General features: G+C 35.6%; 1 protein-coding gene across 1 annotated transcript; it reads left to right on the plus strand.

Annotated features, from left to right (window-relative positions):
* Positions 1 to 13594: 13594 nt before the first annotated feature.
* Positions 13595 to 30918, plus strand: LOC131041669 (cysteine-rich receptor-like protein kinase 43). The gene is made up of 8 exons (XM_059219138.1): positions 13595 to 13676; positions 28256 to 28993; positions 29130 to 29273; positions 29375 to 29496; positions 29597 to 29807; positions 29913 to 30147; positions 30322 to 30454; positions 30541 to 30918. The coding sequence occupies exons 1-8, from the start codon at positions 13595 to 13597 to the stop codon at positions 30916 to 30918; spliced, it is 2043 nt and encodes a 680-aa protein (XP_059075121.1).
* Positions 30919 to 72089: the final 41171 nt, after the last annotated feature.

Consider the following 72089-nt stretch of genomic DNA (forward strand, 5'->3'; position numbering starts at 1 on the left):
AATGGTACTCGCATATCATGAGATATTTGAGTGATGGTACCTTTCCTGACTCTACGAATAAGAATACTAGGGCTAGGATTCGCAAATTGGCTGCTACATACATTATCCTTTCTAATGCTATTTATATGAGGGGTTATAATGGTTTTCTCCTTTGATGCCTAAACAAGGATGAAATCCCTATTATTATAATGGTCTTCTCCTTTGATGGTTATAAGGGTTATAATGCTATGAATGGGATATTATTAGCAAACCATGCAAAAGGATTCCTTTGTGTTTGTTAAAAAATGTCATCAGTGTCAGCAACATAACAATTTGATCCATGCCCCTACCCAAGAACTTCGATCTCAAGTGGCATCTTGGCCCTTTTCTACATGGGGTTTGGATCTCATTGGTAAAATATCTCCTCCTTCATCTCAAGGACATACCTTCATCATAACTTTAACTGATTACTTTACAAAGTGGGTGGAAGTCATTCCTCTTCGATCCACTACTGCTGAATTAATTTGTCAATTCATTTTGGAAAACATTATTTCCTGATTCAGGATACCTTCTACCTTAGTTTCGGATAATGGAACATCATTTAAAAATAAGGATGTGAAGAAGTTTCTCGAGAAATGTCATATTCAACATAAATTTTATACACCTTATTATCCTCAATCAAATGGTCAAGTTGAGGCTTCTAATAGGATAATTGAACAAATTCTTCGAAAGACTATAAACAAGCATGGTGAGGATTGGCATTATCAATTAACCTATGCTCTTTGGGCCTATCACATGAGTGTACGTATTGCTATAGGTTGTACTCCTTATAATCTTGTTCATGGTGTTGATGCCATTATGCCTTTGGATTTAGAAATTCATTCTTTGAGAGTTTCTCTTAGGGGTATAGTGAATGATGATTCCTATAGAGAAAAGAATTCAACAACTTGAGATGCCTAATGAACGACATAGAAATCCCCTCAAGAATATTCAAGCATATCATAAAACTTTGCAATGAAGCTACAATGATAAGGTTATTCAACATTCCTTCTCAATAGGTGATTTAATCCTTTATGAGAATCAGTGCAACGTGAATGCCTTACTTGAGGAGAAAGGAAAATTCATACCTAATTGGCTTGGACCATACATTGTTATCAAAGTCTATGGATCAGGTTCTTACAAGATAGCAGATGTAGAAGGCTCAAGGAACCCATAAATTCTATGCACCTTCATAGATACTATGCCTAGCTCTCTCTCTCTCTCTCTCTCTCTCTCTCTCTCTCTCTCTCTCTCTCTCTCTCTCTCTCTCTTTCTAGTCTATTTTCTATTCTCTCTCTATATCTTTTCTTTCTTCAAATTTGGGTAATATGTTAGCATGTCTTCATTAAAGTATGTAGGATTAAATGATGTTATATTGTTTGGTCTACATTACTTCATTCTGAACAAGCATATTTCATTACTTTATTATTTTTCTTGGATTCCTTTATGTAAATTGTAATATATTTACATTTCATATGTGCTAGCAAGTTATACAATTTCTTATGTGAAGTATAATTTTATCATGTTGCATTTAATTAGAGTTAATTAAATCACATTAGTCATATAGTTCCTAGGATTAATACATTCTTCTTTTACATATTCAAAGTGGCATTTAATTAAATACTAATCTATTTAATTAAATCATACATGTATCAATTTAATCATGAAGCATTAAGAAATCAATCACATGCAAATTAAATTAGACATACATGTTCATTAGTAAATATGTTACTTGTAATCTAAGAAATGCATATATTGTTTAAGCATTAAAATAACATGTTTTACATAACATGAGCATAAATAGATACATATCCATGAGTATCATAATATATACATCAATACAACAAGATCATCTCCTATCCCTAGGAGTAGTAGCTAGAGGATGGTGGCTAGATGCCCCCTCCTTATCTGGTCGTGGGGGTGGCCCCATGGGGGTGTATCACGATATGGACGACGAGTGGCTTTGTAAGGAGCTCTTGCAATCCCTCTCCATCATAATCCTATGATATGTGGTTGCCTTTGTCTGTGATACTACTAGGTAACGCTCTATCTATCATAATATCTCTTGTATGACCTCCATCTCCATTCAAATAGGGGAGAAACGGTCCTCATGTCATTCTGCACTCCTCTGGGATCTGTGCGCTATATGTGAGGAACTAGGATTGTGTGCAATCACGATGAGGTCTATCACTGTATTCTAAATAAGAGATTGCCACTCCTAGATGGTAGCTCCAAGAAAGAGAAATTTTTATCCGTAATATTTTAGATCATCAAATCTAAACATGTAAGATACATAAATTAATAAATAACAAGGCACCTTACCTTGATCTCCCTCTCACTAGTAGGGATCATGGAAAGAGACCACCTAAGACTAGGACCCGCTAGGCTCTCCGCGCTCTTACTATCTCTGTATAGTGGGTATGGGCCGATGGGGACTAGGATCAGGACCCCTTATAGGGTTCTTCTCTGCTTGTAATGGGAGGCTTGGTGGGTCTAGGGCTATGTTGTCCTCACTAGAATGATGAGGAAATGCATCTTACTCATCCTCCTCCTCAATCTCCTCCTTCTCCTCATCCTCCTCTTCCTCCTCGTCTTCCTCCTCCTCATCCTCGTCCTCCTCATCCTCCTCTCCGTTCTCCTCATCATCTCTATCCTAATCTTCCTCTTTGGTGTCAGGATCATATTCATCTCTTCCTGCCTCCTTTTCTCAAGTGTCATCAGCCTAATCATCTAAACCCTCCTTGGAGGTATCAGATCCCTCTTCATCGCCTGTCTATTTCCATGGTATGGGGTTCCCTCCAAGGAAGTCTATTGGAAAGATGGCTCCAGGGTATGTCCTCCCCCACCATGTGATGTAGCATTGGTGCATGCCTGCATCATCTTTGTAGTCTATCACAATGTCTTGATGTGACCCATCTGAATTTGTGATGTTGATCTTATCACTGGTAGGCCTAGGAATGGATCCTAGCCTTGGCATCATGCATAAGTGTCGAATGTACATAGGAAAATCAGTAGGAATACACTACTTGAACCTGAACTATCGCAAGACTCGGTCAAAGTAGAAGGGGATGACTATGTGGTTGTAGCACCCCTCTAGTAGATGGTTTCTCTACATGCTTAAAAATTGCCTGTGTATCCCTTCCCACATGTGCATCCTAAGGTAGGTCCTCCATATGACTCTGTCCGCTATCAATCTATCTAAGCTCCACCTCCAATGTAGGAGATCGCTGAATCACCAATTATGGGTAAGTGGATAAGAAAATACCCTAGGATACTCTGGGACTAAGTGTATAGGGGCTCCAGTAGGCCTAGAGTAGGTAATATGCTCAAACATCCACACATGTACTAGCATGCATGTCATCAGGCTACATCCCTGCCCAAATAATACTCCCTAAGGTCGGGATAAAGATGAGTAAGCATGCTCTGACTCCAAGAGTATACCCTCCTATGTCTCTTCATCACTCAAATAGTGTAGATAAGTCCTCCATACATGTGTGTGTTGCACCCATTAGGGCACATGGCTAATGCAAGGGTCGCAATCATGAGTCCCCTCACTAATGGAACCTCACCTCTAGGGTGTAGGAGCCAGCTAACCATAATACGGCTCCTCGTCTCATTGAGTATCACTCTCCCCACAACATACACTTGCTCTCTCCTATAATCCTCCTCAGTACGGTCAGATAGATATCTCACAGTCTCCCCCTGATGGGAAGGCGCAAGATGTGGTATACATCCTCGAGGGTGACTATCATCTCCCCCACAAGTAACAAGAATGTCAAGGTGTCTGCATCCCATCTCTCATCAATGCCATCAGCATCATAGAATGGAATCTGATGGCCAAAATGGTCATCACATACCACAAGCCCACCATATGTAGCAACTCCCTCTGCCCCACTGTCAGCCTTGGGATATGCTCCCAAAGGATCCAAAAATTGGGCCTGATAGTATTCTCATGAATGTATGGCAATGTCTACAAAAAGTGAAGCATCCTATCATGAGTAATCGATCATCATCATTATCATCTGCTCAAAGTAGTCATTCTATCTGTTCTAATATTCAATTATCTGATCTCATGCCACCACCGGTTACCCCAGACAGGGACCAGGGCACCTTGAGTGGACCAAGGTGCCCTATTAAGACTAGGGCGCCTAGGTGGGACCAAGGTGCCCTAGGAGGAAGATGGTGCCCTAAGGGGACTAGGATGCCCTAGGACCCCAAGGTTCTTGAAGAAGGGGTACGGATCTAGTCTCGGTGATGACACTGCAATCCCTAAATTAGTGAAAGCATGAAAAAGTCAAAAAAGGGTCAATGAAAGGTCAACTCACCTTGTCGAGTGGTCGGTTGATGAGTACAGATTGGTGCAGGATCTCCATCCTCGTAGGTTGTTCAGGTCCGTGTCGAGGCATGATGCTAATATGTGGGCTCCTCTGTAGTGAATAGTGCCAAAAATTTAAAAAGTGACAAATGAAGGTGTCACTTTCATATTTATGCATTATGAACTTTTTCACTTTATGTTTTTAAGTTAAAACCCTAATTTCTATAATTTTTCTTCAATCTATCATATCTTGAGCTAGGAAGCTCCAACTATCGCATCGTCGATGGTGTTGGAATCGTGAGTTCTCCCTCTTGCTCCGCATTAGTTCCATAACATTTTTGATGAGTAATCAAGCCATGTTGCGAACTTGCTTCGTCAAAATCTATCACAATTCATTGTAGTAAACATGATACCATGTTTCACCTCACTAATAAGCAAGCCGAAATAGGGGCATATAGCTACCTTCAAATTTCATCATCTTCCTTAGTAAGCATTAGGTGATTTTATGATCTAACATGTGGTTTTCTAGGGTGTGGTTCCTAATTGTGTACTGCACATACTGTTGGGGGCTTCGTCCGAAACTTATGGCTTATCCTTTTTCAAAAGATGTTTACTTTTCTGTACTTTAGCTTACATATGTGTGTAGTGTCATATGATCTCTAAAGTGGGGGTAAATGTAGTGTTGTAAATTGTATGCATTTGCTAGGGTGGTACAATTTCACACTTAGGTTAGCACTCGCCTTAGTGTGTCTTGCATCTTGCATTTCTAATTTCTCTTTAAGAATTTAATTAATTAATCTAATTATATCTAAGGTCATGTCTCATCACTTTACATGTTATAAAGTTGGGCCCTTTACCCTAAGAATGCCCCTTTCCATTTTATTCCTCCAATGAATCATTTAATCATAAACCCTAATTATGTCCTATTTTGACCATTTAGGCATAATTTTGCATATCAAAACATCTTGAAATCAGCTGTCACTTTGGGATGCGCTCTAATATCATCATATATAACAACCCAAAAAAATTGGTAAAAGGTTGGTCAGACCGTGGCAAGAATGCACATGGTCCTCAACTGTTTCCCCAAAATTTTGGGAGCACAATCCTATGATATAATAAGGATAACCCCAAAATATCAGCAGGAAATTCAAATCCTAGGTTGTCCTAAACATGAGATTAAGATCTAGGGTTTCATACTTAAGAGCTCTCTTTCTTCATTTGAAGGGGTCTTCTTCTAAATATATAAGAGCAGGTTTTTGGGAGAATAAGAGCCTTCTTTGCAGGGAAAGATTAGATCTTTGAAGTCTTCAACATAATTTAACATTCATCTACAAAACATTCATTAAGAATCATTTTATCAATTGGAGGTTTTTGAAGATGTAGAAGAACAATAGGAGATCACCGACCGATGATTGGCTTGTACCTCTCCCTTGGGGTTGGGTATGGTTTCATGTTATTTTCATGTCTTTGCATAATCTTCATTTTGATTCATATTCATGCTTTAGATTACTTTGCATTGTGGATTTAGAGCATTTACTTTGTCAATTATAAGTAATTAGGGTTTACTCTTTATGGTTGCTCTAGATTGTTTGCTTTCATTTTAGGATCTTGCATGTACACAAGGTTCTTGCACACACATTTTTAGTACTTTATTGGCTATTTGTGGAGGTGGAAATCACCAACACAGGGTTTGTTTTAAGGCAAAATCCTATATAGCCACCCGAAACCCTATTTTTCAACTTCAGGTACAAGTTCAGATTCGAGCGTCATTGGAAGTTTCAGGACCAGAAGAGTATGCAGAGATAGTTTTTGGTTGGTGATCTCAAAAAAAACCCTAAGGATAAGGGCATGGTACCCTAGTCCTGCCTAGTATAGTGGTGTGGCACCATGGTCCTGCCCATTGTTAGTAGGATTTGGCAAAATAGTGTCTAGTAGGCTTAAGAACCCATCTTGTCAGTTGCATGTCTCAACTTGGAGAATCAGGACAATGGCATGGTACTCTGGTCCCAAACATTTCTTCTTAGATTTTAGATGCAGGTGTACCTCTGATTTTGCCTTCTAATGTATACTTTTTAGTAGTGTATCAGTTGTTCTTTGATCTGCATTTCCAGATTAGGGTTTGCTTGCTTACTTGCATTCTAGGTTAGATTGCTTTTTTGAATCATTCCTCTCTCATTTACAATAAAGGAATAGAAAAACTAAGAGGTGATCCTCAGCTCTCTCTTTCATACAAGAAGTATTCCAAAGTGTGTCACCTTCCTAGGCTCTTTCGTATTCTATGAGTGTGTATGAGAGTGAGATTAGGGTTTTCATGCTTAGTCTCTCTTTTTCCCCTACATAGATCCAATATTAAAAAATCATCTCTAAGTTTTAATATGATCTATATATATATATATATCCAAACCTAGTTCAAATTTGAAATTAAGCTTGAGTTCAAACTCTAGTTCAAATATAAAAGTATGAGCTACAAAAACAAGTTAGGTAGCCTAAGTTAGCTCTTGATACATATAGTCTGGATCCTCTCTATCTTTTATTATCTCCAAAAAAATTTCATGTTCTTCAATAGGTAACCTCCACTTTTGGTTTCCACATCCTTTTTTTGGCAGTCTCTCAAATTGCAGCTTTGTCGCTATAACCAAGTGACTCTAATGTAGAACTATTTTTCCAAGCATGTATTCAATAAATTGAACACCATTTTTGTCTATCTTATTTTTCTGATAATAGGTTCCTTATATAACAACTAAACCAGTTGGATATGAGTGTCCATCACCATCTACAGTTACTTCTGGCAATTTGAATTTTTCTTTTGTACATCTTAGTAGATAATAATCTACACCTTCCACATTGTTAGGATCCACAACCACAACAAAAATATCACCTATGTATGTACACCTAGATGACACCATATAAATTTTTTTTTAAAGTAAGATGTAGATAAAATTTGAACATTACTGTGATCTAAATTAAAACTAAATAAAGAAAATGTATGGACACACGCACCTGTAATGACTAAATTAGAAACACGTTCATAATCAGCTAAATATATAGGATCATGAATGTCTATTATGTCATTTTCATCATCTTCATTAGGAGGCATTCTGATTAAATCTTTCATATCCCATTGTGAGATATCCATTTGTAATGTTCTCACATTGACTCATTGGATTGTCCCTAACACAGTTAGCACAAAAGCTTGATTTTTCTCTTACTTGAATCAATGGAGGCTTGTGGTGTCCTATAGTCATCACTTGATGTAAACTTCTAATACCAACAATTATTTGACAATTGTAAGGATTAGATCGATCAATACCTATTACAAATATGAAATGAAATTTGCATATTTTTAGATCAACAACTTTAGGATAAAAGTGAAATGCAATTGATGAAATTTTTTAAAAATTCTCGTGAACAAAATATTTTACCTTTCACTTCCCAAAAATAATGTTTGTTGTATGGCATGCTGGTGAAGTGCACACTTCACACATGCTCCTACTCCATCGTGCTCTCCTTTTCCATGTCCACTTTCAAAGACGTTCCACAGAAACTTAACATTGTGTCTAGCATATTGCATGGATAGCCAATTAAAGTCTTTTGTAGATTTAAATTGTCCTTCTCCATAAAGTTTTTGAATATGGGAAAATAGGTTTTGATGGGCCCCTGAAACCCATTATAGCCAGAAGATCAAAAGATTTACATTACAGTGCAACAAAAAAAAAAGACAACAAACTAAGCCAAGACAACTAACAAATAAAATACCAGCAAACAACAGACAAAAGATAGCAGATCAAAGACCAAAAACGACTGCCAGAAACTCATGATTAGGTTAATTTCTGAAGCATTTCCGTTGCTTCCAGCTCCAGCTATTCCATATTGTCAGCTGCCCGCTTTATGTCCTCAATATCCTTGCTATGGCTTTACATATTTTTAGTGCTCACTCTCGTTCTTCTCCCAACTCTTGTATCCTTATCATCTAGGGTGTCATCCTTAACATCAATAATGCCCACCACAACCTTATCCCCTTGGTAGTTCTCCAGCTTACTGATGAGGGCCTTCATACTGGCCGAGGTAGCCTTAATAATCTTATGGATTTTCTCACCTATTTTTTTGAGTGTGTTCTCAACTCCATCAAGGCTCTTTTTCAAAGACACCTGCTATGTTTTCCAGGATAAGAAAGCTATTGGGATTAGCATTGATAATCTCTTTATCACTACCAGTAGCTTTGGTGAGCTTGCTGAGACAATCAGGGAGGGAATTGAGCTTTCCCGAGCCTAAAGCTTGTAAGGTCTCGATTTTCCCTACTTCTTGGGCTTGCTTGGTTTTAATACCTATAATTTCCTTATGCATCTAGAGGACCACCTGTTTGAAGCTATCCATGCCATTATTGATGCAGAGATCAATATCCAAGTGATTATCTTCCTAGTTCTTATCACCAGTGGTATCAAGATTAACTTCCAAACCAACCTCCCTGACATTAGAGCTCTGAGCTTCTTTTGCGATCGCATCCTCCCCCATCAAGCCCTTATCCTTTGACTCAGTCATGAGAGGTGACCGGTTCTTAGTGCCCACCTTCTTATTTTTGGTTTCTTCTTTTTCTTCTTTTGGCTCACAAGGGTTTGGACCTCCTCACTTCCAGTATCCATGTCATTGTCAGTCCCATAATCCTCCTCATACTAGCTATCCTCATCCTCCCCTCTCTGTTTCTTTTTGTTCAACCCTTTGTTCTATTTCCCCTGCTCTATTTTTCTATTTTTTTTGCCTAACCCAACAATTTGGGGGTCATCCTCTATCTCATCTTCTGTTTCATAGCCTTCGCCTTCCTCATCATCAGAGTCTTCAAAATCCTCATCTGGTTCAAAGTTCTCAGATATATTCAACTAGACAATCATGTTCTTGATGTGATTATACAGAATTACCATCAAACCTTAATGCACTGCAGGGTTGATACTGGGGTTGGATATGGCATCCTTGATCCCCTCATTAAGGGCATAGAAAAGATAATATGGAAAAGAGATTTTATCCTTATACCTAAAATGATTAAGTAAGTCAAAGTGGTAGTTGTAAACCCTAGTGTATCTTCCATCAAGCATGATAAATTTCATTATAGCAAGTAAAACCCTTTGCCAAATTAATTTAATTACCTTTGGTGAGAAGTAGGTATGGCTTCCCTTCACCAGTCTAGTCTTCTCCTCCTCATTCTTCAAAAATTTCTTCACGACAGCGTCTAAAATATTTCTGTCCCTATAAAACTTGATGCACTCAATTGAAAGACCCGTTGCCTCCGCAATCATAGTTTCAATCACCTTGACCTTCCTATTTCCAATGGTTAATGTTCCTTCATTCCAGCCCTTCTTGAAGATTCTCATAATTTTGGGTCGTTTCTCCTGCATATTTTCCATGAAATTTGTCATCTTGGCAGCTTGAAGGATTGCCCAGACCCATGGATGACTCTTCCATTTCTCAATGGTGGTAGCCTCCATTCTCTTTCATTTTCCACCCATGATGCTATTGACGTCAATAGTCTATAATTCCCACTTGATTCCTTTCTTCACAACAAACTTTTATGTGATAACCCGCTTGAATTCTGTAGGAATTTATAATGCTATTGTTGAAGAGGGATAAAAATGCCCATATAGCATTGGAATTTAACCTACACTAATTACTGTACCTCCTTCTTGGCTACCTCCAAAACTAGCTCCTACTGCCATGACATCTCCTTACACCTCGGGAAATAATTTTAAATCTGATGTTGCTTACCATGCAATCTTTCATAAGTTAAGATATAACTTGTTGCATATGGTAGCTCCCCTTCACCATTCCAGGTAATAATTATCTCACTCCGTACTACCTCATTGGATGCATAGTCATCGCTCTGATTAGCCTCTCTATAAACATGAGAAATGTGGTAGTTTTTAAACCCTTGAAGCAACTCCCTAGCGAACTCAATGACGTTCTTGATAGTCCATGAAGGTTGATGATTACTAAGTAGGTAGTTAATAATATTTTTAGAGTCGCCTTCCAACCATAGCATTTTGACCCCTAAATTAGAGGCTAATTTAATAGATTGAAGGGCTCCCATAGCTTTCACCATATGATTGGTTTGAATTCCTAAGGGATAGGCCACCGCCCCAGTGCAAATTCTAGCCCCATTTTGGATGACACCACCACAATCAGCCGGTCCTATATTTCCTTTTGTCACCCCATCAAAGTTGGCCTTAAACCAATCATTGGGGGAAAGGACCAACAACACAAACATCTATTTATTTGGTTGATGTTAGAGCCCAAAAAGGATGGGATATTCCATCTTTTGAGAACATCAAAGTCCACCTTATTGCTACAACGGTGCACCCCCTGGCCAACACATTCTCAATATAATTATTTTTTATCTTGACCCACACAACTTCAGAGGTGTTAATATCATTCTAAAATATTCTATTATTTCTCTCTTTCCATATCTCCTAGAGGATATGGGAAAAAGGTAACTTCCATAGATTTCTTATGGTGATGTTATTGGTTGAATAATGCCAGCTTCTAAAACAATCCTGCATCTCCTCTAGGAAAAGCCAATTCAACCCCCAAAATTTTAAAAAATCCCCCAAACAGGTGTGGAATAAGGACAATGTAAAAAAATATGGTTCACAGATTCCTCATTATTAAGACAAAGATAGCATATGTTAGGGAAACAAAAAGCCCCTCTTTCTCAAATTATCAGTAGTTAGAATCTTATTTTGCAAGAGGATCCACAAAAAATATTGATTTTAGGAATCAAACCTAGATACCAAGCCTTGGCCCAACAATGAGTAGGATCTTGGGATTGCGCCAGTAAAAGGACAACAAAAGATACCAAATAAGTCCCTGACAAAGTCCACCCACACCATGTGCTCTTCCCTTCTAGTATTTAAGACAACATGGTTGACCATTAAATATACCTTCTTGAGTTTGGGATTAATAGATCTGAGGTCCACCCACTTTTGATCTTTCTAATAATTAGCCACTTTGGTCCCTATCTTCTCCTTACAATTTTGGATGAGCATATGAGAAGATTTCTTATTAAGAGGGGCTCCACCAATCCAAGCATCACCCCAAAAGTCTACCTTCCTGCCATCACCTATGGCCCAGACATTACCGAGACTAGCAATACCTTTAGCTTGGATAACACTATTCAAAATGAAAGAGCCGCTTGGTATTTGATCTAAGACCAAGAAATCCTCAAAGGTGGGAACTTTCCTTAATTACTTAGCCTTCCAGATATCATTCCATTCTCCTTTTCCTTGATAAGTTCTGTAAATTTGTTTGGCCAAAAGAGTTTTGTTCAAATTTTTGATATTCCTTAAACTGAGGCCTGCCTTCTTTTTGGGTTTGCACACATTTTCTTCTTCTCCTCCATCCCTGAACACAGGAAGGCTTTCTAGATTTTCTCAATAGCATCAACAAATTTGCCAAGGATTTTAAGAAGGCTTAAAGCATACACTTGAAGACTCTGGAGTGAAGATTTTACTACTGGACTTTTCCAACTTGATTGAGAAGGGTCCCTTTCCAACTAGCCAGCTTTCTGCTGAATCTATGAACAAGAATATTTCAGAACAGTTCCAGGGGTTTCAATCCCAAGGGGAGGCCAAGGTAGATAGCAGGAGGCTTATCAATTTGGCATCCAAGGATCTAGGCCATTTTGATTTGTCTGTCCTTCGGGGTATTGAAGAAGAAAATAGAGTTTTTCTCCCAATTGATGGTTTGACCTGTTGCCATACTATAAGTATTGAGAAGGTTCTTTAGATTGGATGCTTCTTTGATAGTGGATGATCCCATTAAAATGGTATCATCAACAAATTGTTGATGAGTACAAGCTCTAAAACTAGAAGAGGGCAAAATACAATAGAGGAGCCCCAAAGAAACAAAGTTGCTAATAAATCTACCAAAAAATTCAGCCAAAATGATGAAGAGTATAGGGGATATAGGATTCCCCTTCTTGATACCCCTAGACATTTTTAAGAATGTGGAAGGCATCCCATTGACAATGACAGAAAAAGAAGGGATCGAGATGAGTTGGTCAATTAGCTTAATAAAGCTCACTCGAAAACCAAATGCGCCAAGCACCTTACCTAAGAAACTCTAGTCCACATGGTCATAGGCTTTAGACAAATCTAGCTTCATAAGAAATCCTTGCTTTTTTTGAATCCACCAGCGAATGAATGTTTTCATGGATAGCAATGATAGAGTAAAGAATTTGTCTGATAGGAACAAATCCACTCTATTGAGGTGAAATGATCAGAGGAAGAATCCTTAGTATCCTGCTAGTAACCACCTTAGAGATAATTTTATAGAAAGAGTTGCATAAGCTTATCGGTCGAAACTTATCCATAGAGTCTGTCCCCGGGCATTTGGGTATCAAAACCAAGAAGGTAGCATTAAGTTCCTTTAAGATAATTCTAGCTCCAAAGAACTCCTACACACCTTTAACAACATCAGCTTTGAGTATGTCCCAGAAGCTTTGAAAGAAGAATAACGAAAATCTATCTGGGCCCGAGGCTTTGTTCCCGTCAAAAGAAAAGATGACCTTTTTAACTTCCTCCTCAGAAGGGATGGCCACCAAGGCCTTGTTCTGATCCTCACTAATAGTAGAAGAGATATTTTCAAGGATGGCGCTCTGAGAGTGCCCATCCAGACTAGAGTCCGCCGAAAGAAGTGAAGTAAAGAAGTTTCTGGCTTCCTTCCCTATCTCATAATCCTTCCTCATTTCAGTTCCCCCAATTTTCAGCTTCGAGATTCTATTAGTAGCCTTGTGTTTCATCGTGGTCCTATGGAAGAATCTAGTATTTCTATCCCCAGCTTTAAGCCATAGGGATCTAGACCTTTAATTCCAAAATTCTTCCTCTCTTCTGATAATCTTGTGGTACTTCACCAACACTTCATTTTCCTCACTGATTGAGACTTCATTGTATCTACTCATTTGGATTTTATCCTGCATTTCCTTGAGTTCCAACTGGGTTTTGGTATTGAAGCAAATAGATCTCCAAAAACCTCCTTCTTCCATTTTTTAATATCACCCTTCACATTTCTTAATTTTTTGTCAATTCTATACATAGTAGTACCTTTGACATCAATAGACCACCACTTCTTAATGATGTGCTCAAGGTTAGGGTGATCTAGATACATCCTTTCAAATCTGAATGGGAAATCTCTTGTAACAATGGTGTTATCAACAACAAAAATCACAGCGAAATGATCAAAACCTATTCAAGAGATAGCTGAGAGGGAGCATTAAAAATGGTTAAACCACTCGTTAGAAATGATGGCTCTATCAAGTCTGACTTGAATGAGATCATCTCCCGTCCTTTTGTTCATCCAGGTAAACTTGGCTCCATCAAACTCAATATCATGTAGACCCTGGTTGTTGATAAAGTTCAAAAGATCCATTCTTCTTTCTAGTTGTGAGGGGACACCTCCAAATTTCTCATTGTCTCGGAGGGGGGTGTTGAAATCCCCCATAACAATCCACATATCATCCTTGTAATGGACCCTAATAGCTTCCATCTTTTTCCAAAATTTTCTTCTACCAAATCTATTATTAGGGGCATAAATATTGGTTAGTAGTAAAGAGGTATCATCCCCAATGTGATGAAACTTGATAAAAGCCAGATTGTTATCCTACTTGAATGGCTCCCCAGAAACCTGCCTTAGGTTCCACAAAATAGCTATGCCCCCAAAAGAACCATCAGAGCTTGCACCAAAAACTTCCCCATCCTTAAAAAGCTTAATCTTTTCAACTTTCTCTTTAGTCATTTTAGTTTCTTGGATAATAACAATGTCTGGTTTATGTTCTCTAACTAAATTTTTTAAAACGTCTTGTTAATGTGGGTTATTCAATCCACGTATATTCCATGAAATTATTTTCATTTTATAACTAGGGAACATACCTCATGGATGGTCATTTGAGTAACATATGCTATATTCTTGCTTGTCTCTTGATCTTTGATCTGGCTTGCCTTTTTCCTTCCAGGAGGAGATGGGTTGAAACCCATGTCAGCTTTGGTCTAGTTTCTTGCATTGACTGAATTAGCCTAAGGGGTAGATTTAGGCCCCTTTTTACCCCCTCTCTTTCGCTTTGCAACTTCATTTGTATTGCATTCTTCCTCTTGAATGTTTATCTTCTAGTCAGCATCATCAACCTCAACCCACTTAGCATTAAGTAGTGAGGTTGTTGGTGATTGATGGATGGTGGATTGTACCATCTCTACAAATTGTTGTGATCCCGACAATGAGATTCCTCCAAGGATCAAACACTTTTGGGCTTCTTCAAAATTGCTACTGAGGTCGTCTTTGCTGGTGTTTTATGTAATGTGATTTGAATATGCTTCCTCATTGTCTAGTAACACCACTTGTATTTCTCCTTCTTCCAGGTTATCACTTCTTTGATCCTCCTGATTAGTATCTTGTTGTTCTCTATTGTCTTTACCTATTTGATCCACTTTACCTTTATTAATCAAAGGTATTTCTGGGTTTTCCACATTAACAACTATTTTCTACTCTATCGTGTCAGGGGTGATGACACTTTGGGCCCCTTAGATTCTTTTCTCTTTTTCAAATCCCTCGGGTTGCTTAACAGGGTTTTTTACTTTCCATTGCAATGCCTTTTCTTTATTTTCTTTTTCTTTGACAACTTAAAGAGGGTATTTCCTTGCTGTATGTCCCACTTTTTTGCAATGAAAGCAAGTGAAAGGGACACTTTCATATTCCAAAGGTTGGTTCCATTTTCCCAATCTAGAATTGATTTCAATGGATAAGGGCATATATGTGCCTTGTGTAATTGCGACACAAATCTTGGCAAAGGTAAGTATTCTTCTAGCTGTTGTCATGGGGTCCATAGAGAGGAGTTCACCGAAAGAGATAGCAATTCCTTTAAACACATCTTCCACCCAAAATTCTAAGGGAAGGCCCGACAGTCTAACCCAAATAGGAACCTAAATAGAGAAGGATTCATTTAAGTCCATCTTAGGCACCCATTTTTGCAGAGCTAGCATTGCTTTACCGATCAGCCAAGGGCCATCATAGAACACTCTTGACATATCTTTCTTGCAAGAAGGCCAAAGACAACACCCCTTTGGACATAGCGGTTATTTCAACTTGACCTTTAAGTACCCATTTGCATTTAGCAAAAGCCCTAACAATATCAATATTTGGCCTAGGGCCCAAAAATTTTCCAACTAGTGAAATTGCCATAAGGTTAATGTTATGATCAATAATAGGGTCTGGGATTTCAATAGTGAATCTTCCCTTTTCTGGGTTTAATATATTATGAACTGGGGAGAGCGAGGACTTTCCACTCGGTTTGACATCGAATAGTGAAGTCCAAGACCGACCTTTGTCCCTTCGAACAAATTCCTGCATAAGAGTATCTTCAACACGTGAATCACAATTTTTTTCATGAAGATCGATGGGCTTGTCGCCTACTTGTGGGTCCCCATCCGTTGGTTCCTTTCCACTTGGCTAAGAGGAATCCAGGCAGTCGTGAGAATCATCCTTTCCATTGTAGGGTTTCCCACCCTACTCCAAATTCAAATGCCACACTTCTCTCTTCTTCCACTTCTCGTGCTCCATTCTTTTTTATGAACTTGCCCTACTCCATAAAGTTGTATGTCATGTACATGTACAATTAAACATTTAAAATAAAATTTATCAAATTGAAATCAAATACAAATTTACATATAAATTAAGATGAATTGAAACTTATGTGCTCACCTGCACAACCATCTGACCAAATCTAGTATTGTGAAACATTTATCCCGCGATTTACAAGATCTTCAAAAAACATTGCAAAACAATGAGCTACATACCTCCTATCATGAACCTTATCATTGCTGATATAGAAATGAACCTCCTTGATGATAATGTATTCATTTGGATTAGTACAGTTTTCTACCCCCTCGACATCAAATTGTGTGTGTCTATAAGTCACTTGCACAAATATTGCAACTTGATCAAAATGATAATATTGAGCTTGAATCTGTGATTGAGGGGCAAATGTATAGTTCTCAGAGAAATCTACAATTGAAAGCATAGAACTAGGTAGAAAATAATTTTTGGAATCATGAAATTGTTTACCTTGCCATTGTGCACCATGACAATGTTGGATATGTGAATAAATCATAGTACGAAATATGTTCATAAAATCAAGGTAGGACAATTCACTCTTGTTCAATGCAATTTTTTTGGATTCATCTCCCATCTTAGTTCAATGTGTCTCTTATTGAAATCTCTTCCACAAAACTAGCATTGAAACATCAATATTCTTAATTTGTAATGAAAATTGTTGCAAATATCCATAATCAATACATATACTTTTTATACACTGTACATTGAAGTAATCTAAATCTTTTGATTTATCACATAAAATTTATTTCACAAATTGTGTCATACTTCTAGGGATGACCATATCTAGACTAAGTACTACCGTAGCTTTTTTATATAACTCTAAGTATAGATGAAACTCAACATGATTTCGACAGCAACAAGTTTCACATACCTTATTTATGCATACAAAGAAAGGGTGCAACCTCTCAAACATTCTCTGACATATTTTCACATCTGAAAATTCTTCCTTGAATGCTTCAAATAGTTCACTTTGTGTTGTATCTACAAAATGTTTAGGATGTGAAATCTTCATACCGGTCTCTTCATCTTTCATCTTGTATAGTGTCCCTTCTATTGGAAGAAACATGGGAGTTGCTGGTCCAATATTCAATGACCAGTCTTCTTATATATTTAGAAATTCTGTCTTTTTGAGGAAGTCTACAAATATTTACCCAATTCATTTCAATGTTTTCATCTAACATATTTCTCCTCCTAATATATCTTTGAACAATTTTTCTAGATATATGTAGTACTTCAGAAATTGCTTTAACTTGTTTTTTATGTGACAACCTCTTACTAGAAATTGTAGTCATCAACGCTCTATGTGCAACACTTGAATCAACTCCTCATTTTGTGGTATTAATAAGGTTCAATGCATCTTGCAAATTTTCAACTATTGTTTCTTTTACATGACATCATGAGCTTTTCCTATTATTGACACCCAACAACACCAAAATAGAAGTCATTTCTCTTTTCTTGAATAAATCTACAAATAATTGTTCTCTCCCAACCATAGATTTTTTTTCAAAATATTCCTCCCACATGTTTTTGCACTACAATTTAATTGTGCTCTCAAGTACCATGTGTTCAGATGAAATTTGACTGAAAAGAGAATCCTCATTCATCTCCATCAAATTTCTCATGACAAAAGAAAATTTCGTACCTTGACTAATACCCAATTCTTCCTCTACTTCAGTTGTATCATCTTCAACATCAATAGGATCTTCTTCAACATCAACAAGTTTCTCTTGATTACATTTTGTATGACCTTTCATTGAATCATCCCTTACACAATCATATTTTTTTGATCTATATCTTTTATTCCCCATTACACAAAGTATTGACATTTTCTTTCCTAAACTCACAAGTGAATACTCCTTAAGAAAAAAATCAACTCCTTTGGACAAAATAACCTCCTTGAGAAAAAATCACCTCCTTGAAAAAAATCGCCTCCTTCCTTGAAAAAAATCAACTTCCTAAAAATAATTGAAATTGAAATGAATTATTTTTTGTTTTTAAAAAATGAAAAAATGACCTCATTAATATATGAGGGAAAGGGTGGTGAAGCGAGCGGTCGCTTGCCCATGGGACTGCTCACGGAGGGTCCCACCGCTTGGGGAACTCTATTGAGTAAGACTTCGCCGAGTCCTATTTAGTTGAGGTTTCCTATGTGGCATCCCACATGGAAGCCTACTCAACAAAGCCCCCCCCCCCCCCCCAATTTACAGAACTTTCAAGTTCTGCTAAGAATTAGACCATCAATTTTTTTAACTAAAAATACTGTTTTCGAGAGCTCAGAGTGAGGAACGTTGACATATAATTTTGTATAGAATTTCAATTAGAATTCGTATATTAAAATTAAAAACTACTATAGGTAGGTATATTAACATTCGAGTTCAGACTCTGATTCAGAAATACAAAAAAAATAGTAAATCATATCAGAAAAATTAAAAAATTATATATAACACTAGAGGAGAAAGTCCTCTTCAAGAATATATATTTTTTTGGGGGATTGCTATAGTTTTGATAGGGGAAATTTGGTGGGAGACGAAAACTATCGATTTTGGGAAACTTCAACTTTGAATTGTTTTAACAGTGAAAATATAAATCAAAATCAGTTTTTTTTTTTTGCACTAGATATGGATGTCATCTAAAACATATTTCAAAATCAGAGGAAAAAAATATTATTTACTTATAGTTTTGTGGTAGGAGGTGAAACCCCTGATTTGTAGTATCTTTCAATAATTAAAAAATTGAATTTAATAATTAAAAAATATATATCAATTATTGTTCCAATTTTTTTTTTTAAATAATAGCATTAAATTCATCTAGTTTTACACATTTCATCAGTTTAAATCATCTTCAAATACCAAATAGAAATATCACTTTTGTGCCATTGAAGTTGAATTGTTTTGTTGTTGTTAGCCTTTTCCTTTATAAAAGTGAGACACAAGTTTGTACTTTTACCCAGGTCCTTCCTCCCTAAAATCTTTCTTCCTGAAATCTTTATCATCTACCTCTCTACTTATGCTCATGTCTTTTATTCAACTTCTACTCCACCTTCAAGGCATACTAGTAAGCTTCCTCATCAGTCTGCAACTTGATTAGACTGATTTCATCTTGTATAGACATCCACAACCCATTCAAGTATCTAGTGACTTGTTCAATCTCATCATTAGTGTCTCTAGATCTAATATTAAACTTGTAGAATGCTTCAATATATTCCTTCACACTAGATTCTTTTTTCTTCAAGTTCTGCAACTTTTGAAATAGATTCACTTGATAGTCAACAAGCAAGAACTTTGATTTCAACTTGTTAACCATCTTCTCCCAAGATTTGATCTTCTCTTTACCTCTTTTCTATCTATCTACCTACAAATATTCCCACCAAAGAGATGCATGACCTTTTAACTTGGTGCAAGCATGTTTCACTTTTTTCTCTTCAGTTGTGCTCTCAAATTCAAAATACTTTTCCATCTTTATGATCCAGTCAAGCAATTCATTTGAATCTAACTTGCCATCATAATCCGGTGGATTAAAATGTGGTCTGGTATTCACTCTTGTCAAGGCTCTTAGGAATCTCTCTTCTCTCCAATTGACCACCGATGGATTCATTTCTTCTTCTCCCGCCACCTCTTCTTCTTCATAATTGCTCACATCTTCGACATGTCGACCTCTTCTCTAGGTCATTTGCACAAATTCCAATCGAGCTGCAATTCCTCTCAACATTTCCATCATAGTAGGGTCTGCATTTCCATGCATTTCACTACCTCTATCATTTCCTCTTCGAGCCATCTTTACATCATTCCTTTGCAGCTACAAGTCGGACCCTCAATCTACCACCCCACAACAGTTTTTTTTACAAGACTCTACAATCTCTAGAATGAAAACTCGCTCTCATACCACTTGGTGCAGTCATGGATAGGAGGGTCCTCAAAGAGAATAGTCCGGACCATGTAGAAAATGAAACACAACACAAACAACTCAATGTGATAGAGGCGATGCAGAATAAGACATATTATATTGAGAAATTTGAGTACAAGTTGGTAGGCAAAATCCGGTCTCATAGATTCGGTTCACAAGCCTAGTTACAAAACATACAACATCTGGCCTCAAGAAAGGATGCGAGCCAAAGCTAACTCCGAATCTCCTAATATTCTGGTGAATTCTCTATCTTCTATCAACCCCTTATGTATGATTAATTACATTGATTTATATTAATTTCATAGCTCTAGAATGATCCACATCGACCCAAGATGGAACAATTGCCGATGACTAAAGATGTAATGTGTAGAACCACAAGGTCGGCCTCCACCAAAAGAATTCCTCTAGAAGCAACATAGAATGATGCACAGACCTAAGAAAAATGGCGGCCATGAGCCAAGGAATATATTGGATACAACAAAATTAGGCTCCACAAGCTATGAAAACGATTTGCAAAAATATCCATTAGCAAAATAGGTCCAAGTGGCTCTGGTGCTTTGATTAGCAAAACTAGCACGTATTCTGGAAGTGATAGCTTGCTGGAAAAAGATCCAAACCTTCCACAAACTTAGGATAAGATAGATGAACATGTCCAACAATGAAAATCTAGATCCACAAGATCCGATGAACAAATGTGGCAAAATGCAGAATGAAATGTTGAAACTGCAAGCCAAATTGAACAGAAAACAAAACAAAAAAACAAACTGAAATGTAAATTTTTTAGGGTGATGCAAGATTGCCAAGAACTAAGGATGCTCCTGCACCAACTTATCAGAGGAACAGTTCTAGTGTCACTCATTTGTTTAATTGCTATGAGAAAAGGATTCAAATCTGCCATTTTTGCAGGGCCAATAATTCTACCTGCCCATATTGAAGGTGTTCCTTGTGATTTTAATCCCTGCTTCTTCATTTGCTTTCACTATGACATTTGACCATCTTATCTTACCCATGTTTCTCATTTTATAGATATTGAGCTACTTCAACATGAACAAGATTTCATCTTTAGTTTTGAAGAACTAGGTTTTGCTGAAAATTTTCATGAAAATAAAAAGCTTGGAGAAGGAGGTTTTGCTGTCGTATACAAGGTGAACCTCTATTCTATATATTTCCCTTACGAAACAGTGATTCCATGGACTCGAAAATCTGTTTAAAGAGACAAGACCTCCAATTTTGTTTTCATCCTTCAAGGAAGAACTAAAGACATAAAGAAAATAGCAGTAAAAAAACTATTTGTGAAGTCCAAACAAGTTAATAAAGAATTTGTGAACAAAGTGAAGGTTGTCACCAATGTTCAACATCGAAACCATGTGAAGCTATTGGGATGTTGCGCTAAGGGAGATGAAAGGTTGATTGTTTGTGAGTATCTGCCCAACAAGAACCTTGACGACTTTCTTTTCGGCTGGTTTCATGATTATTCAATTTCTCATCCTGGTGTTTACTATTACAATGTTGTTTGAAAGAGATGATAGAAAGTTTAAGAATTACGATTGCAGATGTAGAAAAGTGTCGACTGTTAGATTGGCAAAAATGTCATAACATTATCGTTGGAATTGTCCATGGCCTTCAATATCTTCATGAGGATTCGCGGATGAAAATTATTCACAGCGATATGAAACCAAACGATATTTTTATTGCCAACAAACACAATCCACAGATAGCGGATTTTGGCCTTGCTAGATTTTTTCCCGAGGATGAGACACAAATTCAAACAATAGCTACAGGCACAGGGTAAGGATAGCAAGATGTCCAGTATAGTATTTTTTGACTTATGTAGATGATGAATAAATTTTTGTATATGGACGTTTATACTGATTTGCTTGTGTGATATTTTTCATTAAGTAGATGATGGATAACTTTTTGTATATACGAGGGAGATGGTTTTGAACGAGTGAATCTTGATGTGGTGCACATGCAGCGGTTACATGGCACCAGAGTATGGAATGCAAAAGCATCTCTTCGTTAAAGCCAAAATTTATAGCCTTGGAGTGCTATTGCTTGAGATTGTCAGCGGGAAGAAAAATACATTTATTCAAAACTTATGAGAATGGGTGAAGACCTAAATTTGATATCAATCATTTTAGATTTAGTGATATATTTGCCCTAAATTTACTTAACTCGTGATTTGTGACGGAGGGATGGACACTCTACAAAGGGGGGAATATTTTGGACATGGTGAAAAAGAAATGGAGCTATTGCTGTTTAAATAGTGAGAGCAAGTTGAGTTCAGTCTAGTGTGAGATCAATGTTAGAGTGTCATCTACATTCATTCATCAAAAGATGAGTATTTTAACTATTTTTTTTAAAAATAGGGCTCTACCTAGCTACAGAAGAAGCTTCCAAAAAACATGTCAACAACAAAACATCTTAGATTTATTGAAGAGTGTAGAAGAAGATAGGAGGGACAAGTAAATGTGGTAGTTGGAGTAGATAGGAAAATGAGGTAGGGGATATTGGAATGTATAGCCTGAGTCTACGTGCGCCAATACTCCCCCTTAATATTCATTGCCATGTACGTTTGCAATACCAATTGCTTCTCGGAGATGCTCAAAAACATTCTTTGTCAGTGGCTTTGTGAAAATGTCTGCTAGTTATTCTTATAACCTACAAAACTTAAGATATATGTCACCATTGTTCACCAATTCTCAAATAAAATAATATCTTGTATCAATATGCTTGTTTTGTTTATGAAAGACATGTTTTTTAGATAAAGCAATTACTGAGTTATTGATGCAGAGCCCTGGTGTAAGTATATGTTAGGTCCCTCTACTCAAAGAACAAACCAAGGGCTCTAGCAACCACAATTGACTTCATGGGGTTAAGAAAGAATTAGTTTGACAAGTTCCACATCACTTCCACCCTAAATGCTTCTTCACAAGGTCAAAACCCTTGATTGGTTCACAAGGATTCCTAGTGATTGTTAAGGATCCTATAGCCCAACTAGGGTTGGCCCTCTTCCCAAGTCACCAATGTCTATCTAGCCTTTGATTTGAAGTCCAATAGGTTAGAAAGACTCCATCCACTCACCAATTTAGGTCCCCTATAGTGGTTTGTGCCAATTGCTGCAAGAAGGCCTACGAATCCTAGTAGCCCTACCAGGCCGGTTTCTTCTAGTTAACTCCTTATTTCTCCTAAGGACTCAACCAAATAACTACATATTTAGATACCCTTTAATGAGTTACAAAACATATCCAAGGGGTTCCAATTTTCCAGGAGTACAAGGGTCCAAACCCTATCTTTGTTAGGAGGCCTAATAGCCCCAATTAGGCCTAATTTGCAAAGGAAAGGGTATGCACAAGCACTATCTTGTCAAACCAACACAAGGGATACTCTTAGGACATGGTACAACCACCAATCCCTAATTTTTAGACACTAATCAAACCCCTAACACCTGATGTGGAACCTATTTGCTTGAATTTGCACGGTGGCCACATGGAGTTGCCCAGCTAATGCATCAAACCCTCGCCTCCAACCGATCCAAACCTGAAAAAGTCTTCCAAAATATTAAAATACATTGGCCATACTTAAATATCCTCCAAGGCCGTGGACAACCAATGAAGGATTAGCAAGATTAGGCCATTTCTTTGTGAAACCCTAGGTAGGACTGTCAAAACGAGACACCTTCCAGAAAATTGCAAATTTCTCCCTTGTCCTGATGAGTTAAGATGTTAGAATTGATGCATATGAAATGTGATTGGCCACTCTACCACATCCCACTAGTTTTCCAATCCCAATATGTCCGTACAATACGGTACACCTTTCAGAACAATAAATTTGTAGGAAATTATCAGAATTCTATTGCTTCAATGATGCCAAATGCTTACAAAAATCTTCAACCACCTCAATGATGGTTGGAATCAACATTTTATGCCTTCCTCAATGGTTAGCAACCACCTTTTGAATTGAGGTGACTGTTGGGAAGAATTTTCTCTTTGGAGCCAAAAGTTGCCATACAAAAGTTGTCATGGTTTGCATTAGCAACTTAGACTCAAATTAAGCCCGCAGACTTAGAGTTGTTCAAACATGTCTTAAACATCCTAAGACACCTCCAAACACATAAAACACCTAGAAAATACTCAACTAGATACCCCTAGGCCCATATGCCCCTGGTGGCTTATCAACTTGCCAAATCCATGTCATTGGGTAACAAAGTGGGGTTTATTACAAAGATCAAACAAAACAAACTATCTTATTACAAATATAGAAATATCACATTCCTATACATGTGTGGCCTTTAGGCATTCATTGTCTTGGTCATGATTGTCTTAGTCATGAGGTGCCCCTACACCAGTTATTATCACAATAAATTTTTGTAGGTTCTTTTTATAGATGTCCCAAGTCTGAAAGTCCTCTTCTCATCCATACTGCTTGGCAAGCTGCTAATGTGGCTACAACATATTTCGCTTCTGTTGATGAGAGTGTCACAATTGGTTGTTTCTTTGATGTCCAAGAGATAGCACTCGATCCTAGATGAGAAAAATACCTTGAAGTGATTTTTCTATCATCCATTCTACCTCTTCAATCACTATCTGTATATACAATAATTTGTAATCATTTGACGATGTATAAAAAAATTCCAAAGTTCTTTGTTCCAATTATGTACCTTAAAACTATTTTTCTAGCTTTCCAATGTGAACCCTTTGGTTTTTTCATTAATCTAGAAATGAGACTAACCCCATACATAATATCCAATCTTGTGGCAGTTAAATACATGAGACTACCAACTAATCTTTTAAATAAGGTTGCGTCAATACTCAGACTTTTGTCATCCTTGCTAAGTTTTAAACCTAATGCAACTGGTGTAGGAGATGGATTCACATTTGCCATCTTAAATATCTTCAACAAATCATTATCATATTTACTTTCACATATAAAAATTCCTTGATAATTTTGGGTTACCTCTATCCCAAGGAAATATTTCATGAGCCCCAAATTAGTCATATCAAATTCTCTTTTCATGGCTGTCTTGAATGAGTTAATTGACATATTAATTGTGAATATCAAATCATATCCATACAAATAAACTATCAAAATTTTTCCTTCATCTTTCACTTTGTAAATCTTTTCTTCCTATGGAGCTCTTGATGAAGATATATACTCATTTGTAGTGCAGTGTCTTCAAGGACTAGTTATGGCTAGAAAATTTTCCTTTTTCACGCTTTCTAGTAAAAGCATTTACCTACAAATATTGCTGATAATGATATTAAATCCAATACTTAACAATAAATTAAATTGTAGATTCAAAGAGAGGAAATGGAGGAGCTTGATTTCTCAAATTTGGCTTTCTAAGGCTAAAGAGAACACCCAAATTTTGTCATGGAAAGTCTTACATCAGGAACTTCATGTAGGAGATAAATTAATCCTTCTAGCTTTGCATTCAACTAAATGACCATTTTGTTAGTTTAGCAAAAACATAAAACATATTTTTTGAGACTGTTTTAGACCTAGAAGAAATGAAATTTCATATTTAATAACTTTCCATCTATCTTTCATTGTGCTTTAATATGGAAGGAAGTCATTTTTCGTATTGGTCTTTGTAAGAATATGATTGTAGATTCTATGAGATAATGCATTTTATTACATATATGGAAAAGTAGATGCCAAGCAGTGTTATCACATTTTACATCAAGAAGTGGATGTTTTAATGTTTTACTCAAAATCCATGTTCCCACTCATTTTTTTTTGTTCTTAACTAAATATTGGGTGAAGGAATGGTGGCAAGTATAATAGACAACTAGATGAGATCAAATATCAATTTTTGGAGCTTTAGGAAGGAGAGATTAAATGTGTCAAATAACTACATAAGCTCAAGTTTCAAGTTGGATGATGTTCCAAGAGTTCAATATATTTACGATAACTTCTGGGTTATGCTTCTCTGTATATTGTTGCTTGTATATGTGGAATAGTGCCCATTTTCTTTGTTGTTATGAATACTCAACTAATTTAATCAACTAGGTGCCCTTTTCATTATTGCATTGTAATTTTGAATCCTCGCAAGTTGTTGGTTTTATCTATTTGTCGTTGTCATCATATTCCTTCTTTCTTTTCCAGTCATTTCTTGGACTATTTTTTTTTTTGTTATCTCTTTTGTTTTGATCAATACCAAAAAAAATATCTTAAAAACCTTCAAACCACATGGATTTTGCCTAATTCGATGGACATGAGATGAAATAACATGAAGTGTTAAGTTAATCTAAAGGTATTAAGGTTATGTCATATATATATAAAAAATAGAGATATTCACTCATATGCCCCAAGTCCTAGTAGCATGGATAGGAAAAGACATGTTGTTTTACTAAGTGCTAGAATAAATGTTTAGGAATTTAAATAATGACATAGATGACAAAGATGTTCATTTAGAAACTTGAGTTTTAATAATTAAAGTTTATTTTTGAAACCTATTAATATAATTTGTGAATAAAATGGTGAGCTTATTCTTAATTTTTTTTTTGTCTTGGAGGTACTTTAATATTTGGTGGTGTAACTGTCCAAGATGGGCATTGTTTTCACATTACTTAGAAGATAAAGAATTGACAATCATGCAATTTTAGATTGCAATTTGTATATTACAACTATGTTCTATTTGGTTTAGGATGAGAAGTTGTACACTTGTGTTTATTTTAAATGATCAAGAAATTAATCAATAGGAAGTCTATGCAAACACATTCTGCTTTTTAGAGATTTGAAAGCATTTAAAGAAAAAATTGCAATGCAAAAGCATTGTTTTTAAAAATGGTTTGGAAGACATATTTTATATTTTATTTTTATGGGATTTGCTATGCACATGATCTTTTCTTTATTTTTTAAGAAAAAGAGCAAATGGCTACACTAGATTAAGATTTATTTCTCTACTTTAATCTTATTTTTAAAATTTGATATCTATTGGTCTACTTTGCATAGATTTATAAACATATAGGTATGGTAGTTAATATAACAATAATATTGTATGTCTCTCGACAAAAGAGTTGCAAGATTCCATAAGGTCAAATTATTAAATGTGAGGACTACACAATATTTTATTATGTAGTCTTTATTTGCAATAAATTAAATTGACTTAGCTCTTAAGTGGAGCTAGATTTTGATTACTATTAGTTATGTTTTTTAATAAGATGATTAATAGTTGTAAACATTTTTGTCTATATGTACTTTTAAAAATATTTATTAATATTATTAATATACAAGGAGTAAAGAGAATATGTTCTATTCATAAATGAATCCGTGACAAATATTCGTATAACTTTTGATATATGTTCAACTAATAGATTTTCTCTCTCTTTTTTTTGATCGATAGATTCTCTCACTTATATTATATATAACTAAAAAACTAAAATATACCTTAAAGGATCAATAATTGTGATTTTAAAAAAGTTAAATATAATTTAAAAATGAAAAAATTTAGGTACACCATTTGCAATTTTTAGACTTGGTAGAAAAGTTCATTCTATTTAAAATTACAAAGATATCAAACTAATTGTGAATTTTATATATATTTGTACATTTGACATGGTGACTTGTTCAAATGACTACCACTTGTAGAAGATGTTATCGGCAATCTAGTCAAAATTTGACCAAACAATCGTAAGAAAGATTCCTCACGTTTCACTGACCACCAAAATCGGCAATCTAGTCAAAATTTGACCAAACAATCGTAAGAAAGATTCCTCACGTTTCACTTACCACCAAAATCGTTTCTCCCAATGTAGACTACATTTCATGGCAGCTGCGCGTTACCTGCAACAAATAAAACTCCTACATTATAAAACACACAAGTAGCGCACATTTTCTGTCAAATATTATAAAACACACCAAGTAGACCAAATTTGCTATAAAAAATATTATACCCTCTTGCACGGAAAGATGTATTGCAGTCTTCACAGCTGCCCAATTCGCTCGTTTCATTTTTACTGTGCAATAACGTCATGACACTGAACAACTGATACAGATCTAGATCTTCGACGGGGACTAAGATGAGATGGAAGTATTCTTGGGTAACCTCTGAGTTGATCTTATGATTCTGAAAGAGAGGTTATAAGTTTCAACTTTATAGGGTATGTATACAGTAAGAAGATGGTTCTTGTCTGAAAGTTCAGATAGTCTAATATGTTATGAGTGATCTGTTTAGAAAACAACAGATTATCTGTATTGTGAACTACAAAAGAATCTATATCTATTTTTCAAATTCAATAAATATTAACTCAAAATTGGAGAATTGAATTGGGAGAAAAATGTTTGTTGTTTTGTTCCTCCTAATGATTTTTCCTTCAGTCATATGTGAGTTTCCATGGTGGAATTGCTATAATGCTTCAACTTACACAGAGTCGAGTACATACTCCCAAAACCTGAATACAGTTATCAATGATCTTTCTCGTAATGCAGTTCAAGGGTTTAACACATCTTCCAGTGGCCAATCTCCCAACACAGTCTATGGTCTGCTCCAGTGTTTTGGTAATGCTTCAGTGACGAATTGCTCAGATTGTTCAAGACAAGCATACAATGTTGCTCTAAGCAATTGCAGCAACGACATTGGTGTAAAGGTGTGGATGGATGAGTGTTTCTTGCGCTATGATAACTCCAATTTCATTTCAACATTAGATACCACCTTCGAGACACTGTGGAACTCGAACAATATCTCAAGCAACATGGAGAGTTTCATATCCACGACCTCTAGTCTTCTCTTAAATTTATCTAATCAAGCTTATATCCCTGCAAATAAGCTATTTGCTGTTGGATCTGCCAATTACGCTACTTCCAATATGGTGTACGGCCTAGTTCAGTGCTGGAGATATTTATCCATTAAGGATTGTAAAACCTGTTTGTTGCAAGCAAGGAAAGCATTGGAGCAGTGCTGTTCACCAAAACAAGGAGCTCGGGCTCAGTCAGGAAGCTGCATTGTCAGATATGAGAGCAGCCCATTTTTGTTGGACGTCGTGGAGTTATCACCATCACCCTCACCTTCACCCTTACCTTCCAGTGAGGCTTCATCACCACATCCCACAACATCCACACCAGTAGCCCACGCTCCTTCTGAGACAAAGTACCAGGCGAAATCAAATGGTAAATCTGCCCACTTAATTTTATGTTTTCTTCAATTTTTGTTTACAACAAGTTTCTTAGATTTTCTTCGGATAGACTTGTAAAGGATCCTGATCTCTTCGATTTCAGTAAATAACAATAAAGATTTTCCATGCAGAGAAATCCTCGAAAAAACCGCCCTTAATACTGGGGCTTGTGGGAGGAATAGTTCTGGTCTTACTCATTTGTTTAATTGCCATGAGAAAAAGACTCAAATCTGCTATTTTTGCGCGGCCAGTAACTGTACCTGCCCATAACGAAGGTGTTTTTTCAGATTCTAATCCCTGCTTCATGTTTTTGTTTTTGTTTGGTTTGAGTGTAACATTTGATCCACTAAGTTTACCCATGTTTCCGACTCTACAGAGATCGAGTTACTTCAACAGGAACAACGTTTCATCTTCAGCTTGGAAGAACTGGCAGAAGCCACTGAAAATTTTCATGAAAATAAAAAGCTTGGACAAGGTGGTTTTGGTGTCGTATACAAGGTGAACCTCTATTCTGTATATTTCCCCTAAGAAACAGTGATTCCATGGATTAGGAAATATGTTTAAAGAGACGAGCTCCAATTTTTTTTTCATCTGTCAGGGAAGAACTAAAGACGGAAAGGAAATAGCAGTGAAAAAACTCTTTGCCAAGTCCACACAAGTTAATAAAGAATTTGTGAACGAAGTGAAAGTTGTTGCCAATGTTCAACACCGAAACCTTGTGAAGCTGCTGGGATGTTGTGCTGAGGGAGATGAAAAGTTGATTGTTTATGAGTATTTGCCCAACAAGAGCCTTGACACCTTCCTTTTCGGTAAGTTACACTTGGTTTCATGATTATTCAATTTCTCATCATCGTGTTTACTATTCCAACGCTGTTTGAAAGAGATGATAGAAAGTTTAAGAATTGGGATTGCAGATCCAGAAAAGTGTAGACTGTTAGATTGGCAAAAACGTTATAATATTATCGTTGGAATTGTCCGTGGCCTTCTCTATCTTCATCGGGATTCGCCGATGAAAATTATTCACAGAGATATTAAACCACACAATATTTTGCTTGACAACAAACTTAATCCAAAGATAGCGGATTTTGGCCTTGCTAGATTTTTTACTGAGGATGAGACACATATTCAAACAAGAGCGGCAGGCACAGAGTAAGGATCACAAAATGTTCGGTGTAGTATTTTTATTATATTTATGTCGATGATGAATAAATTTTTGTATATTTGCTTAACTGATATTTTTCATTAAGTAGATGATGAATAACTTTTTGTATATACAAGAGAGATGTTTTTAAACGAGTGAATGTTGATGTTATGCACATGCAGTGGTTACATGGCACCAGAGTATGCAATGCAACAGCATCTCTCTGTTAAAGCCGACGTTTATAGCTTTGGAGTAGTAGTGCTTGGGATTGTCAGCGGAAAGAAAAATACAGTTATTCAAAACTTATCAGAATGGGTGGGGACATCAGTATGAAATCATTCTTTTTAACTTTGGTGATAGTTTTTGCCCTAAATTTACTTAACCCATGATGTGTGATGTAGGCATGGAGACTGTACAAAGGGGGAAATATTCTGGACATGGTGGATTCGAGAGTTTTAGAAGAATGCTTGGAGGAGCAAGCGTTGAGATGTACTCATGTTGGGCTTTTATGTGTTCAAGCTGATCCAGCACTCCGTCCACCCATGTCTGATGTTAATTTGATGATCTCAAGCAGTTCAGTGCCCTTGCCCATTCCAACAAAGCCCGGTTTCCTAACAAGTATTGCTTCAAAATCGAGATCAAAGTCCAGCTCAGGGAATGATGAGTGTAAAAAGAGCACGGCATCGCAGACATCTGGGACCACCACGTCATCTACATCAAGTGTTCACAAAAACGAGTCCAATGTGAGTTTAGAAACCAGGGATTCTATACAGAAGTGAAGCCTAGGCCTCCGTTCGCATGAGGAGAATTGCATGCTTAAGTTTTTCATGGATTTGCTCGAACAAGATAATTGAAGTATCGATCTATTCTATTTTATGCTGTCAAATTATTGCAATGAATTTTATTTTTTTGGTTTCTAACCATTAGTTGATCTTTGATCATGTGATCAAAAAGGAAAAAAAAATTGTAATGAAATTGAATAAAAATTTTCAATAGCAATTTTTGTGTTTTTTAATTCTTTCAGTTCAAGTAGTCAATTCTCTCATCTAACTCTACACTAGTTTGGTAGTGAGATTTTTTTATGTTAGTTTTAATATCTTTATATAAAAATCCTCCTTGACTATATTTTATTGTAATGTAATTATTTATTATTATGGCTTCATTTAATCTTAAAGTTCACATAATCGTATGTAGTCTTGTAACTATCATAATTGTATATGTATCAATTATAGAAGGGAAATGATATGTTTTCTTTTTACTTGCTCTTACTATTATGATTATGAATCATGGAGTATGATTCAAAATGTTATGAAAAATTAATGTCTTCAACATAACTTGTTTAGTTCATGACTAATTATTATAAATGGTATTTTTCTATTTAATAAATTGATGTAGTTTTAATTTTTTTAGTGGTTTGTTAAAATCAACAGTATGAATAAATCTATCTCAACCAAATAGAGAACGCTAGAACACATAAAACAAGTTGCATACAACCTACTTAAGTTTTTTATTTTATTTTATAAACTCACTTATTGGGTTGAGACCAACATAGTGATGGCATGTAGCATACCAACATTGAATGAATGATTGTCTCATTTAATAAGAATAGAGAGTTATTAAATCTTATATGTATCCATCAATTTCAAATCATTCTATTTGGGATCTATTGTAGTGGTTCATTGTAGTGGAAATAAAGTGCAAGGAGTTCTCCCATAGGATTGCTATTTGCCACCTATTGGCATGGACCTATGCATATGGAGCAAGTACAAAATTTCATCAAGCTAATATAACATGTAGTAAGATATGACTAAAACACAATCTTTCTACCTAGTGTCCAGTCACAATAATGTTACACAATAACTTACAAGGTTGACAAGGAAAAAAGAGTTGATTAACTCAAAATAAAACCAATAATGTGCATCACATAGCATGTATGGCCAAATGGCTTGGAAAGAATTAATCCAAATAAAGGTTTCATGATTGAACACATAGGAAATGTATGTACAAGTTAATTTTCTTATTTCACCTTGGTTTGAAAAGTTTTCTCCCGACTATAATTTAAAGGTGTTCATTATTAAGATAAAAATACAAACTAAAAGTATAAAGGTTTTGATCAACTCACTTGTGGTTGAGTAGAGTAGATGATAACCTTTTACACCATCTTGGTATGTTTGCCACTATTACAGATTCAAAGACTCTGAAGTGCTCAACTATTGTTTTCCTTCATGCCCAAGCTACGAAGGGAGTGATGTCCTTTAAGGCTTGTTGAGGAACCCTATCTGAAAGTAGAAAGCATAATTGATTTCTTTAATAATGGCCTTTAAGTCTAGAAATTTTTTAAGGACTTAAAATTTCTGTTGAGAAGAGTAGACTCATGTGTACCAAGAAAAGTCATTTATGAAAGTGAGAACATATATTTGTTAAGTAAAATATGGATGGAGAAATACCCTATATACATTACTGTGAACTAGTTCGAAAACTTATGTTGCACTCCATAGTTTGTCTTTGTCAAGTTTCTCTTCAGAATGCTTCCCAATGGTATGACCCTCACAAAAGACATTTAGAAAATTTAACTCTAGTAAACCCTATGACAATGTCCTATTGACTTAATTACTCAAAGTAGCAATATTTAATGAGGCCAAACTGCTCATGCCATAATTTTCTCACTTCAACTGAATGAATAAGAAACATTGTAGGAGAACTATTAGGTGCAATATGTGAGAAGGTATATAACCTAGCTTAGTGATCTTCCCTTCCAAAAGGTATCAATTTTTTGCTAAGTGAGTCTCTAACCTAAACTAAATCTAGAGAAAAATAAACTCTCATGTTGTTTCCTATGTGAGCAATCTAATACATTGATACAAGATTAGTTGAAAGAGAAGATACACCTAGAACATTTGTTAATATCCCACCTAAAACTTCAACATACCCTTTCCCTACAACTAGTGTTGGAGTGCTATTACCCAAGATAACGGAAGGCATGTTGTTAGTGTAGAATATTATTCTTATGATATCGTTCTAGATAAATTTCCTAGTTGTTGATATCTTGTTATGATAATGATTACTTAGGTGTGCAATATTACATATGATCTTTATCCAGAATTCTAGATCTAGTATTTATTATTCTAGATGAGTGCTCTCTATTATATATGTACTTCCTAAGCTTATTAATAAATCTGGTTTTATAATCAGTATTTTTACCAATATTCCAAATTCTCACATGGTATCAAATCATGGTATAGTAAAATTGCTAATTCATTTTCATTTTGTATGAATTGTTTGCAAGGTGAGTTAATTTTGTGTGCAGAGAAGCAAAGCGCACTGTGAAAGATCGCAAATCTTTGTGAGTTATTGTTCTAGTGTTATGTTCATGGGAGATGAACTCTTACATGGTCAAAATTTTAGAAAGTGATCTGCATGTGAATATTTGCATGAGAGCTCATTTGCATGTGGTGTCAATTACGATCAATCCTAGTGGCCACAAACCTGCATACACAGCTTTTTTTAAAAGCCGATTCAGATTCACCGAGGTCACAAAATCTATTGGCTTATCTAGCTCTATGTGAGACAATCCAGATCTCTAAGGCTTGATGTCTTCTTTGCAGGTCGCATAGATAATCAATTGCAGGCCATGATCTCTACGAAGTCCAACTGAAGTAGCAAAGGGAAGTTGCAAATCTCCATATAAGGCGAGGCCTTGCTTCTCCTTGTGTGCATCTTCTAGGAGGAGTAATTCTCTCTTTTATGGGCCCATTCCTTAGATCAAGGTAATTTAAAAGATGATATATTTATTGTATTATGTTGCATTCAAAACTAGCCAACCTTCTTGCTTGGCGTAAGACATAAGAAGAGGCCAGGTTACCAAACGCTACACACAAATCACTAGCTTTTGTTTGGAGGCCAACTACCTATTTGGAAGCTGACATTATTGATTTTTTAGATCATTGTTTTTTATTTTAAAATAGGTCGGCTCTTTGCATGCAATGGCAAAGTCATGTGAAGATAAAGGCGTGGGAACAACATAAAAGGTGTTAGGCATCTTTTTGCCACTGCTCGTACCTAGGAGGCAACATTTTTTTCAATCCAGACTGCAATTCAGGCGAGTTTGTCTTTATTTGCAAAGCCCTTGCTAATCCCTGTGCTAAACATGTCTTCTCTTATTGGTAGGCGTTGTGCATGTGAAACCAGGTTTAGCAAAATGCATTTTGAGGGTGTGAACATTCCTTGTCCTGGCCACGACATTTTGACTAGCATTTTTCCTTTCTTAGACTACAATTAGTTAATGTTTGTTTTGTCAAGATTTGCACTCGTGTGGAAGTTTCGCAGGACATTTTTTACTGTGATTTACTTCTATATTTTGTCTTCTACATATGGTGCTAGATCTAGAACTCTTCTTGGAGACCATGCAACCCTTGTGCAAGTTCAGGCAGCTAGTTGTTCTCTCTATGGCAGCGTGGCAAGGACAATTTTGTCCGAAGGCGAATTTGTATAAAGGAAGCAACGATTCAAGATGCAAATCCTTAGATGCTTCGTTTTGCATGTTCCCCTAATTTTTTTCACGCCTTTTTTTTTCCCAATTTGATCCATTCAGAAATTGTTACCTTAATCAAATGATAAGGTACCATGCCAAAGGGAATTCTGTGTCAAACGGAATTCGGTGGAGGACATTAACATCTAGTAGTTATTTTGTTTCATTTAAAAAGCTTCATGAATAAGAAATTTAGGGAAAAAGTTTCAAGTTAACCATTAAGCTTCGCATTGTTCTTTCAATTGACAACCAACAAGAACCAAGTACTTATGATGTTTTAAGATTATACCAACTTGAGGGTATCATACTGGTCATCTAGCTTGGGGCACATCTTCTCAAAGACAAATCTTCCTATCTTTAGACACTCAATTTTGGTATCCAAAAATGCAGACTATGTACCAACTATAATTTTGAGCATTCAAGAGCATCTTAGAGGAACTTGTGCAGTGGCTTCTATGACTCTAATCTCAATCTTGTTGTAGTATAGATTCATCTACAGTTCTTTATTTGTAGTTACAACTTATATTTGCAAAGTTTGGAATAATTGTTTAGAGTTTTGTTCTCAATGGGTTTTCTCCTTTCCTCTTTGTAATTGAGTACTTGATCAGACCTTGTTTTTGGGACCCAATCTCTCTTTTTATTCACCTAGATACACTTAAAGGAGGGTGTTAGTGTAGAATATTCCACCTATATTATCCTTCTAAATAAGTTTGTTAGTTGTTGATATCTTGCCAGGATAGCGATTGCTTATGTGTGGAATCTTGCATGTGATCTCTATCCATGATTCTAGATAGTAGTTTCTATTCTAGTTGGTAGTGCTCTCTATTATGTATGTACTATTCCTAAGCTAATCAATCAATCAAGTTCAACCTTAAGCTTTTGATTCTTTGAAATTGTTAGCAATTGACATTTTGAGTAGTACTCTTTGTTCTCACACATGCTATAGGGCTATAAAGAAGAAAAATCAACCTATGTGGAACCCATGTGGTGTGATGCTCCTGATTCAATGGGCCAAGAGGGAGAAAATAAAGATGCAATATCAGCTAAAGACTTGCCCTTAGGTTTCTATTTTCCTTTACCCAATTCGTTAGAAAATTCTTGTGTGGATGATAATGGTTTGACAAATTTAAGGACACCAATACTATTCTTATGAAGAAGATGAGTAAGGTGGTCTATTTATTTCTTCATATATTTTTTCTCATTGTTCCCAAGTTTCTTACAATAGCAATAACTCTTTCTATCACAGGTTGCCCCTTTTTTGAAGAAGTTTCAATGCTATTTTTAGTGGAATCATTTTTTTTTAGCGGATACAAATACACATAATAATCTAAACCTAGTTTGGAAAGAATAGAAAGGACAAGCTGATGATCCTTCTTTTATATTTTGCATTCTGACAACTAAATCTCAATGACTTAAACTTAATAAAAAATTCCTATAGGGTCTCAAAATTCTTAGGGCTCAAACTTACGATCTCATTCTCCAATTCATGACTCTTTATTTCATCTAAATTCCCAAAGATTTTTTCCAAGGTAGTGTAGATTTCATTGGGGTATTTAAAGTTTTAGACAAAGAAACTCAGGTTATTCATCTCACTTGTTGAATGAATTTACTTTATCTTCATCATCAACAAGTCAAACCTCTAAACCCAGTGTTACCCTATATAGACATTTTTTCTTAAGCACAACTTGATGGAGTTACTATTTTTTGTGAATACATTATTTAGTGAGAGTTTTATGCTAAAAAAAAATGCCAAAAAAAAGTAAATGGAAGGAATACGAAAGTGCACACAACACAACATGATACACTCCCCTTGATTTTGATTTTATTTCCCCTAGATTGTACCACTTTATAATTAGTGCACCACCTTGCCTAATTGGAATAAAAAGAATAACACTTTTTAGAATCAATGTGTTATCATTTCCATAAGACTTTGGAAAAACATAAATACTTCAAAAATTGACTCTTGAGTAGCCAATTGAAAGTATGAAGATAAATTTTCTTCCTTTGCCTAATTTTGCCAAGAAAAAAAAAATGCCAATATGAAAGAAATTATAGAAAAAACTACTCAACAAAAGGAAAGAGCACATAAACCAAATTTTATAAAACATGTACTTGGTTAGCTCAAGACATGAAAATTGTAAGTTAAGTAGTAGAACAACTTTCTACACTAACCTTGAGAGGAGGGTAATGCAAAAAAATTTACAGATTGTTATAGCAGTTACATAAACTTAACATAAATAAACAAAATATCATGCATACCACAACATAGCAACACAATGATTTACGTGGGGAAAACCCTTTCAGGAGAAAAAATCCACACTCCAAAAGCAAATCAATATATTATTCAACAATCAATAACATATTATAATATAATTGTATAGAAAACTCTTCACAGGAGTACCACTAATCAAAGACTCAAAGGTAACCCAATAGCGATAAGACTCTTACACATAACCTCTATCTCACACACTCCATATATAGGACATACAATACAAGAAACCATCAAATGGTATTACAAAACCATGGGCTAAAACCACCCAACAAAGTAGAGCTGACCTTATTTCCATTATAGATGCCCTATGATGTGTCAAAACACACATCAATGCGTGCTCCTCCCTTTTACAACTCATTTATGTGTTCGATGAAATTTATATTTCCTATTTTGGGAGTCCAAACTTTCAGAGGCCATAACTTGTGAACCATGTGTCTGATTGATGAGTCGTTTGAAGCGTCAAAAATCTTGTGAAGTGATCTATCACATCGTAAATTGATATTCCATTTACACCCACTTTTCATATCATTTTGGAGCCTCTAAATTCTTCAAAATTAATTTTAAACATTTCATCGCACTCTTAAAAAATTAAAACTTAAATATCTTCAAAACTAGCTATGATCTTGTAACAAAAATTTAATTGCATGCTCATCTAGACAACCAGAAGCTTCGAGGAGATTTTCACACCATTTCGTGTTGAAATGAAAACTTACTATAAATAGTAACCTTATGTAGATGCAAGGTTGAGACACCATTTTCCCAACATTTTCCCATGTGTTGAACAACTTGCAAGAGAAAAGGGAGTATCAACACAATAATTTAATTCCTAGGGGCCATGAGGCCCATAGAATTCAAACACCATTTGAGCTTTTCTATGCTCATATAGCCTTAGTTAAAGAATCTAAAACATTCATCAAAATCTCTACCTTAACCAGCTTCACCCTGCCATCTTCAATCATATCTCTGACAAAATGATACTAAACATTAACGTGCTTGGTTTGGGCATGAAATCATTGGTTCTTAGCTAGGCAGAATGCACTCTAACTATCACTATACCTTGTTTTATTCTAATATCTAAACACAATCTCTTAAGCTAAATGGCTTCTTTACAAGCATGAGTAGCTGCCAAATACTCTACTTCTGTAGTGGATAAAGCAACCACATCCTATCACCTACTCATACAACTAATTGCATCGCCAAATAAAGAAGACACATAAGCACTAGTGGATCTTCTGCTAGCAATATCACCTGCCCAGTCTGAATTCACATAACCATGAATATCAAGGGAAATCCTGTATCCGACCAAATTACCATGATAACACAAATAATACTCTGCGGTACCCTTCAAATATCTGAAGACTCTTTTGACTGCATCCCAATGAATTCTACCAGGATTAGACATATATCTGGAAAGAACTCCCACTACATGGGAAATTCCTGGTCTATTATAGACCATAGCATACATCAAACTTCCAACTGTACTCTGGTAAGGCACTCTGCTCATGTCTTCCATCTCTGACAGAAATGTAGGACAATCTAAAATAGATAATTCCATTCCAACAATGAAGGGAAAACATAATGGTCTACAATCCTTCATATTGAACCTCTATGAAACTTCAAATTTACATACTTACTCTGGCCTAGCCATAGCTTTCTTCTCAATCTATCTCACTATTATCAACACCCTCAACCTGAGAATAGCCTTTTGCAACTAGCCTTGTTTTAAACTTTTCAATGCTTTCGTATGAACCAATCTTTTTCTTGAATACCCATTTGCAACCAACAAGCTTTTATCCTTCGAGCAATGGTACAAAATCCCATGTATCATTCTTTTTCAAAGGTACCATTTCTTCTTCCATAGAAATCTTCCAGGATTCTACATCATTCATACATAATGCCTCTTCTATAGATTTAGGTTCATCCACATTAGTATTCAAAGAAAAAATACATCTCCAATCATTAGGTTCTTTCTCCTCTTCTGATGATTTAGAGCTAGATGAGCTCTCTTCAACTTCTTCCCTATCAAGTGGTCTCAATTCAACTCTTTTAGGCGTAGAAGGGAATTGAATCACGTCTTCTTGTTTAGTCTATTCTAGCTACAATGTAACAAAAGGAGACTTAATTTCTCTAAAAATAACACTTCTTCTATGAATTACCTTTTGTGCGAAGGGGTCTCAAAACTTGTATCCTTTCACACCATAACTATAACTAATATAAAGATACATTTCACAACCTTATTCTCCAACTTTGTTCTCTTCTCCTTTGGCACATGTACATATGCCTCATAACCAAAAACTCTAAGATGTCTCAATGAAGGCTTGTGACTTGACCATGCTTTCATAAGTGTGTTATCAACAAGAGATAATGTAGGAGACCTGTTAATTAGGTAGAAAGCAATGGAAACAACTTTAGCCCAATACTTTTGTTCTAGACTAGTACCACTCAACAAACTCCTAGCCTTCTCCATTAGTATCATGTTCATTCTTTGTGCAACTCCATTTTGTTGTGGAGAATAGAAAGTTGTCTTTTGTCTATTAATGCCAAGTTGTCTTTACAGAATCTATGAAAATCATTAGAGAGAAATTCATCACCATTATCAGTCCTCAAACATTTAATTTTCTTTCCAATCTGCAACTCAACCATTGCTCTAAATTCTTTAAAATGATTGAAAACTTTAGATTTACTCTTTAGAAACTTTACCCATGTCCTACTAAAATCATCAATAAATGAAACATAATATATGGATTTTCTAATTTAAGGTACATCTACAGAACCAAATACATCATAATGAATAAGATACAAAACACTGCAAGATTTAAGAGAACTCGATTAAAAATGAACGCGGTTTTGTTTTTCATAAATGCAATGCTCACAGATTTAAAGTCAAGATTACAATCATTCAAACCTTCAACAAGGTTTTTATTTTTCAAGGTCTTCAACCCCTTTTCTCTAAAGTGACCAAGTCTCTAGTGCCATAGCATATTCTTCTCTGCAGGTAACATTGTTGAAGGTGAAACCCATAAATCTTTTGACAAAGTATCCATAGATTTTCTTTATATAGAAGTTCTATTACACTCAATAGTGTATGTCTCTAGCTTATAAAAAGTGTCAAACTTGACACCTCTAGCAATCACCATAGAACCCTTAATTATCTTACATCCTACATCAAAAAAGACTACCTGCACACCCACATCTATCAATTAGCTTGTAGATAATAAATTTTATTTTAATCCAAGGGTATGCAACGCACCGCCAATCCTTTTTATTCTACCATCGGGAAACCTCATCCTAATTTAATTCGACCAATAATGTCTAAATGTGAATCATCACCCAAGTACACCTTGCCTTCGTTAAATTCTTCATATTCATAGAACCATTCTTTATTGGAATTCATATAAAAAGTTGTGCTTGAGTCTATTAACCATGCATCATTACCTATATGAGTAGCCAAAGCTACAATGAATGCATCACCATATTCCTTCTTGGACTCAGAATTAGAATAAAATTTCTTCTTTTCTTCTTTATAGTCCTTATGGATGTGACCTAAATTATTGCAATTCCATCAAATGAGTTTGGACTTTCCAGGAGATTTCAATCTCCCTTAGAATTTGCACTTGTTGTGCTTCTCATTCTTCTTCTCTTCATCCATCTTAACACTAGTAAATACCAATTGAGCCACAGCATATTAAATGCTTTTAGGTAGTTTGCAATTCATCCACCCTCTTCTATCTTCAAGGAATATAATTTCTTCCTCAAGAAAGATTGATTTGATAAAGATTTATCTTGATACATCTCACCAAGCTTAGTCCATTACTTCTTTGTAGAGTTTTCTTCTTGAACATTGATTAAAACAAAGTCTACTAGATACAATCTAATTAGACCCTTTGTTTTACGGTCCATAACATCATATTGAGCAGTTGTAGTAGGATCTAAGGGTCTTGAGAAATTTAGATCAATAACATGCCACAGATCTCGATCTATTAGAAGATCTTCCATCTTCAGCTTCCGCATCTCAAAATTATTTCCATTAAATTTATCCACCACTATTCTCCGCAACAAACTTGCCATATGATAATTCCTACAACAAGATCAAAAAGTATCTTCTACATAAGCTCCCACTCAAATCTAGATTAGTTCAAAAAACCCAACAAGCCACAATTGAAACCAAACATAATTAGGTTCTGATATGACTTGTAAGGAAGTTAAGTAGAGGAAAAAATTCCTACACTGAACTTGAGAGGAGGGTAATGCAAATTTTTTTACAGATTGTTACAACAATTACATAAAATTAACAAAAATAAACATAATATCATGCATACCACAACACAAAAACACATTTATTTACATGGGTAAAACCCTTTCAAGAGAAAAACTCCAAACTCCAAAAGTAGCTCAATATATTATTCAACAATCAATAACAGATTACAATATACTTGTAGAGTAATCTTTTCACAAGAGTACCACTAATAAAAAACTCAGAGGTAACTCAATAGCCATAAGTCTCTTACATACAACCTCTATATCACGCACCCCATATATAGGAGATACAATACAAGAAACCATCAAACGGTATTACAAAACCATAGGCTAAAACCACCCAACAAAGTAGAGATGACCTTGTCTCCATTCTAGATTCCCTACGACATGTCAAAATACACATTAGCACGTGTTTCTCCCTTTTACAACTCATTTATGTGTCTGATACAATTTATATTTCCTATTTCCGGAGTCCAAACTTACGGAGGCCATAACTTGTGAACCATGTGTCTGATTGACGAATTATTTGAAGCGTCAGAAAGCTTGTGAGGTTTGTTGTCATCTCATAAACTACTATGCTACTTATACCCACTTTTTAAGGTATTTTTGAAGCCTCTAAAGTCCTCAAAATTAATTTTAAATCTTTCATCACACTGTCAAAAAATGAAAAAATTTAATATCTTCAAAACTAGATATGATATTGCGACTAAAATTTAGTTACATGCTCATCTAGTGAATCGGAAGCTTTGGGGAGAATTTTGCACCATTTCGTGCTGAAACAAAAACTTACTATAAATAGTGACCTCAAGTAAATGCAAGGTTGAGACACCATTTTCCCAACAAAAATAAAGAGACTCATTTAGTCAAATGTTGAATTTAAATTTTAAAAAGAAAATAGTTAATTCTACAATCATAGAAACAACCTTGGGTGAGTAAGTGGCTAACAACTATATCAAGCTAGGTGTATTAGTAAGTGCGATAAATGTATGAATAAGATTAATGCATTGAACTATATATGTATGAGAATATACGGATAGAATTATCATATATATGTATATGTATATGCATTTATATATAAAATCACTTGGTTTGGTAGAAAGTTTGTGCAATTTCTTTTACATCATATTGACTAGTTGAAAGGAAAATGATCTCACTTTTTACTATAGATTGTTCTTTCTTATCATTATGACTAGTGGAAGAGTAATCATAGATCATATCGATTAGTAACATGGTAAATATTCAAAATATTTATTTGATGGTGTGCATAATTTGAAATTAAAAAGCATAACAAACATTTAGAGTTCCATAATAATGGCATACACAATTAACATGAAATACATGTGCAATTAATATTTAGTATGCATCTTATTAGTTAATCTATTAGGTCAAAATGAAACATAGTACTCTAGCAAACCATGGGAATTTAATATACAAGAAGCAATTTTCTATCCTTAATTTACTCATAGATTACAATCATTTCATTGAGCACTAACCATTAGAAAGGTTATTGAATTGAGGTAGGCTTGAATCTACAAGATTTTTCTATTCAACACACAAATGTACCATTGATCATATTTATTAATTAATTACAAATTAAATAAAAAGCTAAAATACATCAGTTTTTAGTTTTCTTTTATTTTTTACTTAATACATGTTTTCAATGGTGTATTTTGTATGTTATATAGATGTCCTTTTTGTGAGTATGCATAAAAGACTTTAGTGACTTCAAAACAAAACCTAAAACTAATTTCCATAATACTATGTAGGGGAAAAAGTGAGACTAAGTATGGAAACCCTAATCCCACTCTCATACACACTCATGGAATACGAAAGAGCCTAGGGAGGTAACGAATGTTGGCTACTTCTTATGAGAAAGAGAGAGTCGTCGATTACCTCTTAGTTTTTCTATTCCTTTGTTGTAAATGAGAGAGAGGAATGATGCAAAATGCAATCTAACCTAGAAAGCGAGTAAGCAAGCAAATCCTAATCCGAGAATGCAGATCAAAGATCAATTAAAAATTATAGATCAGAAGGCAAAATCCGATGTGCACCTATGTCTGAAATCTGAGCATAAATATTTGGAACTAGGGTGCCATGCCACTATCCTGATTCTATAATTCTGGAGCTGAAACTGATAGGAGGGATTTTGAGACATGCAAAGTATTGTTTTGCCGAGTCCTGCTGACAGAGGGAAGGACCATGCTGTCACATCACTATCCTAGGCAGGACCAGGGTACCGCGCCCCTATCCTTAGGGTTTCTTCCAGGATCTACAACCCATAACTGTCCCTATGTACTTTTCTGGTACTAGAACTTCCAGCAACCCTCAGAGCCGAACCTGTACCTAAAGTTGAAAAAGAGGGTTTGGGGTGGCTATATAGGGTTTTGCCTTAGTAAAACCCCCATTTTGGTGATTTCCACCTCCACGAATAGCCGATAATGTACTAAAAATGTGTGTGCAAGATCCTAATAATGAAAGTAAACAACCTAGAGCAACTCTAAAGAGTATACCCTAATTGCTTATAATTGACAAATTAAATTCTCTAAATCCATAATGAAAAGTGATCCAAAGCATGAATGTGAATCAAAATGAAGCTTAAATGCAAAGACATGAAAATAACATGAAACCATACCCAACTTCAAGGGAGAGGTACAAGCCAATCGTCAGTCGGTGATCTCCTATTGTTCTCTTATATCTTCAAAAGCATCCAATTGATGAAATGATGCTTGATGAATATTTGATGGATGAATGTTGAATGTTTTTGAAGACTTCAAAGATCTACTCTTTCACTGCAAAGAAGACTCTTTATGCTCAAAAAACCTGCTCTTAAATTCTTAGAAGAAGACCCCTTCAAATGAAGAAAGAGAGCTCTTAAATAGGAAACCCTAGATCTTAATTTCATGTTTAGGCTGACCTAGGATTATAATTTCCCACTGATATTTTGGGGTTAAGCATTATTGTATCATAGGATTGCGCTCCCAAAATTTGGGGGAAAATGCAGCGAACCATGTGCATTCCCACCACGGTTCGACCAACTTTTCACCAAATTTTTGGGGTCATTAGATATGATGATATTAGAGTGCATCCCAAAGTTACAACTTATTTAGAGATGTTTTGATATGCGAAATCAGGCATAAATAGTCAAAATAAGACATAATCAGGGTTTATGATTAAATAATTTATTGGAGGAATAAGATGAAAAGGGGCACACTTAGGGTAAAGGGCCCAACTTTATAATATGTAAATTGATGAGACATGACCTTAGATTTAATTTAATTAATTAATTAAATTCTTAAAGGGGGAATCAGAAATGCAAGATGCAAGACACACTAAGGCAGGTGCTAACCTAAGTGTGAAATTGTACCACCCTAGCAAGGGTGTACAATTTAAGACACTACATTTATCCCCCACTTTAGTGTTCATATGACACTACGTGCATATGCAAGCTAAAGTACAAAAAAGTAAACATTATTTGAAAAAGAATAATCCATAAGTTGTCAAACGAAGCCCCCAATGGTATCTGCAATACACAACTAGGAACCACACCCTAAAAAACCACATGTTAGATCACAAAATCACCTAATGCTTACTAAGAAAGGTGATGAAATTTGTGGGAAGCTATATGCCCCCCTGTTTCGACTTGCTTATTAGTGAGGTGAAACAGGGTATCATGTTTTCCACAACAAATTGTGATGAGGATTGTGATGAAGCAAGTTCACCACAAGGCTTGATTACTCATCCAAGAAAATTATGGAACTAATGTGGAGTGAGGGGGTGAACTCACAATTCTAATGCCACCGACGGTGTGAGAATTGGATCTTCCTAGCTCAAGATATGATAGATTGAAGAAAAGTGCATAACACATAAATATGAAAGTGACACCTTCATTTGTCACTTTCTAACTTTTTGGCACTATTCACTACAGAGGAGCCCACATACAAGCCATCATGCCTCGATGCCGACCTGAGCAATGCATGAGGATGGAGATCCTGTCCCAGTTCGTACTCGTCGGTCGATCACTCAACGAGGTGAGTTGACCATTCGTTGACTCCATTTGACTTTTTCATGCTTTCATAGTTTTTAGAAATGATGATGTCATTGCCTAGTCCGGGCCTGGGCCCCCTCTTCGGACACCTAGGGGTCCTAGGGTGCCCTATTCCTCCTAGGGCACCATAGTCCCAAGGGGGCACCATGGTCCCTTCTGGGTGCCATGGTCTCCTCTTGGTGCTATGGTCTCGGTAGGGTGCCCCAGTTCCTGTTCGGGGAGACCAACGACGACACAGGATTAGGCGATGAGCGTTAGAACTGATAGATTCATTGCATTGATTAGATGATGATAAATGATTGATTGATTACTGATCTGATAGATTGTTTTTCATTTTGCAAACACTGCCATACATTTGCGAGAATACTGCCAATCTCACCTTTCAGAGCCTTCGGGAGAAAATCCCAAGATTGACAGCAGGAGAGAGGAATTTGTTACATGTAGAGGGCTTGTGGGATGTGATGACCATGTCAGCCATCCGATTCCATTCTACGATGTTGATGGCACTGATGGAGAGGTGGGATATAGACACCTCGACATTCTCACTACCTATGGGGGAGATGACGGTCATCCTTGAGGATGTATACCGCATTCTGTGACTTCCCATTAAAGGAGAGACCATGAGATATCGATCCAACCAGACAAAGGAGGATTACAGGAGAGAGAGAAGGTATATGTTGTGGGGAGAGTGATACATAGTGAGATGAGGGGTCACATCATGGTTAGTTGGCTCCTACACCCTACCGAAGAGGTTCCATTAGTGAGGTGACTCATGATTGCAACCCTTTCATTAGTCATGTGCCCTAATGGGCATGACACACATATACATGGGGGACTCATCTATGTCATACAAGCTATGGAGAGACACAAGAGTATACTCTTGGGGTCGGAGCATGCTTGCGCATCTATATCATGACCTTAGGGAGTATGTGTTTGGATAAGGATGTAGCTTGATGACATGCACGCTACTACAGGTGTGGATGTTTGAGCATATTACCTACACTAGGCTTGGTGGAGCCCCCATAGAGCTAGTCCCAAAGAAGCCTAGGGCATTCTCTTATCCTCTTACCCATGAGTGGCGATTCAACGATCTCCTATATTGGAGGTTGAGCTTGGGTAGATTGACATCGGGTGGGGTCATATGGAGACCCTACCTCAGGATACATACATGTGGATAGGGATACATAGGAAGATGTCCAACATGCAGAGGAATGGTCTATTAGAGGGATGGTACAGCCATATAGTTGTTCCCTTCTACTTCGACCGAGTTCGACGACAGTTCGGGTTCAAGTAGTGTGTTCCTACTGATGTGCCTGTGTACATCCAACACTCACGTGTGATGTTGAGGCTAGGAGCCATTCCTAGGCCTACTAGTGATGAGATCAACATCACACAGTCAGACGGATTAGATCAAGACATAGCGACAAATTATAGAGAGGATTTAGGTGAGCATTGATGGTACATCACATGGTGGGAGAGGACATGCCCTAGAGCCATTTTCTTAGTAAACTTCCCTAGAGGGAACCACAGACCATGGAGACAGTCAGGCGATGGAGAGGGATCCGATACATCCAAGGAGGGATCAGATGATCAAGATGATGACACAGAGGAGTAGGAGGTAGGCGAAGATGGAGTCGATCTTGATACCGAAGAGGGAGATCAAGATGGAGATGATGAGGAGGATGGAGAGGAGGAGGATGAGGAGGATGAGGATGGGGATGAGGAGGATGAGGAGGATGAGGAGGACATGGATGAGGAGGACGAGGATGAGTCAAATGCAGTTCCTCATCACTCTAGGGAGGATGCCATAGCCCTAGATCCACCGAGTCTCCCAATGCAGGTGGAGAGGGACCCTATAAGGGGTCCCAATCCTAGTCCCCATCGGCCCACATCTACTGTATAGAGACTATGAGCACGGAGAGCCTAGCGGGTCCATCTCAGGCGGTCATTGTCCATGATCCCTATTGGTGAGAGGGTGATCTAGGTAAGGTATCCTATTTATTGATTAACTTATGCATCTTACTTGCTTTAGATTTGATGATATAGAATGTTACTGATGAAAATTTTTCTGTCTATCTTGCAGCTACCATCCAGGAGTGGCTTTCTATGATTCAGAATGCAGTGACAGACCTTATTGTGACTGCCTTAGTGTGGAATCCCTAATCCTACTCTCATACACACTCATGGAATATGAAAGAGCCTAGGGAGGTAACGCACGTTAGCTACTTCTAATGAGAAAGAGAGAGTCATGCATTACCTCTGAGGTTTTTTATTCCTTTGTTGTAAATGAGAGAGAGGAATGATGCAAAATGAAATATAACCTAGAAAGCAAGTAAGCAAGAAAATCTTAATCTGAGAATGTAGATCAAATAAGAACTTATACATTGCTGAAAAGTACAGGCCAAAAGTCAAAATCAGAGGTGCACCTATATCTAAAATCCTAGCAAAAATGTCCAAGACCAGGGTACCACACCACTATCCTTATTCTACAATTATGGAGCTGAAACTAATAGGAGGAATTCTGAGACCTATAAAGTACTATCCTACCAAGTCCTACTGATAGAGGGTAGAACCATGACCCCACACCACTCTCCTCGAAAAAACCAGGGCACCATGACCCTATCCTTGGGGTTTATGCCAAGATCTGGAACCCAGAACTATCCCTATGTGCTCTTTCGGTCATGAAACTTCCAGCGACACTTGGATTCGAACCTGTACCTGAAGCTGAAAAAGAGGGTTTGGGGTGGCTATATAGGGTTTTGCCCTAGTAAAACCGCCATGTTTGTGATTTCCACCTCCATGAATAGATGATAATGTACTGAAAATGTGTGTGCAAGAACCTTGTGTGTGTGCAAGATCCTAATAATGAAAGTAAATAACCTAGAGCAACCCTAAATAGTAAACCCTAATTGCTTATAATTGAAAAAGTAAATGCTCTAAATCCATAATGCAAAGTGATCTAAAGCATGGATGTGAATCAAAATGAAGCTTATGCAAAGACATGAAAACAACATGAAACCATTACCAACCCCAAGGGAGAGCTACAAGCCAATCGTCAGTTGGTGATCTCCTATTGTTCTCCTATATCTTCAAAAGCTCCCAATTGATGAAATGATGCTTGATGAATATTTGATGGATGAATGTTGAATGTTGTTGAATACTTCAAAGATCTACTCTTTTGCTACAAAGAAGGCTCTTTATGCTCTAAAAACCTGCTCTTAGATTCTTAGAAGAAGATCCCTTCAAATGAAGAAAGAGAGCTCTTAAGTATGAAACCCTACACTTTAATTTCATGTTTAGGTCAACCTAGGATTTGAATTTCCCACTGATATTTTAGGTTTAAGTATTATTATATCATAGGATTCTGCTCTTGAAATTTTGAGGAAAAAGCAGGGGACCATGTGCATTCCCACCACGATCAGACCAACGTTTCACCAAATGTTTTGGGCTGTTAGATATGATGATATTAGAGAGAATCCCAAAGTTACAGTTGATTTCAAGATTCTTTGAGATGCAAAATCGGGCCTAAACTGTCAAAATAAGATGTTAATCAGGGTTTATGATTAAATGATTTATTGGCGGAATAAGATGAAAAGGGGCACACTTAGGGTATAGGCCCTAAATTTCTAATATGTAAAGTGATGAGACATGACCTTAGATTTAATTAAATTAATTAATTAAATGCTTAAATGGGAATCATAAATGCAACATGCAAGACACACTGAGGTGGGTGCTAACCTAAGTGTGAAATTGTACCACCCTAGCAAGGGTGTACAATTTACGACACTACAAATACAAATTCATTTTTTTGAGATACCAACATTTCTTTGATCATCTCTATAATATAGGAAAATATACATAAGCTTTAATTTAATCCAGCCTAATAGTAAATATTGAATTGTCCATTAATGATTTCTTAAATTTAAGGAAGCTAATTATAAAGATAAAAATTTAAAATTTGAGACCAGCCAATGGAGGCTTGATGGTTGAAATTGAAGGAACAAAATTGCTCAACATGCAATATAAAATTTTAAAACATAATTCATTTTTCTATAAGTGTGGAACACCTTATAATCTACCACAAGTTTGAAGGAGATTTTGTGCAAAGTTAATAATATATATCAGACTTTACATTGCATTATTCAAGGCTTCTAATCTTATATCGATCTATTGACATATCTCTAGTATCATGATAGGCTTTTTTAGAGTTCAACTAAGGGACAAATTTAAGGCTGACTATTTGTTGTTGAGTGTCTACCGATAAACAACTAACCCACTTGAGAATCAATCCATCTTGTTTCTAAAATTAGCTCAAGATTACAAATTAAAAAAAGAAATTGGGGTTGATTCCTAAACATCACACAGTGATACACTATGAACAAGATAAATTGAAGAGAAAAAGTGTTCAAGACAATTGGAATAATTGAGGTTGATTTCTTCATACACTATGAACAACATAGCTTGAGAGCAAAAAATTTAAAGACAATTGGATATTGATTAGATTTGCAGGTGGTCTGAGACAAATAGATTGGACAAAGTCCACTTCATCAGACATTCAAGAAATGAAGTATGATGCTTTCCTTTTTCTTGGAGACCCTTCCTATGTAGATACATCATACACACCAGTCGATGTGGGACTCTTTTTCATAAGAAGATAAATAGTCATGGGCGATTCTTCAAATTTTGATACCTTCCACCAATTCTCTTCTTTTCGAAGATAAATTGGACTTACAGGAAATAAATATTTACTTTATCTCATTTCTTTATTAATCATTTTTTTGAAAGCCCTTGTACACATTAATTTACTTTTCGGAGTCTTTTTAATTTTATTTTTGAATTATCATCTATTTTCTACACATGGAACTTTGGAGCTCAACAACAAAACAACTCATCTATTTTGAATTATCATCTATTTAGTTTATCTATTTTCTTACATTCAACCAAAATTGCCAACTCTACAACAAAACAACTCATCGACCTTATAAGCAAAATAATAGGTCGGTAACACATCACAACCCTAAGATCTCATAAAGATTACAAACAAATCGGTTCAAGTATGACCATTGGATTACATATCAATCATTGCACATGATTTAAGATAACCTCGACCACTCCTTAATCACTGCTTCATCAATCCTTGTAACTTATCACGTGGTTTCCATTACATGCAATGTACTCATTCCCAAGAAAAAACCATTATCTCTACGTGCAAAAAATAAATTTTTACCTCTTCTCGTACAACATGCATACATGGCATAATCATTACCATTCAACAGTTGATCATAAACCAATACAACCGATTCACCAAGCTCCATCGGTTAGGGTTTAGCATATCAACAGGTAGGGTTTACCGGTTGATCTCACTGCTTCTCTAGTAATATCGGTTTCCTTCACAAGCTCACTTACCGGTTGCAAAACAACATTATTACAACATCATTACTGATTACAATTGACATCAATGACAACATAATAGTTCATCAATGCAATCTTTATGCAAATGCTAACTATTTATCCCTTCTATATTGCAAACCCTAAATCATTTTTCCACATTACAAGAACTTTCATGACAACACTACTTCCATGAAATAACAATTTGTATCAATCAAGAATGCAATACTATCTTTGTACATTTCAACACAGGTTTTTGGGATCCTAAATCTTGAAATCGGGTTATTCCCGCATTCATAGAAATACTCTTTGCATGTTTTGTTCTTGTCATTTAGACCATCCAAGTATTTTAATTTGTTTTCCTATAGGTAAGTTCTCATCTCACACAATGTTATTATTTATTGGAAATGAAATCTAAAAGTAGAATATGAAGCACATAATCAATGATCCAAAATAAAAACCATATCCTTCATTCTTTGTTAGAATGAGATTGTTCAATACTTGTTGCCTCAATAGTTTAGATAAATCATAGCCCTTTCCTTCTTTAGCCATATCATAAACAACACATACTACAATAGCAGATGTAGAACCTTCTCTTCTCCAAAAGTATATCTTATAGGTAATGCCCAAGAAACATATCTTACCAAAGGGTTGGTTATGGTGTCAATCCATAAAGATCTGTGATCTACAATCACAACTCTCAATCCTTTAACTTCTTTGTTTCTTACTGACTTCATCACATGTATGGTTCCATATAAACAGAGACTAGTAACAACTTTTAGGGCTTCATTAGTAATTTGGTACAACCTATCCAACCAAATGCAATTATCGTGAAATCTTCTCAACACAATTTTGACTAATTCTTCATCAACTATCTTTGGAAATTCACTCCAAACATTTAAAACCCTATTCCCTAACTCAATAATTGATTGTAAATTTTCTTTGGAGAGAGAACCATTGAAATTCTTTATTTTTGCACTATCATATGCCTCAGTTTGTACATCAACAAACTTCTAGATATCTTCAAGACATACTACCCTAGCCGGTAGTGACAAAAATGCACCAACCAAGATATCTCTTATTGTCTCTTTCATAAATTTCTTGAATTCAAGTTAGGACCTTCATCTTCACAACTAACAAACTTTTTGGAATCCATTAAATATAAATTGATAAATACATTAGCTTTGTTGACACTAATGTCACTAGAAACTCCTTTTTGCTCCTCAAATTTGGCAATAGACTGATAACAAAATGAACATTAAAGACTTGGTATGTATGTTGTTGAATATCTTAGGGTTTTGCTGCCAAAACCATCATGTCACAAAAAATGCTGCTAAAAATCTCAATCTATGTGTACAGTCAGATTTTTAAGCTTCGCAATGAATTACATAGATATATTTTTTGTCTTAACATTCACCAAGAGTTCAAGTACATTAATTTTTATTGTAGCTCCCCCTAACCCAAAACTTTTGAACTACTTTCTAGAGGGGATCTATACACTGAAGCCAGATTTAGCAACATCCTCTGCCATGTCCGCTTCCTTCTCCCTCCAAATATTTTTCATTTCATTCCTTACCTCTTCTACATCAATATTCTTCATAGGACCATTTCATTTTACTGAAATATCCTTTTTCATGTTCCTACATATGCATGTTTTAGCAATATATGCCCAAACTTATAGTAGTTAAAAGCATTTGATATTTCTCTATCTCGAATTTCTTATAGTCATTCTAGAACTGCATTGATTAGCCTCATATCTAAAACCATTGCATAACTGGCAATAACCATAGAAAGATCTATTTCTTCCATTCATAATTTGACTTTTGCAATTACTAGCCTCATGACCAAACTTCTTGAAAGCAAAAGACTGAAATTTTTTATTCATTCTACTTCTACACTCTAGAGCCTTATGCCCAAATTTATTACAAGAAAAATAATAGCCATTGAATGAAGGGTACCTTTGAGCATTAGGTTGTTTGGCCAGTGGTTTTCTTGTAGAAAATATTTGATAAAAGGGTTGCTTTCCTTTATTTATTTCTTTAGTGTGTCATTCAAATTTAGTCTCCTTCATTTTTCCTTTATCGAATTCAATCCTTTGATTTTTCAAAAGATAATCTGCCTTTTTCTTTCTAAGTTCTCTATATAGAAAACATTTCATAGTACTTTCCTTGAATTTATCTTCTAATCTCGCTTACAACTTCTTGTTCCAGTCTTGCACATTCTTTAGGTTTATGTTTGATTAAATCATTTAGACATTCTTCAGTTTTCTTACTTTCCTCGACTTGTAGCTTCAAATTAACAATTATTTCATTTGTTTGTTTCAATTCCTTGTTGACCTCTCTATGTCTATCTTTGAATTTCTTGATTTTTTCCCTCAGTTTTTTGATATATTCATTTGCCTCTTTGATACTTTCTTTCAAGTCCTTGTTTTCACTTTCCATATTCTCAAGATCTTCAAGAGCATTCTACAATTCTCCATCCGTAAGAATTTATTCAACGCTTAACTCAAGAGCCATCTATTCAACTAGAAAGATCTCCCTTAAGAGGTTAAGCTAAAGAGAGGGTCCAAGATCTAATACCAATTGTTGAACATTTAGAATGCAAAGAGGGGGTTGAATCAATATTCCTTTTAACCTTTAAAACTAACATGATTATCACTTTGTAGAGTCTTGTCAATATGAATGTAATAGAAAGAAATGAATGATCAAATAAGTATTAAAAATAGAGAAATCATTCAAAATAAGAAACATACACAAGGGAGCACTATATTTTTACATGGAAACCCATTAGGGAAAAACCATGGAGAGGGTTATCTCTCAATACAATATAACTAGTTATAAAATATAAGAAAGTTCTCACTGCAAGTCTCACTGCCAGAGGGCTCACTACCCAAAAGATGAAGACTCACTGCCCACAAGAGAACAAGTAGACAAAATTAACTGTTACAATCTCATCTTACATATGCATGAATATAGTTCCTTTAAAGCTCAATAAACAAACTTAACACACTTCATTAGCTCTTCTATTATTCTCATCTAATTCAATCACCACATGTATCACATTCAATCTCTTTCATACATCATCCTCTCTTCATTATAAAAAGAGTATATCATATATATACTAATCTACTCATATTTCAAGTCATCCATACATGCCTCATCGAATAAGTTGGCTTCCACAAATACTTTCCACGGTACCATCAAAATGCTTCATATGTTTCACCCATGTAGATTGAACAAGGTATAACAAAAGTTAATGACAACTAGAATTCATACGTTGCCCATAATGCTTAATCTTGTCCCAAAATTGTATGAACAAAAATAAACACTTGATGGAATGTGAAAGTCTTGAAAACTATTGTGTTCTGGAGGAACCAAGCAACTGATAGGCCGAACTAACAAACCATGTATCTTACCAATCGAAGATCCATAACATGTGTAGACTTGAATGAACAAGTACATCTTGTTAGGATAACTAGTGAACAATTGAGAGGGGGGGTGAATCAGTTGTTAATATATTATAACAATTAATCCACTATACAACCTTAAACCGGAGCACATAAATATTAAATACTAGAATAGCAGAAATAGATATGGTAGAAATAGGTACCGGTAAACAATGCAACTTAATAACAAAATAGATAATCAATGCAAAGAAACCATACCACATAACACCAAGATTTGTACGTGGAAAACCTGGTAAAGGGAAAAACCATGGTGGGAAGCCTACCCACAGTCAGATGATACTTCTGCAGAAAGTATCTGATACAATGAGGGGCATGCACATGCAAGAAGGCACATTGCCTAGAGCACACTGCTCATTACAAAAGATTCTCACTAACTACAGAGAGGTTAAAACCACCTCAAGATATTTGGACAACAATCCAGTAGAATGAACTACCAGAGATAGCATCTACCATGCCTGATTACAGTCCTAGTTAAGCTCAACACTAGAGGCCTTTGACCTCTTTCCTTAAACCTGACTCAATCCTCAATGATCGACCAAAACTCCTTCACATATGATATTACAATTCATGACCATGATACCCAATCTACAATGAGATCTTACATCAATTTATACCAACCCTAAGGTCTAAACCAATTAGGTCGGCCACCTAAAGGATAGTACAATAAGGTCATTACATATATCCATATTACAATGATATTCCATGTTGGCTTTAGACCAAAACAACATTAACCAATCCATAAAACATCCTGGTAATGTGTAGAGAGCACATTAACATGATATCGGTCCATAACCTAGATAGGCACTAGACCTATTCTGGGTCCACCACGCCAAAGAGATGTCCAACTGGTTGAAGCACGATCAGAGAACATCTTCAGCATCCTAAAAGCCGCACCAACACCACTTATGCATCCTATCAAGAATTCTCAATGAAAGTTATGTGGGTAGAACCTTAAACTTATGTTGGTATGGGTTTACAAGAGTGTATGATAGCATTCGATTACCAAGTCAATACCATCTAACTAAGACATGCTCTAGAAGCATGTATCACATGTAACCAAATACATTTCATTGATTCAAACATGCCGGAAGTGCCCAACAGATAGTCTCTTCTACCGGTAACACTAGATCTTCTATCGGTAACCAAAACCTGTTTGTTAGTAACCCACCATAACATCTAGTGTTGACATCAATGACAAAACATCAATACAACACATAATCAATTCCTCCAATATACCAACACATATAATATGCATAAGTGTGTTGTCCAAACCATGAACCCGTATTTGTATCTACGGAGCAATGTAGACCAAAACATGACAAACATGACCACAAAATTTTGTTGACATCAATGACACTCGGTATGGCCAATGCACAACATTCTCCTTCAACAAAAGCATCAATGAAAAACTCCAACAGTATGAGAATATTAGAATAAAATTATCATATATATGTATATGTATATATATTAAATCACTTTGTTTGGCAGAAATTTTGTGCAATTTCTTTTGTATTATATTGACTAGTTGAAAGGAAAATTATAGCACTTTTTACTACAGATTGTCGTTTCTTATCATTATGACTAGTGGAAGAGTAATCATAGACCATATCGATTAATAACAAGGTAAATATTCAAATTATTTATTTGATAGTGTGCATAATTTCAAATTAAAAAGCATAGCAAAAAGTTAGAGTTTCATAATAATGTCATACACAAGTAACATGAAATACATGTGCAATTAATATTTAGTAATCATTTTATTTATTAATTCATGAAGTCAAAGAAAAACACTAGCAAACCATGAGAATTTAATATATGAGAAGCAATTTTATCTCCCTAATTTACTCATAGATTACAATCGTGTCATTGAGCATTGACCATTAGAAAGATTATTCAAATGAGGTAGACTTTCTACATGATTTTTCTATGCAACGCACAAATGTACCATTTATCATATTTATTAATTAATTACAAATTAAAAAAAAAATTAAAATGCAACAATTTTTCATTTTCTTTTATTTTTTTAATTAATTAATACATGCGGCAATGGTGCATATTGTGTGCTACAAAGATATTGTCTTTTTTGTGAATTGGTATAAAATATTTTAGTGACTTCAAATTAGTTTTTTTGAGATACCAACGTTTCTTTGACCATCTCTATGATATAAGAAAATCTACGAAATCTACATAAAAAGTTACATTTAACTTAATCTAACCTAATAGTAAAATATTGAGTTGTCTATAAAGAAAGCTAATTACATGGATAAAAACTTAAAATTTGAGACCAGCCAATAGAAGCCTGATGGTTGAAATTGAAGGAACGAAATTGCTCAACATACAATACAAAACTTTAAAACATAAATTCATTCTGCTATAAGTGTGGAACACCTTATAATCGACCACAAGTTTGAAGCAGATTCTGTGCAAAGTTAATGATAAATATCAGACTTTACATTGCAGTATTCAATGCTTCTAATCTTATCTCGATCTATTGACCTAGCTCTAATATCATGATGGGCTTCTTTAGAGCTCAGCTAAGTGACAAATTTAAGACTGCCTATTTGTTGATGAGTGTCTACCCATAAACGACTAACCCACTTGAGAATCAATCCATCTTGTTTCTAAAATTATCTCAAGATTACAAATTAAAAAAGGAATTGAGATTGATTCCTAAAACATCACACAATGTGATACACTGTGAACAAGATAAAGTGAAGAGTAAAATTGTTCAAGTCAACTGGAATAATTGGGGTTGATTCCTTGATACACTGTGAACAACATAGCTTGAGAGAAAAAACATTTCAAGACTATTGATTAGAAGAATTTTTGAATTGTATATATTTTTTTAGTTTAGTTTATCTATATGTTAGTATTTTACAATTTTGAAGGTCTTAAGGGCATTTTTAGCCCCTGCCACCGGTGATAGAGGATAGCTCAAATCTATCGTCTTTCAAATGTGGGTCTACATCTCTTGGAGACCTTTCCAACGAGATCAACGGCTCGTAGTTTTGAGTCCGGAGTAGAAGGTTATGTCTAGTTGAAGTTAGGATAAATTTTCATATAGCTTTTTGAAAATTTCATAGTTTTTAGATTTTATTATGTAATAAACAAATGTGACTGTTGGGCTTTGATTCTCAAAAGGTCTCTGTGACCCTTGGAATCTCATGAACTTCTATATGTTGGATTTTCGAATGAAATAGATTACTTTTTGGCTTTCTTCAATTCAATGATTTCTGGTTCTTGTAAACAGAATTTACAATACCGCAGGTTCTCACTCAGGTGTTGTCATTCGAATCCATAATTCAAATTAGTGGTATCAAAGCAAGTTCGCTCCTATATGTAATATCACACGCGATCAACATATCAAAGATTGGGCTTGGAAACAAGGAATCCTCCAGACTACCTTCCTTTGAGATGCACATGATCGCAGATGGCTAAGTTGCAGATAGATGATGACATTAAAACATTAGTTGAAGATGCACTAGCAAAACAACGTGAAGAAATGATGGAGAAGTTCAAGCAAATGATGGAAAGTCATGGGTCACAAGCAAACCCACCATTCATAGGGCAAACACCATTCAAGGTGCAAGTGAATTTTGATATACCCACATTCCAAGGAAAGATCGATGCAGATGTTGTTGATGATTGGGTTTCAAAATTGGAAAGATATTTCTCTATCAATGAATTTTCAAATGAAGAGAAGATAACTTTCACCCTCTTGAAAGCTGAAAACCATGTGAAAGATTTGTGGGAAGCAAAGTTAGCATCCAAGGCAACAGAAAATGGCAGCACTTTTATTTTTAACCAAAAACCCACATGGGGAGAATTCATGGAGCACATAAAGGAAGAATATTTTCCTATTGACACATATGAACAAAAATATATGCAGTGGCAATTGCTTCGATAGAAGGACCAAACTGTTCATGAATATACTAATATGTTTCATGCCTTAACAGCAAAACTTGGCATCAGAGATTCTGAGAAGCACCAAGTTTTAAAATATCAGAGTGGACTCCACAGGTACATCCAAACCGAAATGGAATTCCTGAACATAGAGACTTTACCTAGTGCATATAAATTCGCTACCAAAATTGAGGAGAAATTAAAACAGAAAGGAAGGAGAGATAATTTCACAAACAATAGATGGAAGAGTGAAGGTGGCAAAATGACATGGAAACAAACCTCTAAGGAACCCTCTCCCAATTCACCCACATAAAAAACATGGAGTATGAAGAAGACACAAGAAAATGGTATGTGGTGTGAATTTCATAAGAGTCCCTCGCATAATACAAAAGATTGCAGAACCATCAAAAGCTTAATGATGGAGATGCATGAAGACAAGGCAGAATCTAAGGTGGCAGAAACATGCACAGAAGGAAATCACGAACAGGTCATTGAGGCTGATCCATATGCCACGGTAGCTACTACAAGGATATTGCCCCGGGAGGATGAGGAGAGATTGTTCCATTCACAAATGTGGGTCAGAGGAAAAGCTCTGCACTTTATTGTTGATAGTGAAAGTCAAAAGAACCTAATATCAGTAGAGACTGTGAAGAGACTGAATTTGAAAACAGCAACCCACCCGCAACCCTATTCAATGGGATGGGTTAGTCAAGGAAGAGATATCTAGGTGCACCAGTAGTGTTGCCTTTCATACTCCATAAAGCCTTTCAAAGATGAGGTAATTTGTGATGTGGCTCCCTTAGATGTTTGTGATGTTCTGTTGGGACAACCATATATGTACTAGCAACATGGTGTTTATGAGTCCAGGCCTCGCAGCGTGACCATCAGATTACATGAGCAGAAATACTGAATACCAAAGGTAAGCCCTGCATACACTACCTCTTTGATTAGTGCCAAGCAATGTAAGAGGTTAGTTGCCAAAATGGGAACATTCATTTTATTGATGATTCATTCTGAAGAAGAAAGGAAATCTGTTTATAATTCCCACACCATCACAAACACCACAACACTATAGAAAAAATCTATGGATCAAATTTTGATGAAATATGACAATCTGTTTAAGTTACCAACTGGGGTACCTACACACTGCCAAGTGAGACATACTATTGATTTGATACCAGGAACTCCATTACCTAATGAACTAGTCTACCGTAGGTCAGTATTAGAGAATAATGAGATTAAGAGGCAAATACAAGAATTGATTGAGAAGGGACATATTCATCCAAGTGCATCACCCTGTGGCAGCCCCATTGTTCTAGCAAGGAAAAAGGATGGAACTTGGAGACTTTGTATTGACTATAGGGCCTTGAATAAAATTTCAGTCAAAAATAGGTATCTACTTCCCTAGATAGATGACCTCTTGGACCAGCTTAGAGGGGCCCAATTCTTTACCAAAATTGATTTGAAATCAGGGTACCATCAAGTACCAATTGAATTAGCAAATGTGTGGAAGATAGCTTTCAAATCTAAAGAGGGATTGTTTGAATGGCTAGTGATGCCTTTCGGTCTAACAAATGCTCCAGCGACATTCATGAGAATGATGAATGATATACTTAGACCATTCACTGATTCCTTCATGGTGGTATATCTGGATGACATACTCATCTTCAGCAGAACTTGGGAGGAACATTTGCAACATGTGGAAAAAATTCTCTCAACCTTACAAGAACATGGGCTTTATGCAAACAAAGAAAAGTGCTCCTTGGGTATGAAGAGTATCAGATACTTAGGATATGTTATTGACAGTGAGGGTGTCCATGTTGATCCAGAGAAGATACAGGTGATTAAGGACTGGCCGTCTCCTAGAAATCTCTTAGAGTTACAAAGTTTCCTTAGGTTAGCAAACTTTTATCGCAGGTTTGTGTTGGGATTTTCCCATCTATCTTGGCCTCTAAATCAGTCATTGAGGGGGGGGACACAAGCAAAGTTTAAATGGACAAGTGCTCAACAAGAAGCATTCAAGGGGCTAAAATGAAGGTTATGTTCTGCACCAGTTTTATCTCTTCTTGACCTACAACAGCCATTTGAAATACAAACAGATGCATCAGAATATGCTCTAGGGGCAGTCCTCTTGCATCATGGTCATCCAATTGCATATCATAGTCAGACCTTTTCTAATATAATGCGTCAATATGCTACTTATGACAAGGAACTATATGCTATTGTTCAAGCCTGTAAGTAGTGGAAACATTACATTCTGGGTAAGGAGACTGTCATCCATACAAACCACAAACCCCTTCAATTTTTGCAAACACAAGGGAAGTTGTAGAATGATCGACATCAACGATGGTCAACATATCTTCAACAATTTCACCTCAATATTCACCACAAGAAGGGAAGCACTAATAAAGTAGCAGACTATTTGAGCAGGCCTCCGATTGCAGCCATAAGTATGGTTTTGAACTCATGTGGTCATCAAACTGAAGCCTGGGCTTGTTTGTATGAGAACAATGTTGAATTTGCAGATGTTTATAATCAATTAGTGAAGGGACAACAAGTGAATGATTTCTATTTGCAGGATGGAATGCTTTGTCACCTTGGCCAAATTTGTGTGCTCAATGCAAAACGCAAAAAGTTGATATGGGAAGCTCACTATAGTAAGGTTGTTGGTCACTTTGGTATAGGTAAGACTACTGCTATACTTCAGAAGTATTTCTCGAAAATGGCAGAAATAGTGGCATGTAAAAAAACCATTTCTGCAGAGGACACTACAAAGCTATTCTTTGAATACATTTGGGTTCATTTTGGTCTACCGAATACCATTATCTCGAATAGAGACAGCAGATTTCTTAGTAAGTTCTAGTCTACACTATGGGAAAAGATGGACACAAAATTGATAAAGTCTACTGCTTTCCACCCTCAAACAGATGGCCAAACAGAGGTAGTGAACCGGATGATCATACACATCCTACGAATGTATCACTCAAAACATCCCCACACATGGGATGAAAGTCTTTCATATGTTCAACATAGCTACAACAGGGCAATTCACAGTTCAACTGGCCACAACCCATTTGAGGTTTGTCTTGGTTATTATCCACTTGCACCCATGGATGTTGCCATACCAATTATTCAACCTAATCTGGTTCCACATGTTGGTGAGGAGGAAGATAAGGCAACCCAATTCATCGATAGAATTCATCATTTACAACAACAAGTTCATGAAATTTTGGAACACACCAATAAGAAGTATAAGGCGAGACATGATGAGCACCATACTCCTCATAATTTTCAATTCGGGGACAAGGTGTGGTTGCATATCCAAAAGGAACGATTGCAGGGTGCCAATAGGAAGCTTCGTCCTCTGTGTTATGGGCCATACACCATCATCAAGCAAGTTGGTGATAATGGTTTTGAGCTTAATTTACCTCCATTTTTGGGTCTTCATCCAATCTTCAATGTGGAACTCTTGTAGCCATATTTTCCTCCACTATTAGATGTTGCAGATGTGGCAGAACCAATCTCCACTACAGAATTGAATCCAAATGTAGCTGCCCCATTCCAATGCGATCAGATTATGGACACCATGGTGAAAACACTCAAACAACAGCATATTTACTTGTACAAAGTGGTTCGAGCAGGGCAGATTGCTCAACAAGGAAAGTGGTTTACTAGAGAGCAGCTTCAAGAACGTTTTCCTCATCTCATTCAAAGTGTTGATGCAATGGGGCCCATTTCTTTCCAACGGGGAAGTAATGATCAGAAGAATTTTTGAATTGTATATATATTTTTAGTTTAGTTTATCTATATGTTAGTATTTTGCAATTTTGAAGGTCTTAAGGGCATTTTTAGCCCTTGCCATCGATGATAGAGCATAGCTAAAAGCTATCCTCTTTCTAATGTGGGTCTACATCTCTTGGAGACCTTTCCAATGAGATCAACGGCTCGTAGTTTCGAGTCCCGAGTAGAAAGTTATGTCTAGTTGAAGTTAGGATAAATTTTCATATAGTTTTTTGAAAATTTTGTAGTTTTTAGATTTTATTATGTAATAAACAAATGTGACTGTTGGGCTTCGATTCTCAAGAGGTCTCTGTGACCCTTGGAATCTCATGAACTTCTATATGTTGGATTTTCGAATGAAATAGATTACTTTTTGGCTTGCTTCAATTTGATGATCTCTGGTTCTTGTAAACAGAATTTACAATACCGCAGGTTCTCACTCAGGTGTTGTCATCCGAATCCATAATTCGGATCAACTATTGATATTGGATATTGGACATTGGCTGGATGTGCAGGTGATCTGACACAAATAGATTCGACAAAATCCACTTCAACACACATTCAAGAAATGAGGTAGATACATCATACATACCAGCCCATGTGGGACTCATTTGCGTAAGAAGATATGAATAGTCATGGGCGATTCTTCAAATATTGATACCTTCCACCAATTCTCTTCTTTTCGAAGATAAATTGGACTTATAGGAAATAAATATTTACTTTATCTCAATTCTTTATTAATCATGTTTTTGAAAGCCCTTGTAGACATTAATTTACTTTTTGGAGTCTTTTTAATTTCATTTTTGAACTATCATCTATTTTCTACATGAGGAACTTTGGAGCTCAAAAAAATCTTACCTTATGTTCCCATGCGACTGCTTAACTCTATTTTTTGCTTAAACTTAAGTAGTGAAGTGTTCCCATGTAACTTTAAAATTGTGAAAAAAAGGATAATCTAGAATCTTTCCCTACTTTGGTGGAATAGCTATTGTTTAGGAATTAAAAATAAGCCATGGAAGAAAAGGCGGGGCTGGAAATAAGTAGTGACTGTTTATAACAAAAGTGTCACATGGCTCCACAATTTGCTCTCCCCCTTTTTTTAAAGATTTTATTTCTATATTGTTTTTCAAATTTTAAGTGCACAAATTAGTATTAATACTATTAATAAGTAATTAAAATGTTTTGTTTAAAAATAAGCATCAAAGATAAATATTCATGGGGCTAGCTGCTCCACAAATAATTCCTAAAAATATTGAACAGCGGCTGCTAGCCAAAATAAACTAAACAGCCCCATGGAAACATGACTTAATCCACATGCAAGAATATAATAGTTTCACAAAGACAAAAAAATATCTCATTTTCCCTGATTGAACAACATTCTTATCATATTTTTGTCTCATTTTGATCAGCACTGTCGTCACTAGATTTATGGACCAAAATCTTTTGGCTTGGAAGTGCTGACAATGATAGGTTTCCTATTTTTAAGAATCCATGATGTCACAATATTGACACTTTTCTCTTCACATCCATAAAAATTTTATCATCTCAATCATGGATATTCTTAGTAGCGCAAAATGTTTAATAAAAATCATCCAGCCGATTGTAGTGGATAGCGATGAAGCCAAAAATGCCATCATATATGATTTTTTCTTTTTGTTCTGATGTTAACACCTTATCATGCAGAACTAGAATAATCCAAGATATATTCCCATTGGCACAGCTACTGTCTGGATAAGACTGTAAAGATGAAACTAAATCAATAATCACAAACAAATGGTAACCATTACATCCCTCTGTCACATCAATTTCCTCTAGATCCAAAGGTTCTAATCTTCAAAGTTATCCAAAAATGGTTGCATAAAGATTTGTAACGGTATTAAATATTGAACTTAGAGTTATTCAAACTCCTTTACTGCACGTAATTTCAAGATCAGAGCTTATTGTTTATTTTCTTTCCGTGGGCCAACCCAGAGATGGTGATCTTGTAGAACTAGTTGAGATTTCATCTGATTGACCATGATAATATACAAATTCACCTCACCCCATGGATTTCTATGAATGAAAATTGAATAATTATCTCACTATAGAAACACAATAATCCTGCATATGCTCTTCTTCCTCCTTTTGCGAAAGTTTCCAATAATAAATGCACAAGGGTAGGCAATGCTTGCTTTATATAATGGTAATGAGAAATCTCAGAATCTTTAGTAAATTCCCTTGAGGTTTTTCATCTCAATATATGTTTCTTTATATTTTGTTGAAGATATCTTAATTACCCCTCTAGTGTTAGTATTGTTGTTTTTTACGAGGATTCTAGTACAAGTAGACAAAATGTGATAGAGTGCTAAGCCCTTTTCAATTCATAGTCATAGTATGACAAGCAGCATGCAAAGCTGTCATGTTCAAAATCCGTGAATTGTTATCTTTTCAAGATGTCTAAACCATTGAAGTTTAGGAATATAGCCCTATCTACAATCTATAATAGATTCAAAATTTAGATCTGATGAAATTTTAATCACTTGAAAACTTCATTGTAATAGGAAAGCTGTCGCCTATCGCAAAGGCTCCTGCTACAGCAATATCATTATGAGAAACTGCCTTTTTAGAGCAATGCATTACAAGGTTTAAAAATGCTTCTAACTCATCATCTCTTGGCAATTGAGATTCTTTGTTCATGTTTCCACATTTTACATATACTTTTACCCAAACATCTGTAACTTCAATTGGACTTGATCGGAGATACTTGAGATAAGAGCAATTGATTGCATTAGAAAAGTTTAAAATTTGTCAGGTGCAAAAGAACATGGACAACAGCTGGCTCTGGTTGGGTACTCCATTCCCTAGAAAACTCGAAAATCTTTGGTCAAGACCAGTGTCTATCTATTTGGCCAGAGTCATCTCCATTTTAATATGTTCCTCAATTTAGTTTTATAAATGTGAGAATAGAACAATTTCCATTACTTACTTTATCACCACCCCTCGAACTTGAATTCATTGCAAGATTAGCATATGACCTATATGGATAACTTTTAATTAATATCATCCTCTTTTGTTTTGGGCTGGAAATCCCCTTTGTCATCCATGAGTTGTAGGGGCAACATGTCAAGGTGAAATCCAAAATAATCTTCCAAGAAGTCCTTTACTGATGGCTGAGGTTTTCCATCTCCACGAGAATGCCAACAAAATAATGGCCATCTTGAAAGGATACTGTTGATGATTTGGAAACTAATATCATTCCGAACTTTACATCCATGGAGATGATAGAACCAAAGCCTCTTTTGAGACCTTTTCTCTCTATAAAGTGCTCTTGTCATATGTTCATGTCTACTTTTGGCTTCAATTCTAAGTACTATTATTGGATTTGATTTGTCTTTCAGATCAACAGTGGTATCTTTAGGACTGTCTTACATAGGAAGTAGCTTTAATCTAGAAATTACAGCTTGTGAGTGGTTGATCAGGCTCAAATGTGTCAAAGCAAGGGTGTATCCAAAATAGGATAATCAAATCGGGCTTCCAAAGTCTACCTAATAAAATTTGTTGTAGTGGAAAAGCGCCTGATTCTTTAGCAGATTTACAAAAATGCCATGATTTTGAAAAGTTGACTTTCTGTAGCGTGGGGCAAGAAATTCATTGACGATAACTGGTAACTATAGTCTCCCCATACGGAAAAGGTAATATACAATATGCTCATTGCATCCATTTGGAATGAAAGGCTATGGAATTACATATCCATCAAACACCAAGATGACCATCATTGCTAGCAGAGCTCCAATGTTATCTATGTCCGTGGTTAGATAAATTCTAGCATTTTCAAGAAACATAAAGCTTTCCATCTAAAAATAATTCTCCATGTCAAATGATAATTTCTTGAATAACCCTGTCCTAATAATGATGGAATATATGCACCAACGAGGGAAAGTGATATTGAAATAGAGATAAATTTGATGACATACTTTACATAATGTCACTTGACTCGTACCACTATCGAACCATTTTATTTTCAGGCATCTGCTATGACATTTTGCTGATAAGGTTTGAAATGAAGATCTCAGATTACTGATCGATCAAAAGGATAAGTTGCTTAATAGAGGAAAAGTATAAAATTTACCAGTGTCATATGATAAACTAGATATTAGATACCAAATGTAGAGGAATGTAGTGACACAGGTAAATAGAGAGTCTTCATGCTTCTAAAATTATACATTTGGATGCCATCAATTATACATTTGGATGCCATAAATTCCACATCATGAAGCCATTCTCTTTTTAAACCAATTTCTTCTGGCCACAAGGGATAGACACAGGGAAAGAGTAAAAAATATTACATTGCTGAAGACAACTACAGGGCTTGAAAATAAAGACAAGCCAAAAATGAGGCAACACACAATAGGGAAAAAGAAAGACAAACCTAAGACACCTATATACCTATACTAGGTACTACAACAACAATTGTCTTGGGAAAATATGCAAAGCTATTGATCGATTGTGAAAAATAGATGCCAATGTGGAAGATAAAAGTGTACCCATAAAGTTCTTGCAACAATAAACTACTTCTTTTCATTATGCGCTTTCAAAGCTTCTTGAACTACACCCAACATATCATCAGGTATATCATCATATGTATAAAAAGACCAATTTTCGACCATATGCTTTTCATGTGACTTCTAATGTGAATCAATTCCTACTGCAATGGATTTCAATTCTGCACTATAAATAATAGCCTCATTGAGTTTAACATCATTTTTACATAAAATAATTTCTCTCTTTCTCACGACCCTTTGATAACAAGTTTGTAGTTTGATACTCGATCACTAAATTGCTCCCATTCATAACCTGCAATGGAGATCCCTCTCCACATAAAAAATCATTATAAAGCATTTCTAAGCACACACTTGGAATATAAGAAATATGTGTAAAACAAATTCATTTGATTGGTCATTGTTTATCTCTCTATGATTACTTACACCATAATTTGTACAATCATTTTTCATTTCTTGTTAAAAAAAATCTAAATCCGATTATTTGAAAAAAAAAAATTCAAAAAAAAAATTAGTTCTAACCTTTTCTTGCAGCATAATCTCCCCCGTGTCTCTTGTGAAATTTTGAAAATTTCACATTGCAGCTTGTGCATGAATTGGAAAAACATTTTATATCTCACATTCACTTTCCTTCCTTGCTTCCTATGATGCATGTCATTAGAGGATTGTTCACAAGTAGTTAATTTCTAAATCATTTTGGATGTTCCTTGAAAATTATTCTTTAAAAATAAAAATTTCAATTAGAGAAGATAAAAGGTTTACCTCACTTAGCTGCACATGATAGCTCTTCATATATTCTTGATTAAAAATTCCTTCGATATGATTTTCTTTCCAACATCAAGACAATATCAAATCATCCTCAATTCTAATGGACTCTTGCTTTACAACTTCAAGATCACATACCCTAGAAGAAGTCCATGAAGAAAGTTCTCCACGTTGTAGGGAATGAGTATAGATTTTGGCACGTTACCCACATTGCAGAAAAAGTAAAGGAGCATATAGCATGTTGAAGAGGTCTTCCCCGTCCTAGTCTGAAGAGCATCTTGCCGTTTGAAGAGTCTACCATGTTGCAGAGGGTTGTGGAGGCTTTTATGACAGGTTATAGATTTACATGATAGTAAAAGCTCATCAAGCAGCCAAAATGAAAGGAAAACGTGGAGCTTTAAAGTCTTATCTAACACTCAACCTCTGATTTTCAGGTATGTAACATTGGCTCTTTGGCAAGCTCAGTTTATGAGTTTTAAAAACAAGGTAATGGGCTAGTTTAGAGATACAAATTCATTTAGTACGAGGGAAAAGGATGTTGAGGAGGTTGCATAGTATTTGTGAATCGTTGTAGTCCTCTTTTGTTTTGGATAGTGACAACAATTAGAAACATGGAGTTATAGGAATGAGAAATTTCTATTTTCTTCTCACCTTTAGAATAGCACTTTTTCTTTGTGAGAAAGTTTCTACTTTCTTTTAAGGAGTTCTTCATTATGAGAAAGTTTCTATTTTCTTATAAGGAGTTTTTTCTTTGTGAAAAAGTTTCTACTTTCTTTTAAGGAGTTGAGCTAGATATTTCTATATTGGTGGTAGTTGCATTTAGAAGAATTTTTGTATATATCTATGTTGTCTATGAAGGGAAAAATGATGTAATAATTGTTATTGTGTTTTGCGAATTCAGACTACAAAAAAAGAAGAGCAGCTATGAAGTTTGTAATTAATTTTCTCCTAAGCAAGAAGAGTACTGATACTTTGCCCCATGGATGTTTCCTTGGCATTTTGTCAAGGTTTTACCACGTAAATTCATGTCTTGTGTGTTGTTTTGATGTTCATTTATTTTCTTCAAAATTTCTTTGCATCTAACTTGTTCTGCAATATTTAACTATCTAGGTTTTTTGCTTTTGCTTGAACAACAAGTGGTATCAAAGCAATTATTTTTTGTGGAGGTTGTGTTAGAATTTGATGTTGTTTTCCCAACATCAAATGGCAAAGGCTTTGAATGCTAGGTTCGAGGTGGAGAAATTTAATGGCAAAAATAACTTTGAGCTATGGAAGCTCAAGACATGGGATTTGTTTGTGTAGCAAGAATTGCACAAGGCATTGGCTGGAAAATCAAAGAAACCTACAGATATGTCCGATGAGAACTGGGAAGATCTGGAAATGAAATCTCTAAGCACAATTCGGTTGTGTTTGGAAGACGAGGTTCTCTTTAATATTGTTGGAGAAAATACAACAAGAAGTTTATGGATCAAAATGGAGAGTCTTTACATGACAAAATCCTTGACAAACCGAATCTACTTGAAGAGGCAACTGAATAGTTTGCAAATGAAGGAAGGTACAAAAATTACCGATCACTTAAATGTTTTCAATACCCTTATTTGTCAATTGGGTACTATGAATGTAAAATTTGAAGATGAAGACAAAGCAGTCACACTGTTATGTTTTTTACTCGAATCTTGAAATCACTTAGTCACTTCTATTAGCTTTAGTACAACTATCTCTCTTGAATTGCATCCTATTGTGGCAGATTTGTTGTTTGAATAAGTGCGAAGAAAGTCTAATTTATAAACCTCCACATCGGGAGCAATGGGTACTAGAGGTTGAAACACAGAAAAAGGGGAGGGTTTGAGAGGTAAATCCGGATCCAAGTCAAGAGGTATGAAATGTTGGTATTGGAATAGATCAGGGCATCTCAAGAAATATTGTTGGAAAAGGAAAGAGGAGAATGATGGATCCAAAAAGGAAGAAAAAACTGTTGAGACTGGTTTAGGTATGGTTGGTGAATGTTAATCTGTTTGTAATATCTTACAGCATCAAGATGAATGGATTTTGGATTCGAGTGCTTCTAATCGCATGTGTCCACATAGGATTTGGTTTTCCAATTATCAACCTATTGATGGAGGTGTCGTTCTTATGGGAAATAATTCTTCTTATAAGACTGTTGGGATTGGGGGTATTAAAATCAATATGTTTGATGGTGTTGTAAAAATGTTAGCGGATGTAAGACGTACTAGAGCTTAAAAATAATTTGACTTCCTTGGGTGTCTTGGATTCTAGTGGTTATAAATTCTCTTGTCAAGGTGGGGTACTTAAAGTGTTTAAGGACATTTTAGTGGTCATGAGGCTACCAAATTTGAAAACCTTTACAGGCTAGAAGGGAGTACTAAGGTAAATGAGGCAACAATGGTATCTAAGGTAGCAGATGAATCTATGCATTTATGGCATTAATGATTGGGTCATATGAGCGAGAAAGGGCTAAAGGTACTAGTAAACTGTAAGTTACTTCCAAGTTTAAAATCTTTGAATTTGAATTGTTGCAAGCATTTTATCTTTGGGAAGCAATGTAGACAAAAGTTTAAATCAAGTAGTCATACAAGTAAAGGTATTCTAGACTATGTCCATTCAGATGTTTGGGGTCAATTCCCTGTAGTTTCTTTTGGAGGAGCATCATATTTTATATTTATAGATGACTACTCCATAAAGGTATGGATCTATTTTATTCTAGAAGCAAAATTGATGTGTTTGGTGTATTCAAGTAGTTTAGATTTTTGGTTGAAAAGAGTACTGGTAGATCAATCATGTGTTTAAGAATAGATAATGGAAGTTAGTTCACATCTTTGGAGTTTGAAAATTATTGCAAGGAAGATGGGATCATAAGGCATAAAACCACGGTTTACACTCTCATGAATAGGACTCCTCTAGAGGGAGAAAGGAGAATGCTCAACGATGCCAAATTGTAGCAAGAGTTGTGGGTAGAAGAAGTTAATAAAACTTTCTATCTGGTAAATTGGTCACCATCAGTTGCAATAGATTGTAAGATTCTTGAAGAGGTATCAACAGATCATTCATGTGATTATTCAAATCTTAATTTTTTTTGTTGTGATGCTTATGCTCTTGTTTCTAAGAATCAATGTTCTAAATTGGACCCTAAATCCAGGAAATGCATCTTTGTGGGTTATGGTGATGGAGTTAAGGGATATAGATTGTGTGATCCTACTGCCCACAAAATCATCATCAGCGAAGATGTAGTATTTGATGAATCTTCTCTACCAAAATAAGACATTATAGAAAATGATTTGGAATAGGAACAAGTACCACAATATCAACAAGTTCAATTGTAGACTCAACCATCTACAAAAGAGATGGACCAGGAAAATCCATCTACAAAAGACATACAACAAAGTGTGGAAACACCACAACCACCTCTAAGGAGATCTACACGAGTCATAAATCCTCCTAAAAGGTATGATGATTTCGTTTCATCAATTACTTTGATATCTAAAGATGGGGAACCAAGTTGTCATCAAGAAGCAGTGAATGGCACTAAAAATGCTAAATGGAAAATAGCAATGAAAGAAGAAATGGATTCCTTGGAAAATAAAAAGGCATGGGACTTGGTAGAACTTTCAAAGGGAAGGAAAGTTGTTGGTTGCAAGTGGGTCTACAAACTAAAAGAAGGGTGTTGATGATAAAATTGTAAGGTACAAAGAAAGGCTGGTAGCAAAAGGATATTCTTAGAAAGAAGGTATTGCTTTTCATGAGGTTTTTTCACTAGTTGTCAAGCTTCTTTCTATTTGAGCTATATTAGCAGTAGTTGCATACTTGATCTTGAGTTAGAGAAACTAGATGTTAAAACAAAAATTTTATATGGAGATTTGGATGAGGAGATATATGGGTAAGTCCAAGGTAATGGGCCAAAAATTGGTGGAAGTCCGTGCATTCGAAAATGCACTCTTAGAAATGGGGGCCCGTTTTCATAGAATGGGGGTCCATTTTTTCTTCGGGCCCCCGAGGCAAAAAGTAACGAGGGCCTGAGGTGAAACTAAATGGGCCCCCATTTTGTTCTCAAATGGGGGCCTTCTTGAAAACAAAACGGGATCCTGTTTTTAAAAAACGGGTCCCCGTTTTTAAATCCGATTTTACTCATTTTTTTTGAGCTCATTTTATCATTTTTACCTACAACTGTAGTGAGAAAAGGAGATCAAAAATGGTCCCCCATGCTGTGGATTCCATTTCAAGCCTCCACCACTATCCCGGGTACACATTTGATCATCCATTTTCACATTTTTTAATTTTCTTGTATATTTTTCTTGTTTTTTGAGTATTATTTAAGTTTTTTTTAAAAGTAGCCTATAAGTAAATTTGTTTTTACATTTGTAAATTCTTAATTTTGATCTGAAATAATCTTCAACAGTTATCCCTAGACCCTAAACCAAAATCAACAAATTTACAAATAAAAACCAAATCTAGATAGTTAACAAAACAAAATATCAAATTTACAAGATACAAGATATCTCACAAACATCAAAACCAAAACCAAATCGAAACAAAACCGAAACTAAATGGAAATCAAAACCAAAATGAAATCGAAACTAAATGGAAACTAAATGGATGTATCAAAACCAAAACCTAAACAAAATACCATGGCATGTGTCATTACATAATAGGATCAATTATGGACCTATTATGGCATGTCATGACATAATAGGATCAATTATGGACCTATTATGGCATGTCATGACATAATAGGACATAAAATATCATCATGGCATAATATGTCCTATTATACCATGATATGGCATAATAAATTCAAACTATGACCTCTCAAATGTACTGAATAAAGAAAATCAATTATATTCTATTGAGCATAGATAATGTTAACTAACGTATGTGTAATCATGTCTATTAAATATTATGAAAGAGATGCTAGTGTATGAGTTATCATAAAGTTTCTATCTCAATCTCAATAGTTTTTTTCCTTTTTTTCTTTCACTTTATAATGATTATC

This window comes from Cryptomeria japonica, chromosome 4 (assembly GCF_030272615.1).
Source record: "Cryptomeria japonica chromosome 4, Sugi_1.0, whole genome shotgun sequence".
NCBI lineage: Eukaryota > Viridiplantae > Streptophyta > Pinopsida > Cupressales > Cupressaceae > Cryptomeria > Cryptomeria japonica.

Excerpts from the sequence above, each read along its gene's own strand:
- LOC131041669 (XM_059219138.1), top strand. The coding sequence starts at position 13,595 with ATGGTTAAACCACTCGTTAGAAATGATGGCTCTATCAAGTCTGACTTG. Across the intron at positions 28,994-29,129 it reads GTACCAGGCGAAATCAAATG|AGAAATCCTCGAAAAAACCG; the intron begins GTAAATCTGCCC and ends TTTTCCATGCAG. Across the intron at positions 29,808-29,912 it reads CCTTGACACCTTCCTTTTCG|ATCCAGAAAAGTGTAGACTG; the intron begins GTAAGTTACACT and ends TTGGGATTGCAG.